The following is a 72,089-nucleotide window of genomic DNA, read 5'->3' on the forward strand; positions in this document are numbered from 1 at the left end:
ATAAAACCTTTACATAAAATGTCATCAATAAAGTCTTGCTATTCAGCCAATTTCCTTCCAGTTCCTGAACTGATACTTAAACTATTATTTGAAATAAGTTTCTAGAAATTATTTGCTTTAAAATGTGATTTCCAGCTTCCCATATTTATCAGGAAATCTGTATGAATCAATGCACCTTAAATTAATAAAGAGCATACTTCTATTTCAGTGAAGTCCCATAACCATTTTTTTTTAATTTTCACTTTGCAACTTCGTTTTCCCCCAAATAGAACCTGGCTTTGATGTGTCTTGATTGATAATAGAGGACAGTATACCAGTAAAATACCAGTAAAATACCAGTAAAAAAAGCTTTCCTAAGTGTTAGACAAAATACTTTTCTAAGCTAATGTGTTATTAATGGCTAGATATGATACACTGTATTCCTTCTGGTGTTTAAACTCTTATTCACTCTGTTATATTGGCATAAGAGTTTCACAAAAGACAAATTTTTCTTCTTTGAACAATTGAATCACTGTCTGAGGGTAGGACTGTACCACATTTTTCTACTCTTCCTGTCTCTCATTGTATTTCAAAGAATGGGGTGAGGGTTCTATACTAAAACCAAGTAGCAGTTCCCCTTTGCAAGCTTAATCTTCCTTATAAAAGGAAAACACAATTAAACAGCATTACAATTTAGATTATTTATCAGCTTTGAAAATTCTGCTTAAAAAAAAGTATTCTCAATGCTCTATCCTTACACTTTTGATTTTAAAAAATTACATCCTCATTAGAGAATTTACTGCAGATATGTTTATATAACAACAACTTGTATGTAATAAAAAATAAATACCATTCTTAGCAAATAGTTTTTGAAATTACAAAACAGTATAATATAGAAGACAGCGTAGAGATTTAAATCTGAGCACTGTTGGAGAAAAAGTAATTTGGAAAGAAATGTAGATATTTAAGCATGTGTTTATAACTGCTCTTGTCAAATCAATCTGTCTTGCTACTAATATTCATGTCTAATGCACACAAATGCAGTTAATGTGGTTTAAAAAAATTAGTTCAAGGTGAGCTCTGCAAATTTCAGTAAAGTTGACATACATTCGCTCCCCTATTAAATAATCTTCACAGAAAAATTAATATCTAGTTTAAACTATAGGATGATCTTTCTGCTTAAAAATATGCCCTAGTGATAGCTTTCATCAAAGCCTTTTTGCCACAAAGAGGAAATCTGATGGACATTAAGTAGTTCCTTTCGCTGCCTCTCTGTTTGAAAGATAGAAGGTGTCTCCTTTAATTCACGTCTCTTGTTTATTTTTTGTCACCAATAAGTATTAAGAACATAGAAATGGAGGTACTGGAGAAGATGAGGCTCTTAATCATAAGTTACACCTTCTTCAACACTAGACCATAATTGATATTTGGGTAGGGAAAATAACGTTGGAGCAAGTATCAGAATGACAGCTTAGCTGATATATCCTCTCATCTGGTATTTCTTGCACTAATTTGTGTACGCTTATAGGCCCTGATGGATTTTGTTTCATTTACACTTCTGGCATCCAAAACAACTTGTGGCAACGAGTTCCACAATTTAATAAACAAAATATGGAAAACAAATAATTGCTATTTAACTACTAAGTTGTTTATTCATATAGTGAAAGAAGCATTTTTGTATTTTTAAAGCTTGTATTTTCACACTCCATATATTTCAGTATACATTTAATATTCAAATATAGTCATCATAAAAATAAATTCAGAATTTCAAGAAATTGAGTTTTCAAGTAATAAAATGCATTATTCGTTGTTTTTACAGCCCTATAACAAATTAGAAAAGAAGTTCTCCCCAGACACTGAAATCCGATTCAAAAGTTGCCTTGCCTGTTCCACTTCATTTGCCAGAGACAATATTAAGTGGTGTTTATATAAATAGTCTCTCTAGGATTTTTAGTTTATTTTATGACAGTGACTGTATTTGCAATCAGCGTATAGGCCTGCAAAACACCATACTGCAAAAATACCCGTATTTAATTTAAGGGGATCAGATTATATTTGTTCAATCTATTAAACTAGCAACCGTATCAACTAATATGACAGCTGTATTACTCAACATCATTGCAGACAATGACATATGGTGGAACATAAGGACAAACATGCAAATAGGCATTTTACCAGAACCAGGGCATCGTCTAAGTTTGAACAAACCCTTTGTTAGCACAGCTGTACTTAAACAGCAGCACATTAACCTCAATATTTATCTGTCAGAGTTTTTTCTTAAGTGAACAAATAGAAGTTCCCCTCTTAAAGCGAGTAAAATGGTTGACAAACTGTAAAATATGATTGCTAAGAATGAGTAGAGCCTTCACTGACCTCAGAAAAGATGGTGGTAGTTCAAAAATATGTTGAACGGTTGCCCATGATCAAGATTTTAGCAGGAGAGAGAGAAAGGTGGGGAGGGAAAGAGCAAGAGGTTAAGTACATTGCATTTGTACAATTTCCAAGTACATCTTCCATTTTATAAATAAGCCACTGTGAAGCTATGGTACCCTAGAGGAAAGATTAGCCTTCAACTGAGCATCTAGTATTGGTCATACCATACTTTTTATGGGAAGACAGAGAGGGGAAAATATCACAATATTAGAGAATATGGTCCTTAATCTGTTTAAAATGGGGGGAAAAGGCTTCAAAGTTCATTCCATTTTCTACTTGAAAAATAATAGAAATTAAATGTGGTTTTTGAAACTTTTCATTTACAAATGAGGAATACATATAGATATTTAAATAACTGCTGTACTAAGAGAAATTACTACATTTCTAAAATGGCTTTTCAGAAAAGGCTGTGTTTTAATTCAAACAAGATTGATGTTTGAAAAATTTTGGCAAATGCTGTTGGCGGTTAACAAAACATAAAATAATGTATATTCTCCTTGACAGAATATATTTCATGCCTTCAACTGAGAGTGTTGAGTCTTTTTTATTGAGAATGAGATAAGAGATTCCTGGCTTACACAGTTTATAACCTTACCAGTGTTTGTTTCTGGGACCTACCAGCAGTAATTCATCTTGGTGTCCTGCCTCACTGTCTACATCAAAGCAGAGGACCTAATCTTGTGCTGGCCACAGGGCTTCCCATGGTGGAGAGCTCTTTGTGTTTTTCACCTGGTGGGTGCTGGGCTAAACTTCTGAGTTTCAGCAGGATCACTCATACAAATGCATCTCCCCTTTTTCCTCCTCACCCCCTACCTTTCCTTTCTAAATGAGGTAGTCTCCACATAGGCTTTCACAATGTAAGTGCAAAATGTTTTCTGCAGCTTTGAGATAGCAGGTTTAAGTGTAACTTTACATTTACATGGGTTTAGTGACATGAGAGGAATTACAAAAGGGCAGGAATAGCCAGGCTGGGTCTTTTCCCAGGCTGGGTCTTTTTTTCCAGGCCTTTTTTCTGAAGGAGAAACAATGGTTATTCTGTTGTTGTTCTGAGCATTTCTCTAGCCCTGAAAAAAACTGGCTTTCTGTCTGCTTTGTGCTATCTGACCAGTGCAAACCAACCGAACAGTGAATGCAGCCTGGTCCCAAAACTATGTCAAGTTCACAGTCTGTGTATGAGTTGAGATAACACAGAAGTCTTCATAAATACGTCAGTAAAACATATCTAGTGTTGTGTAGCTTCTTAACCAACTAGACAAGATTATTTGAGCTTGTGCTCCATACTTTTTCTTCCTTATTAAATAAAGATCATATGGTTTGAAAAGCAGGGATTGCCTTCAGAGGGTTCCAGACCAATAATGAAGTAATTCAGTATTAGTATCTAAATCCCCATAGAAGCACAAGTCAAGCTGAAGCATTATGCATGAGTTGCTAGATCCTCCATATGTTGTTTGTACTTACTCCTTGAGGCATTGTGCTATAAATAACAGAAACTGAAATGCAAAGTAGCACTCATCAGGGACAACAAAAGTAATAATTCAGAGATTCATTCATAAATATGGCTGGAGGCGACCCATTATGATTGCAGATTTTGGTCTTCTACAAAACACAAACTTTCCTTGTATTAATCCCTACTGAAAATAGGTGCAGCTTTTTATTTATCCAAACAGTATAGAATTGGGGATTTATTTTAAGGAGGGGGAAAAAACCCAACACGTCTTTGAAAACCAGGTTTTTTTCACATAGTAGTGAAGAGAACTGAGGTAAGCTGATTTATCTGAAAAATTAGGCAAGGTAGTATCAATATAAAAGACTTCTCAGCCTTATTTGAACTGTACTGGAGTTCTTCACTTTCTTCATATAATAAAAAATACATATTGGTATAAATACATGAATTTTTTTAGTACTTGAATGGAACATCGAAATAATAAAAACCCACGAAAATTCTCTCTTAAGCATGCATTTGGAAGAAATATGCATTAGTCTAAATTAGCCTTAGATTTATTGTATAAATAATATAGAAGAAAAATTTAAGAGTTGCCTTTTGTCATTGACTGTGTAGGACATTTATATGACCAACTACATCAAGGTATGTAGATAATCAAGCATCTAGCAGCTGGTTGACATTTCTAGCAGTCTTTAGATCTAGTGTGCATCCTGATTATGTCCTGACTGCATTTCAGAGCATAGCCTGGGTGAGTTTCCTCCTTGAGCATGCTGCAAGGAAATCTGGAGGGAGACCTCCCCCAGCAGATCTGCCAGGCTGGCTGATTTTTGGACAGGAGGGAACACTGTGAGTGCAAGTATCCTGCACAGCTTTAAGTAACTATATTTAGGTGATGCACATACCCAGCTCTGCATCTGTCTCCTGAATTTGAAGCACATTTGCACTGGAGGTATGTAGTTCACCTTGTTATGATGGCAGGAATTGTAACGAACAGCCATAAGATAACTTCTTAGTAGAGGTGCTCAGTGCTTTTGAATGTCTACTGTTCTCAATGGGCTTTTTTTTGGTTTTTTGTTTTTTTTTTACATAACCCTGTTTATGGCACTGTCCAGTATAACGTGAAAAAATTCATTGATTCAATCCTGTGATTTCCTCAGAATAGCCTCTTTTAATGAGCTTTGATTTGTCTAGTCTAAAATACTAATTTTTAAAAAAGTTACTATTTTTGCAGGAGTGATTACATCTGCTATAGATTCTGGATTTGTTTTATGGATTCTATTAAATCAGAATTATAACTTAGATTACATTGTATTCAGGAAAAAATTATAAAGGCATTTATTGACATTTTTTCCAACAGATTACCCCTTAAAAGCCTACCCTATGAGCAAATGGGATCTTACTTTCATTGAGTGGTCTCTGGGCTCTTTGTGTGATCAAAGAAATTATTAAAAACTTACAGGTCTCTATAATTTGGACTGCTTTATATAAATTACAGACAATTATGTAACATTTATCAACTCATTGCATGGTAATAATAAAACAGCTAATTATTTAAATCTCCATAGGCCTTCCAAATTCTTTGGAATAGTTCTTCCTCCTATGTGGGATCATAACTTATAGTCTATAGATCAGCATCTTTGATAGAGACCATTTTTATTTAGTTTCAAGTAATTAGAGTAGCACTGGTTTTAGGCATCTAGAAGACATTTTCTAACACTCCTAGGATGTTGTTGCAGGTTTTAGAAGAAATTTAAGGGGCTTGCGTGGACCCTGTAAAGAACATGTAACATGAATTCAAGTTGTCATGTGAAAAGTTGCTATATGGATGGGGCTGCAAAACATCATTATTTTCTAACACTAATATTCTCTTTCTAGATTCTCCTATAATGATCTTTTGTATACAGAGAAAATTCAGGTCCTCTAGTAATGAAGTTTTCCAAAATTAGTAGAAAATATGTTCTGTAATACAGACTATTGTTATTTGCAAAATTTTCATCTGCTACATCTTTATTTTACATTTAATACTTGAGGAAAATAATTGCATGTAAACAGATGCACTAATAATAGCTGATTAAAATGCATTAATTTTACATCACCAAATAATCATCATTAATTTAATTCTAGTACACCATAAAATGGGTAATTCCTCTTCAGCCAGTTCACATTTAAACTGATAAACAAGATGAAAATAGTTTAGAAAATCTCATTAAGTGTGCAAAGATATATTCTGACTTTTTGTGTGCAAAGTTTATTTCTTTAATCAATTAAAATGTAATAAACACTATAGTAAGATAATGCTGAAACTAAACAGGCAAACACAAATCATAAAATGCAAAGTGAAGCATCCCCTAATAACAGTAATTCTTTCAGTTTGCATGCAGCAGGTTTATTCACTAGGGGCTACACTTTAATCCACTGTGCCTAAGCACTGGTATTAAATCCTGAGCAGAGCTAGTGATATACCTGTAGCTTTAATTCATGGCTGCTGTATTTTAGGGCCTGTACAAATCAGATAGCATTCCTTATTTACTACAATTTCATGTACACATTTTATGTAATCAGATTATCTTTTTTTTTTTACTAGTTCATGCTAATTTTGTGCTATACCAATTTCTGAAAGTCCTTCCTGAATCTTTCAAGTAACACTTTCTCTCTAGCTTGACAATTGCTCAAAAAAAAATCTCTGTTATTCTAATAATCATTATTTATCTACTAGTTCCTACCTTCTGTTCTGTTAGAACACCCGTTTGCTCATGAAATAGGGAGTTAATCGGCTTAATGAGTCATTCTAAATGGCTTCCATAGATCTAATTTATTAATAATTCAGAAGACTACTCAGATGGCTGCCATTAGTTTGTGATCTCTTTTCCTACTCCCTGTATTGGATACAGTAGCTACTGTGAAGTGAAAATACCACTTGAGGACATGGATAGAAATCTGCAATTGATTTTAAAAATATTTTGCCCCTAGCCTTTCAGGAGGTAAGCGGAATATATAGCATTATTTATATAGAGATTTATAAACTCAGAAAGAGGTGGTGTGAATTCAGTGTTCAAAACATATGTAAGGATCTTCAGAAGTATTAATTTCCTGTTCCTGTATATCAGCTATATGCATATAAGGGTAAGCATTCTCACTTTTATTTTTGAGTGCAAGTCAATACATCTGATGAGTGACATCTGCACCCCTGAGATAACTTGGACACAGCTATTTTCTTGGCAGACAGAAGTCAGAAGTGTGCTGTGTTTTGAAGATATAGACATCACAGTTTGGGTGGGACTTAACAGATTAAATTCTGTAAAAATCAAAGTCTATACTGCAATTTAGAACTACATGGAATGAATCTTCAGCATTTGCTTTATGAATTTGCAGATACTCTTGGGAACATTGGGACAGGCTGCTGATTTCAGTAACACTTGAAATCTATCACATGAATAGAGTTTGTTAAAATACTTGTAAACTACAGTGTTTTAATTCCAGTAGAAGAGATGGAAATGGGCAAGGGATGGGTTAAAGGTAAAGGATAAGGTTTTAAAAGAATTAATTTATGAGAAATAAACAAAAAACCTTGGTACTTATATCTCCATTGTTATAATTCTAAATATAAGTAGAAACTAAATTTATTTAATTATTTATTATTTTATTCAGTATGTTCAGTATTGATCTTCTAAGAACTTTGTCATCCATCTTCCTACAAAGTGTAGGTGTTCCACTTTTCTGAAAAAAGAAATCACACTTTTTCCAAGTTGAGAGAATGAAGTGTTTTTATCCATCATTGTATCAAAATAGAATGCTTTGTCATTTTATTCAACCACATTTCTATAACCACACATAAAATAGCGACAGAGTAAGAACAAATTGTACCTAGCCAGAGATTTGTATAGATTTCCTTCTTCTGACCTTATATTTATCTGCTTCTCCATGTATTAGGATTATATATACCACAAGTAGTTAAAGATTTTTACAACACTTCAAGTAAAAGGCTCTGAATTACAGCAACTTACAGAATCTGATGCAACATAGAAAATGTGTCTAAAATAATAAGAAAAGCGGTATCTTATAATGAAGGAAACAGTTTTACTACTATCAAATTTGAAAATATGTAAGTATATGAAATGAGGATAATGGCATCCGAAATCTTATTAAGAACTCCTATTTTGCCTTTGTAACATCTGTCATTATCAAAATGAAATTCAACAGTCATTATTGTAGTCCCTGTTGTTAGAAGAAAAAATGACTCTGTACATCTTAGTATGGCAGTTAAAAATCCCTGTGGGGAACTTAATTTGGATCCTTTATAGAAGCAACATAAACTAATATATTCCAAGAAAGTTAAATTGTCTGTGACTGTTCCAAAAGTATGTTAGATAAATCCCAAAGTGTCACCTCTAAAAAAAGTAAAATGTCATGGGTTGCAAAGCTGGAGTAAGAACCACATTTTAATTGGTCTGTAACTTTTTTAAGCAGTAAAGCTCGTTACAAGTTGGCATCACACTGCCTGTGTTTATATGTGCCACTAGATTGTATACAAGGCATTTAAGTTAATACTGTGATTACACAAATACTGGAGCCAGGTATGCTAAAAGGATTTAAACCTAGTTGTAATGTTTGGACTGGCTCTGCACATTATTCATTTGCACACACATACATGAGCAAAGCATTAGATCTCCTGGATGTCCTCAACTCTGTCCACCAGAGCTCTGACTTGCTTATTGACCTGAGATTCTCCTGATGGCATCATTCCTGTTGATGGCATTGCTCGCAGTGGGTACTAATGTATATGCCCATTGCTGAGCATGGAGAACATCTGACCTCTTTCTCTAAGAATCCCATACACAACACACTGTGTAATTATTTTTCTGCCTTGCAACTCTCTCTTGTGGGATTCCCAAAGCTTTTTCCTGTTCCTCGTGTTTGTTCCCTATGATGCAATTGATGATAGCTGTGTTTCAAATGTCAGTGGTAATTGTATAAATGTTTCGTCCAAATCAAAGATTCATGTTTGGCAGACCTCTCAGTGTGTCTATTGGAGACTGAAAGACAGTCCAAAGCCATTGTGCTTGATAAAAAGTGGGAAACAAAAACATTTTTTTGAATTAATAGGCTGATAGACATGTTATTAAAGGGAAGATGAAGTGTAGATAACCGCTGGTGATCATTCCATATACTGGCACTTTGCTGGTGGATTTTCTCTTTAATATTTAGTGCGCCTGAATGTTTTGGTGAAAGGAAAAGATATGTTTGACAGTTCTAAACCATTTTTATTATACCATAAATAACATTTAATTTTGATTACAGTCTGTAGTTTGAAAATTATTTTTAATTATATATTTAACTGTATTAATCTACAAGGCCACATTTACAGCATTTCGTTAAGTCCATAAATTCTACAATTGTTTTGAAAAGTAGTTTAAAAGAAAATTTTTCTGACAATAAGCCAGGATATCAGATTTAACTGAAAGCCTTAGGAAAAATATCATCAGGTATCAGAAGTCTTGAATAACACAGAGTAGAATCCAGTGAAAGATCACTTATCCCCAAGTCTTCCAAATATAAGAATTTTGTCTATTGTATCAGTGTGCTGGTTTTGGCTGGGATACCAGCTACAGTGAAGAAAATTAACTCTATCCCAACCAAAACCAGCACAATCAGCTTATTCACAGGGATCATTTATTGGCAAATGAGAAGTGTTGCAATGCATTTTTCAATATTATTTAATGGTAGATTAAAATGAGAGGTGTTGAATCATGGATGGCTAAAGAAGGAAATGAGAAATGGCCACTTAACACAATCAGAGGCCTTTCTGGAACACAACTAGAGCTGTGGTTTTATTGATATAGTTGAGAAAATATATTTACAGGAACCATTACTTTGCCATATAAATCCTATTTTACAGTGGCAGGCAGCACAGCAGGAACTTCTGTTGACTTCACTGCTGAAGTTCCAGACACTGTCCCTCTTTCTATACATAGGAAACAAGGTAGCCCATATTATCTTCCAGGTTTTGAATGTATTTATAGGTTTTCTCAGAATATATTTGCTACCAGCAGAAGATATGATGTAGTCCATTAAAATAGTGGCTGTTGCTTTCCTCATGGCCTTCCCCTGTCCTGTCCTTGAAAAAATGTCTGTACTTTTTTCTTTTAGCATGATATTTCATGTTTTAATGAGCATTGATTTAGTTTGTCTGGGGAAAACAAACAAACAAACAAAAAAAATTAAAAACAAACAAAAACCCCCCAAACAAACAAACAAACAAACAACAACAACAAAATTACTTATAATACATCTTGCTATTAGGGTATTCTTTTAGAAACCCCAGTGGGGAGAAAAAAGGTGGTATGAGCAGAGAGTATGATTGGCCTTTGCTTGCTGATTGCAGTTCCTAAAGTGATGGAGCCTTGCTAGCAAGAACTTTCCTATAGATATTGATTCATTATGACACATCAGTTGCAGAACCACATTTTAGCACGCAAATCAAAGAGCAGCACATAGGTACCCAACTCCAGTGACCTGAAAATTGTCACCCTATATTTTAGAATATGAGTTTAAAGCCTCACTGTCTGCTAAAACACAGAGCTGGCAGTGGCTGTGCCTACTGGTAGCCCTTCAGAAATTGGGAAATTCCCTTCACTGTACACTAAATAAATATGTAGGATGGAAAAGCAAGAAGCAATTCATAACAAAATGACCTCTTCAATTATTAACTGGCAAAACTCCCAAAGGCATTAAAATAAATGAACCATAGCTTGAATCAAAAAGGCAAAAATTATAACTTGGAGCTTACACTTTATAAGTTTAATTAAATATAAATGGATTGCTGAAGCAGCATATGACTTCCTATACTATTATTGCTAGAAATATATTCAGTGATTTACAGATAGAAATTCAATGAGAGGTTTGACTGTATCTCATCTAATTCCATTATTCGCTGCTACTTTCCTATTTTCTCTGAATAGCATCAGTTGTCACTTTAAAATTTCAGTCCCTGCAGAGTGCATATGCAATTCTCCATTTAGCCCATTTTCCAGCTGTTTCTATATAAAACCCCGTGTGGGATTTAGAAGCATTTTACTGTTGTTGCTTTGTAGAGCCTTTCATCAGCATGGAATGAATAAGGAAATAAATTTTGAAACAATTAGGAGAAATAGGATAAACATCTCCAAAATGAGCATTGAGCACTTTGGAGGGTGCATTTAACTGCTGTTGGATTGTGAGACATTGTGCTACTTTGTTAACCAAATGTCAGACTTCTAAGTCCCGCTGAGAAGTTGTGTGTCTGACCTTCCCCCATCTGAACTTCATACTTTTTTGAGTCCTTGAGTGGACCTCTGCAACTAACAAAATGGATGAAAAAAAGGAAAATGACGTAATAGGCTTTCCTATTTAAAATAAAAAGATTAAAAATCATCCTGCTTAGAAACGTTTTCTAAGAGAGTGTAATTCTTAAGGCTTTGTGATTAAAATCTTTGGGTCTGTTTCTGAGGCCTTTATTGATATACTACAAATTACTTTCAATGATGTAGGGGAATAGACAGGGATCGGTGACCGGAAGATCACGGGATGTGACGGAAAGATAGACTCCTCCCCATAGGAGTGGCAGGAACAGGAAGCGAAAGAGCTATATAAGCGTGTGACACAGCTAAATAAATGGACGTTTTGTATCCATCATATTGATGTCTGTGCATCACTGTCCCCAGGGTGGGTAGAGCCCTGTGTCCCGGAGATATGCGGCCCAAGATAAGTTCTCCCATAGAAGCGTACAGCAACAAATGGAATTTTGTAGAAAAAAGAAAATAGAATCTGGCTCTATGAAATTCTTTATAGAAAAATAAAACAAAACAAAGGAGAAAGATCAGTTATGTAAGTGTTTGTGGAATTTCTGCCTCAAATCTGAATTCTGCACATCAGAGTGATGGTACTCAGAGCAAACTGAATTTTTAAATCTTCTGTAGTAGTCAGGAAAACAACCTAATTACTTTAAGGCATTATGTACTACAGATGTTTGGATACCCAGAAAGGGCCAGTAGCGTTAAATGAACAGCTGATCTGTGCCAGAATAGGCAGTGCCATTCACTGTCTGTCTAGATCAGAAAGTGGAGAGGTAATTCAGTTTAACTGGAATATTATATATACCATCACATAAGCTCTTTTGTAGACACTTAATTTGCTTTCATTTACCCTTTCAGCTCTGGATATGAGGAGAGCAGACTTGAGGTTGCTCAGGGAACTCCTTAGTAAGGTCCCCTGGGGAAAAGCTGTTGAAAGTGCTGAGGTCTGACAGTACTGATTGCTTTTTAAGAACCACCTCCTAAGAGCACAGGCAATTCCAAAGTGTAGGAAATCAAGCAGGCAAGGCAGAAGGCTGGCTTGGTTAAGCAGGGATCTTCTTCCAGAAATAAAGTGAAAAAAGAAAGTATATGGCCAGTGGAAGCAAGGTCAGGTGACATGGGGGACTACAGAGATGCTGTTCACTGCTGCAGGGAGGAAATTCATGTGGCCAAAGCTCAGTTAGAGTTGAAGCTGGCCAGTACTGCAATCGGCAATAAAAAGGGTTTTTTAAAATACGTTAATAGCAAAAGGCAGGCCAGAAATAACGTTGGCCTGTTACTTGATGAGCATGGTCACCTTACAAACAGGGATATAGACAAAGCAGAGATGTTTAATGTTTTCTTTGCCTCGGTCTTCAACACCAATAATGGTCTCTGAGATCCCCAGAGCCCTGGGGTAGGGAACCATGACTGTGGGAATGACAAACTCCCAATCAACCCTAAACTTGTGTGGGGTTTGCTGTTTCAGCTGGATCCCTACAAGTCAATGGATACTGATAAGATTCATCTGAGGGTACTTAAATATCTGGCTAATGTCATAGCAAGACCTCTCTGGAAAAATTTTCAGTGCTTTTGGGAACCTGGAGAAGTCCCAGTTGACTGGAAGCTGGCAAACATTGTCCCAATCTTCAAGAAGGGCAACAGGGATGATTCTGGTGACTACAGACCTGTCAGTCTCATTTCTGTGCCTGGCAAAATTACGGAGAAGATAATTCTGGGAGTTATTGAAAAACATTTGAAAGAAAATGCAGTCATTGATCCTAGCCAGCATGGGTTCACAAGGGGAAAGTCCTGCTTAACAAACTTAATTTCTTTCTATGACAAGGTTACCCACCTAGTTGACTAAGGGAAGCCAGTTGATGTGATCTTTCTGGATTTCAGTAAAGCTTTCAATACTGTCTCTCACAGTATCCTCCTGGACAAACTGTCCAGCATACAGCTGGATAAACACTTAATGCAATGGGTGAGCAACTGGCTGATGTGTCAGGCTCAAAGAGTCATAGTAAATGGGTTTACATTAGGCTGGTGGCCAGTCACTAACAGGGTTCTGCAGGGGTCCATTTTAGGCCCAGTACTCTTTAATGTCTTCATAAATGAGTTGGATGCAGGACTTGAAGGAATACCAATTAAGTTTCCTGATCACACAAAATTAAGAGGAGCTGTTGACACTCTCGAGGGCAGAGAGGCCCTGCAGAGACATCTAGCCAAATTAGAGAGCTGGACAATCACTAACCCTATGAAGTTTAACAAGGACAAGTGCTGAATTTTGCACCTGGGGCACGGCAACCCTGGCTGTACACACAGACTGGGGAACGAGAGGCTGGAGAGCAGCTCTGCAGAGAGGGACCCAGGGGTTCTGGCTGACAGCAGATTGAACATGAGCCAGCAGTGTGCCTTGGCAGCCAAGAGGGCCAACCGAGTCCTGGAGGGCATCAAGCCCTGCATTGCAGCCCATCGAGGGAGGGGATTGTCCTGCTCTGTTCTGCGCTGGTGCGGCCTCACCTTGAGTGCTGTGTGCAGTGTTGGGTGCCACAGTACATGAAGGGTATAAAGCTACTGGAGAGTGTCCAGGGAAGGGCCACAAAGTTGGGGAAGGGTTTAGAGAGGAAGCTATATGAGGAGCCACTAAAGTCGCTTTGTTTGTTCAGTCTGGAGAAGAGGAGACTGTGGGGAGACCTCATCGCGGTCTACAGCTTCCTCACAAGGGGAGGAGGACAGGCAGGTGCTGATCTCTTCTCTCTGTCAAGTAATGATAGGACCTGAGGGAAGGGCAAGAAGATGTGCTAGAGGAGGTTTAGGTTGGATGTTAGGAAAAGACTCTTCACCACGAGGGTGGTGGAGCACTGGAACAGACTCTCCAGGGGGCAGTCACAGCACCAAGCCTGAAAATATTCAGGAAGCACTTGGACAATGCCCTCAGAGACATGGTGTGTATTTTGGCATTGTCCTGTGCAGGGACAGGAGTTGGACTTGATGATCTTTGTGGGTCCCTTCCAAGTCAGGACATTCTATGATTCTATGATTTTCCATGCTCCTCACATTTTACATGAGCAATTATTTAATAGAATATAATAAAATATAAAATAACAAAAGAATGGAGATGTAAACTGTCAGTTCTCTCTTTTACATACAGTGCTTTTAGTATGCACAAAAATAGGAAAATACACAACTTTAAAGGATAGTATTTTTTCTGTATTTTATAGTTAATATAGTTTTAAATTTGTTTTTTAAAAAGAGTTCTTAAGCCAGACTATTTTAAGTCTTTTCCTGTATGATTATCTTGAGAAGTGTAAATGTAAGAGTTCTTATATATGTATACTGTTATCCCTCGGGTAGGGTGTAGTCCCTTGGAGCAGAAAATGTCTTGGTAAGTATGCGCTTACAGAGGAACTTATGCTGTTGTGGGAAATTCAGGTGTGTTTGAGATGAATTGTTTTCTGACAAAGTCAGAAACCTTATTAAAGCTTGACATTCACCATTCCCTCTCCATTCCCATTCATATATGTACTTCATAGTAACAGCCAACATCTCTGTGAAATATACTGAAGTCAGGTAACTAATAATTTGGCATGCTGGATGGATAAGATGGATGAATAGACCTCTATATTCCCACCTCTTCCCCTTGCATGCACGAACATCCATACGTGGCCACATAAATCTAAAATCTCTAGAGTGCATGTGATGAGGAGAGATTTCTAATCAGAAAAAAACATCAGAGAAAGCAAATCCAAAGTGTTCCTATGAGATGTCAATTATTCCATTTATTTTCATATGAGTTTTTAATGTTTTTAATTATTCTTGCCTTTAATTCTGTTATTGATTGTTGGCTGAATGACTGCATGTAGTCTATCCTGAAGGAAAACTAAGCTCCATCAAACTCAAGGCTAAGTGATGAAGGCTGAAGGTCCATCTAGAGCCTACACAGAAACTAAAGTCAAACGTACATAAATGAAAACAGTTTTCTCAAAAGAACACAGAAAGAACCAAGAGATGTCATAAATTGAAAAGTATAATGAAATATATCATTATTCTAAACAGTTGTGCAAAAAAGTAGAAAAGTTAATCCTTTACTCTTCCTAAGAAACAAGTACGTTTGTATGATATTTCCCAAAACAGTTAATGAAGCTATTCAAGTATGCAAGATTACACTTGGCAGAATGTAAGTGAACAGGTGAAAAATACTAATTTCCGTCAATTTATTCTGTTAGAATTGGATGAAAGTAAGGTAAGTGCCCAGTGAAAGAGCTGTAATTTTTTTTTTATGTTTCTTATGAATGTGGTCTACTTCTGCTTTGTTGCACATGCTAATTTCCACTGAAGCCAATAGAACTTCTAAGTGAAGAATATATCTGAATCAACACCATATTTTAATCAAAATGTTAGAGCGTTAGCATTTCCCAAAGTAAGCTGTAAATCAATGTGACACAAGACAAAGAATGTACTAAGAGCGCAGTGCTGTGGTAGAGAATATGGATGGGCAATCAGAGCAGAAATGGCATGATTTCACTTACAGAGGGGAAATCTGAAATGTAACATAAATTGTACTAAATTAAACCTAAATCAATATTATCCACTAAACTGAAAACTGATATATGTTGTTAGAAGCATTTTACAATTCATAATTTTGTCCTGATTATTGAGAATGACATATACATTTAAAAACAAAATGGACAATCACGTAGATGTGGTCCCTGTATGCAGATAACAGGATAATGGGCTTCAGATTGAGCAGAACCATTATCAAGGGTATGTGATGCAAACTGTTGGTAGGAAGGAGACAAAAAGTCAAGGGTATTCTGCTCTTATACTTTTGTCTTGTACTTACTGTGATTACTTCAATTCAGCTCTGAAATGAGGCACTGCAAACTAGCATTGTACTTGCAGATTTGATGCTTTCTACATAGTGGAGATGAATGAAATCTCTGCTGTTGTCCTCGGTGGATGCAAAGATTTACCACCAGTGGGATGTCAGTAAGTATGTAGTTCATATTTACATCTGTATAGCTGAAGTTTAATGAAAAAAAATTTCAGTATGGGTTAGTGTGGAGTTTGCAAGTCTGGATTTGAGTTTTGGCAGATGTGCTTTTCAAGATTAAATGAGACACAATGCAAGCGTTCAACATTAAAGTTAATATTGATATGAGCAGATCTGAAAGTGCTGAGTACTGCCTGTAGAAGTTTGCAGGGATAGAGGCATTAATACACGGAACCATAAGTCTCATCCAATCTTTGAAGGCGGGCTAGAAGTAGTGTGTAACTCCCAGCAAACATGTATGGATGAATCTCCCTACAGTTGGTTCTTACTCTCTAAAACATAATAAGAGCACAACTGATCTGAATGAAAACAAGAAAGGGTTGTTTGACTCTGTGGTGTCCCTCTCTGTTCCCTTTTGAGAGATCTCCTACACTGAAAGATTAAAAGGTACCCTGACACACATCCACATCATGCTTTGTTTTAATTTACTCTCTTACTTTTGGAGGGGTTTTTGTTATTGTCCTCATTTGAAATATACTTTTGATCTTTTATATCCTTTATGTCTCCAAATTTTTGCAAGCTTCTTTATTAATATTAAAAACCTCAAAGCTTACTTGCCTGCCCATGGAGTTTCTTATGCTACCAATTCTCCAATTTAAACTCAAAAATCCAGATAAAAACTTGCTGTTTTTGCTAATCAGTGTGAAACAAAAAACTGTAAAGAAGGCTGTAAACATCAAAATGCATTTCTTTTGCTTAGATAGTTTGCAACCTTGATAAGATCACAGAAATAAGCGTGGGAAGCTGTTGCCTGTGATACAGAACCATTAAACTATTCTCCTTGCAGAAAAAGCAGTGATCACAACATCTCACATCTGTTCTTGTTCAACCTTAGAGCATAAAAGGAAATGAGATATTACAGGGGGGGTAAAATACCCCCAACAGCTCAGTACGGCTGCTACACTTGATTGCAGATTCTACAGTTTTCTCCTTGCTGTGAAATTACTTTCCATACTGGCTTAGAAATTATAACAAATGCAGCACTGTCCTAAATGTGTATTTAAGTACAAGGTAGAAGTAGAGCAAACTGCTGTGAGATTGTCTGACAAAATACTTCCAGAATGCTTCTCTGAAGAAGTCAAAGCTTGTTTATGGCCTGATTATCCCTGGTTATATCAGTGAGTACTGATGACAAAGGTTGCTTGGAAAGGAAAAGACTTTCATATCCCCTTCATTTAAAGATTAATTCCATGTAAAATCAACCTGCTTTCCTTGCTCTGTCAGTGTTTGTCATTTACCTACCTAGAACATACTCCAGGGCTTACAAAACGAGTTCATGAATCTTGCTTGATTTCTAGGGCACAGGAAGGAGCCAGTGGTGTTCTCTGATACGTTAATTTAATCTATGGCCTATATTAAGGTCTCAGGAGAGGGTCAGCATTGCCTTGCAGTTGAACAGTTACACTCCAGATACTGAATATCTTGACTTTTGCTCCTAAAGTTACTTGGCTATGGAAGTCTAATTTACCCCCCAAAAGTTACAAAAATTTGCTAGACATATGGTAGGCTTCTTTGTAGAGATCAGTATCAGAAGAGCATACATACAATCACCAGTTGTCTTGAAAGAATAGAATGATAAGAACCTAGCTGATTTTCAGGTTATCTAAGAATAATTTTGGCAAGGTAAAAAGTATTTTGGAACCTTTGTAAGACAAAGTTTACTAGGCTAAAATAGGTGGCACATGAAGGGTAGTTTTTTGGGTTTGCTCCTGTTAAGTAGATTACTCTCGTCTTTAACCCCAAAGTAGGGCTATACCATATTAATACATGGAACTGCCAAAGAATAACTTTTTGATCCTCTTGTATGCCAAAAACTTCAGGGGCATTGGTTCATTTTCTAATTGTTTTATTTTCTAATTGTTTCATCCACACTGTAGTCTGTAGCTTAGTCTTCTACATCATTCTCATTAACTTGTTTTAAGATCTCTCATTTTCTGCTTAGGTGGTACATTTTATTGGCTATGTCTTCATTAGCAAGTCATGGGGTGCCACAGCTGAACTTTGTGGAGTAAAACTGTGGGTCGTGAGGAGGCCCATGATGTATGTTTCAGAACCTTTACTGTGGACTATTCTCCTCTGGTTGTATATAAACTGTTCTGTATGGTGCCAGCTGCTAAACATTGTCAATTAAACCTTGCTCCATAAAATTTTCATGAGCTCTGTAAGCAGAATAATTGCCTAAGCAACAGATACAAAGACAAAAAGAAACATCAGTTTAGTACATGGCTCCTTTTTGTGTTTAATGGTTCAGGCTGTTGGATACTCTAATTTTCAAAGGTGTCGAACAACGTCATCAACATGCAACATAATTTAACAAAAGACACTGAAATTCTTTACCTCCCCTAGCAAGTTTGCAAAATAGCAGTAAATTTTGACGAAATTACTTTGATTTTTTATAAATTTAAATGAGCACTGTATTATTAAAATGTTTAAAAACTGTAATTTTGAAGCAATGCCTATTGTTAATTCAAGGCATTTTTTTCTTCTTGGATTAGAGGAAGTTAAATGTAAAGAACAGTAACTGGCTTCTTAAGAACAAAGAGACATTTCAGAAAACTACATTCAAAAATTTGTTTTTCTTTTTAGACATTTGTAATTAAAATACCATTTTAGAAATGACAGCCAGAATTATACAATGATAAGTCTGTTGTACTCCCATTACTCCCAACAGATAGGATAAGATTTTAGAGAAAAATACGATTAAAATATTTTTGTAATGGAAAAATCTAAGTTTAAATCTTCCCTGTGGTGTACCTTTCTGCTCCCTTGTAGCAGGGTGCTGAGGGAAAGAAACAGGAGCCTGAGATGGTAAAGGCAAACATAACTGGAATTCAAGCAAAATGTTGAATATCTTTGGACAAATAATGTCATAAAAAGAGAATGAATTAAGATCAGCAAAGGGGTCTATATTTATGTACTCAAGTGAGCAGATCTGTGAGTAAAACAGAGGAACTAGACTGCATCAGTTTAATATTAAGAGACTGAGTTCATAAGCAGTGGGAAAGGAGAAGGAATGGAAGAAGGGAGGAACAAGTCATAGCTTATTTTCATAGAAACACAAACTTAATACCTGCAACAGAAAAAAGCTGAAGAGGGCTGCCAGTTGTCTGAATTGATACATGCCCGGTTTGAATAAAGAAGAGTTCTGTAATTTATTTTGTTGAGCTCTTTTCCAGTTGTTTGTAGCTGCCACATCTAATTGTGCTTGTGTAGTCCTTTAATTTGCATGAAAGAAGATAATATAATTGAAAAACTCAGGAGTAAGACAAGTTCAGATTACTAGCAGAGGCAAGTTAATTTGTTATTCATTAAATGCTAATGAACCTGGCACCTATGTTTTATTTGTTTCACTCTGTTTGAAATTGGAAAGGTCTTGTAACACAGCTAAGTCTATGATAAACAGAGATGTTAAATTCAAATGTTGTTTTCCCTGATGTTCCACTAGAATAAGCAAGTTTGTAAAACTAGGTAACTATAAATACGTGTATGGGGAAGCATTCTCAAAAGGCAAGCCTAAAACAGTTAAGAAGTGATTCACGTATTCAGATTTCTTTGAGAGCTGTGGCTGTACTTTTTGACTCTTCAGGGCCCAGTTTCGGTATGCTTTCCGTACAGAATAGATGAAGTGTTAGTGCGCAAAAGCTTACACAGTGTTTCTGGCTTCCACACCTGTTCTCAGTTGTGTTGCCAATACGACTAGATGTATGTACATGTAGTAGTCTTTTGTCATCACTGTTGTTCCTAATAATAGTGCATAAATGGCTAAAACTAAATCTACAGTTGTTCATAGAAGTGCTAGAGGCATGCAGAAACCTCTGGTTTATTTTACCTTCAGCTGCTAAAATGAGTTTCGAAACAACTATTTGTGTTCATACAAGTTACATGTTGTTTTTGCCTTAGTGTCTTTGTTGCTTAACTCCTTAAAGTAGGAATAATGATATTTAGCCTTAGGGGTTAAATTGTATGACTTACATGGCTAATTTATATTATTTGGTAATTTATGGTATATTATTATACTGAAAAAAATTAAACTGTTTTTAAAAAATTCCGAGGACAATTTTATATCTTCATCTTCTGAAAAGTTCCTTTCTTTTTTGCCTATTCTTCATTTACTGTACCTTTAAAGTATGCATGGTCTGGAAAGCAGATAGAGCAAAAGTCTAGTTGAACATAGTACTTAAAACATATTTCTAACTTAATAATATTGAAAAATATCCACAAATACAGGTCCGCAAATCATCTTGCCCATGCACAGCACTGCTTCCACCACTTATTTGAAGGACAGTTCTTGTTTCTGAGTGTGGGATAAAAGGAATAAGATACAGAATTAAGTAGCTTGACTTTGGCAGCCTACTACTTTGATTCAAGATTAACAGTATGCATACACTCAAAAATATTAAAACGTTTGGCTTTGCTTGTATGGAAATAACTGCATATTGACTAAAAGTTAAATAGAAATTTGGCTTATTCTGTTTGTGTTGATCAGGTAAAGTGGTATGAAAAACTACTGTTTAAACTCAATTCAATTTGAAATTATTCCTGTCTGAAGCAAAACATTTAAAAAATTTTTAAAATTTAGGAAAAAATATTACCTGTAATGTATGTACTATAATTCAGGGTTCCTATTTTTATTTGCAGCAATGTCTTGTAAACAGCTTGAACCTTTCACTCCTGATATTTGAGAATAAGTCTCCAGATAACCCTTAACCTCATATAATTTCATAAAAGCAGTGGTGGCAGAGGGGAAGAGTGTGAGGCTAAGTATTCTTGTGGGGAGAGGGCTGGCAGTTCCTGGGAGAGAGAGGACTCGAGATTTCCTTTCATGTTGCTTGCCAGTACATACTACTTGCTGCTGAATCACAGGTTTTGAACAAGTATGTGCAAGTTATGTATGTGAAAATTACGGTAGCCAAACTGCTTTCACAGTTAGTGCTGTAGTCTTGGGTCAGGATATCAACATGCCGTGTTACAGAAGGTTAACTGGTACCCTTTAGGTGAGAATCCAAAATTTAGTTATTATGTAAGCTTTATTCTTGTTATATCATTCTGTGGGATGTGCACAAACGAATGAGAAAAATTATAGAATCAGATTCTTAACTGTTTATTCTAAGACGTTTTGCAACATTTCAGCACCTGCTGACTATGTTTCTTATCCCAGCTATAGCTACAGATCTAGAAATTAAAACAGTCAAAGCTAAGCTGCAAAGATTTTTTTTATTTATAAGCTGCCATGAATTTCCTTCTTGTTCATTTACCTCTTCTATAAAGCAACAGAAATATATAGTTAATTTGAAAATGAATCTTGATCTCTAAGCTAGCTTGATGAGCTGGCAATGGAAAAAAACCTAAAGTAGATTAATTTGAATTATGATTAATCTTGTGTTAAAAATTTTAAAAAACTATGGTCTAATAAGTTATAGTATTTGGATCTTTAAGAGATTGAAATTCTCCAAGCCTGGTTCTCTAACACATGAAAGATATTAGTTGTTTTTAAAAGCAAATATCTATCTTTTGAAGCATGCTCTTCAAATTGTGGGTGTCTCTTAAATTATCTCAGCTCTAAAAGCATCATTTTTATTTTCTTCCACTTTAGTCTATGACTGGTGTACCACTTCTTTGTGTATACTTACTATATGTTTTTATCTCTGCCGAAGGGAAATAATGGCTCTGCTAGTGACTCCATGTAAAAACAGCATCAATTTCTAAGAGGAAATGAAAAAATGGCATGTTATTGTTCTAAATTAGATAAATTACTGTTATTTTTGCCCTTTCTTGTAGTCTGGAGAAAATCTGCACAAGAGCTTTTGTCAGGAGAAACTCAGCTCTCCATCATGTGTCTTCCTGGATTTAACACTCAGTCCTTTCTGATAACATGTATGTGTTGATTTTATATTCTCTGACACATTCTGGAGTAATGTTGCTTTCTTGTAAGGCTAAGCAGAGACCCTCAGACAGCCTTATCATACCACACAGTAATCTTTTATCACTGGACTTGACCTTCCTGTGCTTCTGAGAGTGATACTCATTGTGGTTAAATCCATTATTTAGAAGTTAATATACAAGAACAAGTGAAGACATTCAACCTTAAAGGGGCATCAATCTAATACTTTCTGATCACCAAATTAATGAAAAAACTTTAGGATCATTTTATGCATGACTGTTGTCTGTATCTCTTTCAGGTAATACTTTTGGGCTCCTTGAAGCAGCAGATTATTACTCTCTAGTTGTACATCCCATTGCATTGGGATTGGTAGGACAACGACTGCTGCGCTTCTACCCATCATCCATCATCCTTCTAACGCTGGCCTACCTATGATACACAGACAGTTGATACCATGACTGTCTTCACTGAGGAAATTTTCAAGGAGCCCTAGACAGGTATCTTGCACTATATCCCATTATGAATTTGTTATTAGGCTTAATAATATTTCTAGTAAGAAATGGAATGTATGATGGTATTAGCGTCCTCTAGATCATAGCAGTGAACACAGCTGCCGATATGGAAAAGTAATATCCAAACAATGCTTTCATATGAAACTAATATGTTATTTCTGCCAGTTGGCATTCATTTAGTGCTGATTTAGTGTCAAAATTAGCCCTCAAAATTCATCCTGGGTGTAATGAAATGGGTGCAATAATAATCTTTTTTAGAGTTCTATAACATATCTCAAAAAAATAATTGCATTAAATGTTAAATGACCAAATTAATTGTCTTTAGTAGAATATTTGGCTTTTTAATCACTAGCGTAAGAGAGTGAGAAGTATAAGGAAGTAAGGGAGATCACTTTTTCAGAGACAGAAAAAGGAAGAAGTTTTCAAATATTTTTCTCAAATGGTGAACTATACACTAAGATATTTTCAGCTGAAATATGAGAGACAGTAGTCTTCAAATTGTATCCTGGTTTAATAGTGCCATTCAAGAAGGTAATCCCCATTTAACCTCAACTGGTAAGGCTTTTAAAAATAGCCTGAGATTTTAGCTACTCTCCCAAAGAAACTGCAACTCCAGAATTGCTAAACCATTTGGTATGCCAATATCTGAAAATGTATCTGAACTATGTTAAATTTTAATCCCAGATCCTGTAATTCCAGTGATTGTTTCTCCTTTGCAGGCAGATGTTTTCAGTGTTTGAATCATATATTGCAAATGGCAAGATTACAATTCACTAACTGAAGTAACTGATCTGAAATACTTGTCAGATGGAAAGCATTTTGAAGTACATATGAAGTGCAAAGCAAAAAGAATGACATAGAGGATGACATAGAACTATTTTATTATTTTTTAAAGAAAATCTATGAATGAAAGGTATTTTAAATTTTTGTTTCAGCTTCTGAATTCAGGGATAAAAATCACAGAGAAAAAATCCACCTCCCTTCCAGCTCAATTTCTTCCCCTCTGATTTTTTTTTTCATCTCTAGACTAAAACCATGATGTCACATTTTCAACACAGACTTTCTGGAATGTACCTCATGAACTGAAATGATGTTAGCAAACAGCAAGGTAAAAATAGGTAAATTAACTGAACTACTCACAAGTAATTTAAGATCAGTAAATTAAAATAGATAAATTAATTGAAGGGAGAATACATATTTGATAAATGGAGAAAATACGACATTACTACCAGAACACAATATTTAAAGAAAAAAATAAATGCTGCATTTATTCACTGAAATTATACAAATTAAAATAACATGGTTTTCTCTTTTGGAAATTCCTCTTTTGATCAGCCTTGTCGTATGGGAGCCTTCAGTTATCCACAGGAAAGTTTGATTAATTCAAATTTACCAAGACTTGTTTATCAGCAGCTGTCATCTCAGCAGTGCTATCAATAACTGAGAAAGAAAAACAAGCAAACGTTTCAGGTGATAGCTGACTAAACCGTTGCACACCCCTTTCATTAAGAAGAAATCTAGACAATTAGTACGTGATTACTAGTGGTCATGAAAAGACTGATTGCCCTGAAAAGTCTATGGTTATAAGTCTCCACATCAAAAGCTATTAATTTTTAACACATTAATTGTTCTTGGAGCTTTTCCCCATTTTTCTAATCTTTCTGTTTACCTCATGATGTTCCTTTTTTTCCAAAACCTTACATACAATAAAATTTATTTTGGTCTGTGATGACTAGGATACTTTTCAAGCTGTTGCTATCTTTTTAACTCAATTTCCTCAGAATTTATGGCTAAAGCATAATTCTTAGATACTCTTTCTTTGGTTTTGAATTAGATTTTAAAAAATTTTAATTAAAAAGTGGTATTCAAGCAGACAGTGGGTGTTTTACAGCATCAAAAAATAAAGGTTTTGTCCTTAAGAGCTATAATAATTACTTCAGTAACACTGAAAATTTAAGCCAGATGCTTAGCAGTTGTAAATCAGTGATGCTCCACTGGTGTCAGACAAGAACCTGAGCTAAACTGTACAGCTATACATTACATTTGTCTGTACTTTCAACTTCATTTCCTTTGGATGACAGCATAGCACCTTTCATAGGAAGATATAGTACCTTTTACTGTTAAGCAATCCTCTTTGAGGTAGAGGCTGAGTAAGGGTACAGCAGTCTTCCCCTTAAGAAGTAACAGTAGCACAACTACCTCAGAATAAAAATAGGGCGGCAGGGGTGTGGGGGGCAGGGTGGGGAGGCGGGGAGGGTAAGTAATGTAGTGAGAACATTGCTGCCTGTCTCAGTTTGGTGGAATGTATTTTCTGACTACTATTTTTGAAAACAAGTTAAGATATTTTCAGTTGATTTTTCATTTTAGCTTGACAGATGTCTGATGCCTGACAAGGACTCCCTGTTACACATTGGCCCTGAGCTAAGGAAAGAAGCTTCCTGTAGTTGTCTCACTGTCTACTCAGTCTGGTCAGATTGTTTGAAATCTGTATACGGCATTTCCAGGAAGAAGTAGAGCTCAAAAAGCATAACACGCTCTGTACCTGAAATCTGTTGGACACCAGCTCTCCTGCGTAAGAGGAGTTGAAGGTGACAGCAACCAAGTGCATGGGGATAATGCCAGAAATGTGCTATCAACAGAGTCATGGGTTGGTGGTATGTAAGTGTGACAGTGGGGTTAAGCAGGACCGCTAAATATTGCAGAGAGGTGAAAAGCAGAGTCACTCTCTGTTGGTAACAATTCCAGAGTTATCTGAACATTAAAAAACTAATAATAATAAAAACACAAAAACCAACTCCCCCCCCTGAAAAACCCCACAAAACCCTTTAAAGAATTTTAAAGAATTTTGGACTTACCATCTGTTTAGGAAAAAACAATTTTTGTAGTGTTCATCTCAAAATTAGACACAGCTGTCATTTACCAACTTAAAGTCTGGAAGGGCCTTGTGTCTTTTCACTTAGTTAATGTGGTCCCACAACCACCATTCTGTTCAATTAATCTGTATCTATGTAGGCAGATAAGGACCTGGTTTCTGAATGAATTCCAGGAAAAATCATTTAAAAGTAAGGAAGAGAATTTGAGATTTTATACCAAAAAGGAGCAATGAACACAACTCACTGTCATCCTCAGTAAAATCAATTTGAGACCACATTTGGAGTACTGTGTCCAGTTTTGGGCGCCCCAGTTCAAGAAGGAGAGGTAAGTGCTTGAGCAAGTCCAGCAGAGAGCTACCAAGATGATCAGGGGACTGGAGCATCTCCCTTATGAGGAAAGGCTGAGAGACTTGGGTTCGTTCAGCCTGGAGAAGAGAAGACTGAGGGGGGATTTCATCAATACCTATAAATATCTAAAGGGTGGGTGTCAGGACAATGGGACTAGGCTCTTTTCAATAGTGCCCATGACAGGACAAGGGGCAACAGGCTCAAGTTGGAACACAGGAAGTTCCACCTAAACATGAGAAAAAACGTCTTTCCTGTGAGGGTGCCAGAGCAGTGGCACAGGCTGCCCAGGGAGGCTGGGGAGTCTCCTTCCCTGGAGACATTCAAAACCCGCCTGGACGCGTTCCTGTGCCGCCTGCTCTAGGTGTGCCTGCTCAAGCAGGGGGGTTGGACAAGACGATCTATAGAAGTCCCTTCCAACCCTTACCATTCTGTGATTCTGTAATTATATATAGTTTTCATGTCAGGTTTTTTTATCCAGTAAACCCAAATTTTTAACAAGTTTATTATAGCTCTGGTCTCAAATGTGTAATTATATCTGCACAGGTGAGCCACCAAATCCTTGAGCTAGACCAGCCTGAGTATTGAATGAATGTATTGGGTTTGTGTGGAAAGGTTTTGGTAGAGGGGGGTGGCTTCTGTGAGAAGTTGCTAGGAGCTTCCCCTATGTCATACAGAGCCAGCACCAGCGGCTCCAAGACGGACCCGCCACTGGCCAAGACCAAGCCCATCAGCGATGGTAGTAGCTCCTCCTGGATTATATATTTAAGAAGGGGGGAGGGGGCAAACCTGCTCAATTGCAGCAATTGAGAGGGGAGTGACAATATGTGAGAGGAACAACCCTGCAGACACTAAGGCCAGTGAAGAAGGAGGGGGAGGCTCCAGGCACCAGAACAGAGATTCACCTGAGTCCATGGTGAAGACCATGGTGAGGCAGGCTGTCCCTCTCCAGGCCATGAAGGTTAGTAGTGGAGCAGATCTCTACCTGCAGCCCATGGAGGACCCCAGGCTGGCACAGGTTGATGTGTCTGAAGGAGGCTGTGACACTGTGAGAAGCCATTGCTGGAGCAGGCTCCTGGCAGGCCCTGTGGCTACATGGAGAGAGGATCCCATGTTGGAGCAGGTTTGCTGGCAGGACTTGTGACCCCACGGGGGACCCACACTGGAGCAGTCTGATCCTGAAGGACTGTGCCCCATGGAAGGGACCCACACTGGAGCAGTTTGTGAAGAACTGTAGTTCATGTGAAGGACCCATGTTGGAGAAGTTCATGGAGGATGTCTCCCATGGGAGGGACCCCACCACGCTGGAGCAGGGGAAGAGTGTGAGGAGTCCTCCCCATGAGGAGGAAGGAGTGGCAGAGACAACATGTGATGAACTGACTGGACCCCCCATTCCCCATCACCCTGCACTGCTGCAGGGTGAGGAGGTAGAGAATTCAGGAGTAAAGTTGAGCCCAGGAAGAAGGGAGGTGTGGGGGGAGGGTGTTTTAAGGTTTGGTTTTTATTTCTCATTATCCTACTCTGATTTGATTTGCAATAAATTAAATTAAAATTCCCCAAGTTGTGCTTGTTTTGCCCATGACAGTAATTGGTGAGTGCTCTCTCCCTATCCTTATCTCAACCCATGAGCCTTTCTGTCCCCTGTCCAGCTGAAGAGGGGAAGAAATAGAGTGGCTTTGGTGGGCACCTGGTGTTCAGCCAGAGTCAACCCACAATTAAACAGGTAATTTCAAACATCTCTGGAGTGCTTCCTCTCCTAAGACAAAGTAATGTTCAAAATTATACTCTTATTTTTGAAAGTGCCAGTGGGATTGTGCTTGCCCATCTTCACTGCAGCTTTTTATGTATAATCTAAAAGTAAAATAAGATTTAGTATACATAAAGCATAAATAGGCTTCACCTGACTATAGCTACATAAAGGTAAGGTTAAGTTCCAGTTTAGGAATCACCTGGCCACCTATATCACTTAAAAAGCCCTATAGCTTTTTCTCTGCTATACTGGAAAGTTCTGAATTGTGATGCTTTGTCACATGGCTTTTGAGACTGAACTTTTGCAAACAAACTTGGGTAAATAATGGCTAGGGGATACTTTTCCCTATTCCTTATTTTCTCTACAGCATCAATAAGCAGCAAGAGGTCTTTGCTAATGCAGTTCCACATGATTTTAAGATCAAATTTCCCCAGCAAAGCAGGGAATATACAGTTCTTCAGAAAGCATGTCTGCTGAATTGCTTACATTCATCTCTTGTGACTGGGAGAGCTCCCAGCTCTGTTGGTACTGCTGGATTTATGCCATGGAAGAAAAATAACTCATACACATGCCCTTTACTCTTGTCTACAGTGTATGTACAGGACTGCAAACAAAGAGCTTTGTCACAATGTCCCATGTTTTTCTATTTCTCTTCAGAGGATCCATTTGTTTATTTTCTCTCAAGCCCAAATACATGTATTATGTTCTCATGTGCCTCACTCTCAAAGGAGGCACTGCTTTTATTAATGACATGAGGATGCCATGAGAAATAAGTATTTTATTTTGTTATCTTGGTGGCCTCCTGACTCTATGTAAGTTAGTATAACATAAAACTCAGCATTTTAACATTAGATGAACGAGCAGCTTCTGTTCCATCTCCAAAGAAGCAAATGCGCAAATCTCTTGAACTCCTTCCGTAGTGACTAAAAGAAGCTATGATGGAATGGCAGTCCTGGTGCTTTGTAGCGGTGTACACCATGAACTCTGTCCTATTTAAATGTACTTGCTACATTTCCTATATTTTTCTAGCAGCTTTTCGGTCTTTGGTGGCAGCTTCTTGAACGACCTTGCTTGCTCATTTGGCTGACCACACTGTTGACTGCTGTGCTGTTTGTAGCAAAGCCTGCAAGTCCTTGTGCTAGAAATCTGTCACTGATTTCTGAGGTACTGGTTTGCCCTTCTGGGTATCTCTGTCTTTCATTCTCTCTGATTCAAAAAGGTTGAGGGGAATACTGAATACAGGATTTTGACTAACTTCAGCTCTTCTAATGCTTCACAAAACACAAATGTGGAGTTATTTTTATAAAACAGGAGTATAGAACATTTTCTCCTTGTAGCTAAGGAGATTTCATATGGTGTTTTGAAGTAAAAGGCTTTTCTTAACCTGCCAGAACTTAGTAATTAGACACAACCAAGGTCATATCCCCAGAATGTAAAAAAAGAACATTTTAATATGTACAAACTAAGTGAAGGCAGGAAAAAACAGCAATAGCTTGCTGCAGTATTAACTTAAGTTCTAATGAAACTGGTATGTATATATGTAACAGAATAACATATAAAATCCTCAGATATACATACTTTTCCCATATGCACATCTATTTATTTAGATATGCATATAAAACAAGAGTTCAACATCAGGAGTGATTAAGAGCGTGCTGCTATTGCTAACTTTAACCTTGTGTATTTTCAGGCAGAGATATGTTGTAGGGATCTATTATATTGGGGTTTTACTCAGAACTAGCATTTAAGTAAAAGAATCAATTCTCTGTTAGTACAGCATAGGTTGTAGTATAGCTGAGTAGGCATAAAAAAATCCAGGACTTCTCAAAATAACCAGCAGATATAACATGAAAGAAAATGCATGTTAAGAACAGGACTCAGTCCTCCTTCCTTGCTCAGTACTGATGAAGCAGACTCTGGCGTCAGCTGAGCGGCACGTTTGTAAGTTAGAGCGGTTTTTAGTTTTGTTCCTGGAAAGGAGAGTTTTAATCTCTTCTGTTACATATTAACCCAAAGTAGGAGTCATGTTGAACGGCCACCGGATAACAGGCTCAGATTTAACTATGCATTAAGGCAGGTATTCTTGTGTCCATGCATGTGTACTGACACAGCATAGCTAGAAAGAGATCTTTATTTTTTTTTTGGGGGGGGGAGTGTAGATAGTTATGTATGGCACACGGTATGCTCAGCTTGCTGTTCAGAACTAGTCAAACAAAGGAATTGGTTTTATTAGTTTCCTCACACACAAAAAATGGTTGCCAAAAATTTGAGACTGTACCTGTGAAATATGATATAGAAAATTAAGTTCTATAGCATAAACTTCACCTTGGGTGTGGGCTTCAAAAGCACTTAAAAACCAGATACACCAGAGCACCCTAGATGACAAAATTGTAATCATCCTTACTTCAGTCAGCGTTAAAGATTTTATTTCTAAGGCAACCCTTTAAGGAGGAAAAAAAAGATAAGAAACTCAAAGGTCAAATAATTCAATTACTTCCATAAGTTTCTTTTTTCCAAGGAAAATTTCCTTATATGTCCTTTTTTGCTTATCTATATTTTGCCAAAAGAATGCACAGTCTCTATATCGTTATGTAGAATCCTTCGTTAGCTGTACAAGTTCCAGAGCCTGGTGCCAAAAAGCTGGAGTTTCTTTTTTTAAAACTTTTTTTAAAAAATAATTACTTCATTACCTAACAAACCTTGAACCATTTAGTATGGGAAGCATTCTTATTTTTCAGATAACAAAAATTCATCTGCAATATCTTTTCCACAGCCATGTAATGAGGCTTGTAGAAACACGACACAAAGAAATAGAATGAATAAATCAAATTGTAAGAAAAAAAATCTCAAGGATCTGACAGTAGAAATGAAAAACAACAGGGAGCTCTGCAGCTTTTCTCTTTGTCAGCTGAAACCCATTTCTTTTTCTGCTACTTAGGAGAATATTTTAGGACAGTATTCTCTCACCATTGTGTCGCCGGTGCAGGCTAGGGACTCTAAGAAAAGATGCTTAGAAATTTCCAAAGTTCATTTTGAGGAGTATAGTGGAGATGTTGTGGCTAAAGAAAGAGGTTGGATATACTGAGGTTTCTAGAAGGTATTTACTTTATAGGTGATAGTTTTGCACCTTGCAAAATGCTTTATAAATGCAGAAATGCTTGTAACAGGCGCATGGGAGAAAGAATCCATGTCTTCAAGCTTACGAATGCCAGAGGACTCCTGCCTAGGAAGAGAGGGGAGTTAAAGTAACCTGATCACACCTGATGGCTGGTAATTTTTTGTGGTTTATCTTGAGTGCAGAGAGATTTTGCCAGGCCAAATGCCAATGAGGAAGCCAATGAGGAAGCACCAGTCTTTGTTTCCAGCAGCTCTCCACAACCTCTCTCTGTTTTAATGAGTCTGCACTGGAAAAAATATGGATCTTAAAGTCAAGCAATTTCTTCACTCTATCAGAAAGGTCGTGAAAAGTGGGGGGTAAAATGATGCTTCCATATGTTCGTGGTGCACAGCAGACTTGTTCAACTGTGTTTTAAAGGAGGTGTATAGGATGAAAATTAGAAGGAAATGACTCAGAACTGCAGAATAATGAGCTCCAAGCACATCCCAACTCTGAAGATAACAGATCTGGCCAAGCCTCCCACACTTTGCCCCATGCTTGAGATGCGCAGAGCTGTCTCTCCTCCAGGGGAATGGAGCTAGTGGGTTGCTGGCAGTGGAGTTTGCTGTGTATGGCTGGCTGCTTCACAGGTCACCGGCATCAGGGGCATCTGGGACCATTTTGATCTATAGGCTATTTTTATAAGACATAGCCTAACGTTTTTTAAAGATATTTGTATAAGTACTTGGAAAAATTAGGGTATTCTATTACTACACTGGTTATTTTGCTGCTTGGGCTATAAGCCATCTTAGATAGCTGCATGGTAACAGTTATCATTTATGCTTTAATATTAAGTGTTGCCATTGTGTCGCAGATGAGTCCACCTCACTCCAAAGAGAGAAGCAGCAATATGTTTTATTGAGGTAAAATAATAATTTTGACAGAGTTCAATGACTTCGATGGAATTGAACAGAGTTTAGCAGGGGTTTGCCCAGGTTCAACAAGTTTCATGGCAAGATTCACCTTATTGATTACTGCATGGAAGAAACATACAAAGGAAAATCGAGTTACACTCAAGTTGGAATGATTCACAGACCGGGGATACAAAAGGGTAAGGAGGATCCTCCCATTGAGTCACAAGGTTCAGAGTGGACCCCCTTCCTTTCTAAACTCCTCCTCAGAGAGGAATCTAGGTGTGGCTTGGTCCAAACCTAGCTTCAGACTTGGTCAATGGTTTATGTCTGAGGGATTACAATATGTAAAATTTACATAATGTTTCATTAGCATCAGTTCAGAATGCAAAGTTACCCAGACAAAATCAAAGTTACTACACTGCAAGGTTATGCATGATATCAGTAACTTACCAAAGATCTGCCATTGGTAACAGGTCACTCTGCCTCAAGGAGCAACCTTGAGAGGTGTCCCAGCTCAAGGGGAGATCACTGCCACGCAGCCGCACTGCCTAGCAGGGAGAGCTCAAAGAAGGATTGCTTAGACTGTCATATTTATGGGATAAAGTTGGCTCATAGTCAGCTTAGATGCGATGGAAAAGGTATGCAGGAGACTCCTTGTACCCACAGTTTGCTTTGTTCCTTGGTAAATGAGTCTTGGAGAAGCCACACGCTATGCATGTGTCAGTTGCATGGTGGGTGTTCCAAGCTCATATGCCCTGATGCTCTCCGTGCCACTTGGCTCCTTTGTGGGTTCTCAGAGAACAGATAGGAACCAGAGGAGTTCTTGGCCTGGCCATGGCTCAGGCCTTTATCCCCTTTGGAGCCTGTACCAAACTACTGCTAGTTTGGTTAAGGGGTTAAGTGCATCCATCACACACTGAAAACTTTGTTTTCAGTAGTATTTAACTGTATACATGAGGTCAATTCCGTGAGCAGATACAAGAAAATTTGTCTTCTGTTAAAGCCAGTGGGAACAAAGAAAAATCAAACAAAAGCTTGAGTTCTGCATGTCAATAGGGATGTTTTGTTTTGCATGGAGATTTTAGCTGAATTCATGCCAATAACAAATATATTCAGTTTCTCTTCTAGTTTGGAGGCTGAAATAAAATAAAGTTGCATATGCAATTGTATTTATATTAGAATATATATAATTTTTCACAAGTTAACCTTTTGGTCATATTTCATTTGGTCCTTTTGCTTTTAAGCAGGTTCTGAAGCCCATTTGGAAAAAAAAAGAACAGGACTTGTGCAGCATTATGTAGTTTCATGCATGTGCCACTACCTGCATTTTAATGTGTTTGTATTCTGAGTAGTAAACCTGACATTTCATATCTATACTGCTGCAGTTCAGTCATAAATTTTAAACTTAAAAAAAGAAATTGCTTTCTATCAGACTTTAGTTAATAAAAAATAAAAACTGAAAGTTGCTGGTACAGTTGTGACCATTACTGGAAACTGCTTTATGCATGCAGCAAGATTTCTTATGGAAAAAATTGAAAATTGCAAACAGAGTGCTTTTTTCTTTTTTTCTAAGAGATGGACACTAAAACAAGAATAACCACTTCAGGTGACTAATCAGCTCACCTACATTATAGACACGTGTAACTTATTCTTAGTCAAACAAACTAACCATTTTATAATGTTTATTTAACATTGAAATTTTTTATAGCATTCTTAAAGATGTAGAGGTTTGTATTATCTGCAACATCAACCATGATGAGGTCAAAATTTCTGTTAGTAGTTTGATACATCTCTAATAGAGTATTTTTCTTGGAGTCAGAACAGAATTGTATGTGGTATTTTATACAGTCCCTGAAAGCCAAGCCAATCAATGGAAATACAGAAGCCTAGTTAGGGATGGAAGACTATTTCTGTGTTTGTTCAGTTGATTGTACACTGAGATTCAGTCTTTACCTTTTTTAATTTGAAAATGGGGTTTGGTTTGGGGTTTTTCTCTGTTTGATTGTTGGGTTTTTTCCATTGTTTCATTTTAGTTCAAGAAATACAATTTTGACAGGTCAGACTATGTGTGTTTACTCCTGGCTTAAAACCCCTACACCTTCATGCCTTTCAGGTTTCATTTGTTCTGTTCAACAGAAACACATGGATTGTCCCTACCTGGTGTGTACACAGAAAATTTCTTTTCTTTTCTCCTTCCCTCTTCAAAACCACCTCATCCCACTGTTCTCATGACTTGCTTTTCAGCTATTGCTTTCATTCCAGCTTAAACTAAATTGCCCCAAAGTGGTGGAACAGCCTCTCTGTGTAGCATTGCCAGACTCACAAGGAAAAGGAAAATCTGTGATCGTGACTACTTTGTGGTTTAATAATATTAAAGACTTCAGAATTTTAGATTAAAAAACCTCCAAACTATTCAGAATAAAAAATTCAGGCTTTAAAGCTCAACATGAATATGTATGTATTCTTACTGTAGCTGAAGCAGAAAAAACCACTTGTCCTTTTTGTCTTTTTTTTTTCCCAGTAAATGAATTAAAAATAATAATGTCATAGAGGAGCACATGATGTTGTTTTTTTAAATTATCTTGGAGATTAAGAAGTTTCAGAATGTGTCTCTAATGTTCCTCCTATAAAGCAGTTTAATAAGATGTCATAATAGACATGTAAAATTAGATTTATTGTATCAAGAGGCAAAATAACCTCATTACACAGAAAGCTCCAACAAACTGAAGCTTGCCTAATATATAATCTAGTAGTTTAATTTGTAAACCTGATTATTGCTCTTAACAGAGTTCATTAGTACCTCGGAGTCCTAGAAGATGTTTGAATGATACTTGTTATAATTAATATTTAGCCTTTAATACTATTTAGAGTTTCCCAAAATTTCAAAATGGTTCTTGTAATTGCTTTTTAAAAATTTGCCACCTGTGCAAACTTCATTGCTACAAGGATAGAGGGGCTTCACAGATGCAACGTGTCACCGCATTGATTAATTAACCGTTTGTATTCTCTCATAATAGAAGATTTGAATACTCTTCTGAAGAGCGTTTCTTCCTCTCATTTACAGGTAAGCTTTATTCTTGTATCTGTATTTATGTCATTTAATGAATCTATGGACACGGACTGGTTGTCTCTAGGGAACAAATAGGAGCATAAAATCCAATTCTTCACTGAATTTTAGGGAGTGTAAAAAATATACAGAAAGAACAGTGCAAAATGTTAAGCGATAGGGGAAGGAATGTAGCAAGCATATGTTCTACTCAGATTAACAGCTCAAGTGTGATTTGCATCAGTAGCATTGGTACACTTGAGTTTTAAAATTCCAGAATGCACTAACTGACTATGAATACTTGTGGTATGCTCAGCATGAAATCTGAGCTTAGAAGGGTTGCCAGATCTTAACTACCATCTCTGCTTTCTTGCTTAGAAACAGGGAACAAACAAACTCTGGTTAGTGAGTCTGCTGCTTTGCTCCTGCAGCTTCAGTGTTGTGGGCTTTTTTTGTTGCTCCCTGCATTTCGGCTTGCTCTGCTCATTAAGAACTGCACATCAGCAAATTATTATGCCTTTGCCTCCACTGTCTTCCAGGCTGGAGTGATCATGCCCTCCAACTGCAAAGAGTCTTACTGCTTCTGGATTTGATTGATTAGTATGGGACAGCAGTGCTTTCCTGAAGTGCTTGTGTTTCATGACATCATCAGAATGACTGGCAAATTTATGTGGCCAACAATGTGCAAATACTTTAAGAAGTATCGGTTACTTGACACTAGTTGCAGCTGATGTCCTCATGATGCTTAGAAAAGCTCATGTGGAAAGCGCTGTGTGAGCAATGGAGTTGCCTCCTCCAAGGCAAGCTGATGGGGCAAAATCTGGGGGATGCCACGGCTCCTGCCAGAACAAAGGATGGGTAATGTACCTGCTGATCACGTACATTTTAGGTGAGTATTCAGAAAGTTTGGTCTCAATCATAAACATGGGGTTTCCTCATTTGCACAGTGAAAAAGTATAGAAAGTCTTTTTCGCAACTAAATAACTTAGGGACCGAACTTCTACCTGAGATGGTGTGGAACTGAGAGGAGAAAATAGGTGCCAAATCCTTGCTATTCCAGTGGGACTTCTCATCCTGCAGGTACACTGTTAGGAAATAAGCACCATGGCATTGTTATCTTATCTTTTTTTTTTGCTGTACAGAGCACATTAAAAAGGACAGAATTTAATTTTAAAGAAAATGAAATTTTAAATTATTTTGGTTTTAACAATAAAGGATTAATTAATACAATTTGAAATTTATAAAACAGTTGCCCAAGTGTATTTTCAGGTTTCACAGTTAAATGCTTTACTTGTGCATCAGCGTAAGACTACAACGCTTGCCTCACAATTCAGGTATTGTGGGGGTTTCACCTGAAACCTCCAAGCCTTCTGAGGTTCGGTCTTCACTGTTTTTTGATATCAGCAGATCAAATAAATCTTTCATTTCAAGCATGGCTTGAAATAACCACAACTGATTAGAAAGGGCTCATAACTTCTAAATGTTGTTAGATCTTCACAGTAGTTTATCCCAAATTAAAGCTAACTCAGTGGTTTTGTTCAACATCTGACAGAAACACTTTACTTTCAGGTTCAGCATAAGACCTTAGCTATCTTTTTGCCTGCTGCTTTTGTTTTCTTTTTCTCACACAGAGGCATTTTGAAAGGTAAATATAGCAGTCAACATCAGGTCTGCTTATCAGGGAACTGAACTTGGAGATCAGCTTGTGTTTGCACTGTCTGAGAAGTGATCCTGTAAAATATATAGACGCCTGTTATTCTATTAAGTAAATTCTCACAAAGATATGTATTCTATTTTCATTAAGGTGTACAGGAAGTCTGATAGGAGCAGAAATGTACCCTAGTTATTTTATATTATTTTATATAGAGATTTTCATAAGGTCTGCATCGAATAAGCAACAGGTCAAACACTACATTGGTGAGAATCAGTGTACTTGAATTGATGAGTAGCAACATTTTTCCATAGTGTACCAAAAAGTGCTATCAGTGCAGCGCTGCCATTATGTCAGCTTGAGTGCTTGCTGCTGCTGTGTCTTTTTTTCTCTAACTTATTCCCAAGATGATAGAAGCTACCACATTCAAAAGCTCTTATCTCCAGTCTGCAGATGGAGAAGAGAAGCACGCAGTAGGCTAAGGGTGAAATTTTCGACAGAGATTGGTAAGTTACTTAGGTGCCTAACTCCTATTTCTGAAGTGATACAGGGCCCTTTTAAAGCAGCTGTTCTGTTCACAAGAAACCAATCTACTTAGTTACTGCAGGAAACATGCAGCTTTATATTAATCATACAACAAAGAGGATGAAGGGGAAAGTTCCACAGAACAGACAGGAAACAAGAGACAGGGAAGAACGTAGCTCTATCCCTTATCTCTTCAGGCAACTGGTCAACCCCTTTCTTATTCCTAGTTTACAAAAGAAAAAGATTTTTTTTTAAAGCTACAAGGATGACTTTTTTCAATCTTAGATGGGACGAGTTGGTCTCTCTTACCTCACCTTCCACCCTCTCAGTCCCTCAGTTCTTGAAACTCTCCCGGTGTCTAGTGTTCCCACAAGGATGAAATCCTCCTGGCCTCTCTTCCTCCAGAAAATTGTTAGGAAAAGCAAAGGACTCTTGCACTCCATGGCATTTCATAAGCAAACCCTGTCCTGATGTTTCCTTACAGTTCAAACATTGGTGTAATGCTATTTGAATAAAAGGATCCAGTTTGCTCCAGAATGATACACGGTCCACTGGAGGGCAGAGAGCTCTTGAAATACCTGATATATGTCAGGTTAATTTGGATTAACTTTTTCTTTGGAATGATGTACACAGACTGATTTTGAAAGGCTTGTTTTACAGTTCTCTCGCCATCCTGTCTTAGATTAAATCTGAATGAGTTCTTATCTTCTTTTCCATCCAAAGCTGGTGAAGGTTTGGTCTCATCAGAGCTTGTGGAGTTAGACAGCATCTAACAAGAAATTGCTTTTCCAAATTTCTTTTAATAATTTCTTCAGCTCCTTCTTAAAAAGAACAAACAAACAAACAAAAAAAAAACCCTGAGATCTGGACCTTGTGATGGAATAGGGATGTTCAATAACATTTTCTTCCATTCTTGTTTCAGGGGATCTTTAAAATCTGGAGTAGTGCCTGTGACTGGACCTCCAGAAGAGCCTGTTTAAGAAAGGTTTGTCTGAACCCTCTGTGGGAGGTAGCATTGGTTGTCATGAACTTTCTGTGTCCTTCTAACCCTTTTGAAAGTGCAGCTGCTGTAATAGGAATATTTGCCATTAAAGCAGAAATAGAGAGTCTATCTCGTGGCAGAATTCAGGCATTCAGGAGCAAGAAGGGTCACCAGGCCTATAAGCTTTTTCTGCATGTATAACACTGTTTGTATGTCTTTGCTGCTTTTTCTAGGTCTGCTCTGTATACTCATCAATTGTGGATTTCACACAAAAGAATGCCGGGTGGCTGAAGTGCAGATAGCTCATCTTGTTTTATCAGTGAAAGATGACTTCTGTGCCCCACAGCCTACGTTCATTTTATAACCCTACTTCCATACTCCTGACATTGCCCTAGTAGCATACAGTACATGTCGCTGCCTTTGAGATATGTTAGGATCCTGTCTAGCCATAGTGGAGGAAATTCTTGCAGGTGTCTAGTTATGATCTTCTGTGAATGATACAATCTGTCTAAGACAAGCACAGAACTAGATTGGTTTAGGTGAATAGAGTGAATCTGTACTGGCACAGTGCTGCCCACTCTTACTACGACTTAATCATTTGAGTTTCAGGTAAAAGCTGAGTAGTACGCACATCCAGCTGCTTTGGCTGACTTCATAGCTGAACCTTACCAGTCACGTATGACATGTCAAGTTGGTAAAATGGATTTCTAAAAATGTTTTGGGTTTTTTTTAGGGTTGTTTATTTTAGTTTTGTAGCAGCTAGGAAAGCACTAGCTAGAGAGATGAAAACATACCCAAGTAACAATTTTTGCCTATTTTTCATATTATACTACAAAACTGTCTCAGCTATATAGGATGACAAGACAAGATTCATTCTTTACCCAGATTTGTGCATGCCAAATTTTGTTCTACACAACTGAGATTCATTCAGATATCATGAGCTCATCGTTCATAGAAACAGTTTTCATCTTTTCCTTGGTTCTGTAGCCTAAATCTATGCTTTAGCCTCAAGGAAGCACCCACTTTTTTTTGGCACTGAGTCCTAGCTGCCTTTGGTTTTTGTAACACATTCTCTAATGATGGCAAATATTCAGCATCACTTCTAGCTGGGATGAGAGTATTGTCAGTCCTCGCTTCAACAGACGGGATAGGCATATTTGCCATGGCTGCATGAAAAATTTTAGATGCTAACGATATTCTGTATGGCAGTCTTGTCATAATATGGTACTTTCCTTACAGCACTACATTTTCTTCAGTTCTTCTCTAACTACGCTTGCTAGTATGCTTGTAGCCTTAAAAATGCACAGGTAAAATAAAGTTGTCTTTTTCTGGCCCATTCACCTCAATCAATTTCTTCTCCTCTGAGGTAATAAATAATTCTGATTTCAGGTGGTTTAGCTGGACCTCATCATCCATATAACTCCTGACCTTCATATTAAGCCCCCAACCCTTCTTTAGAAGAGCTGACTATACATCCAGAAAATCTTGAATTCTAGTACTTTGTTACAGGCTAAGATAAAAATTTCCACTGACTTTGTTTCTCTTAATAATTTTGCTTAATAGTACAGTATTTTTGCTTTTAGTGTGTCAGTTTTACAAGAACGAAGACAGGACCTATTCAGTGAATCATTACTACATTCACAAATGCTTCCTGCTTCACCCACATATTGCTTCCTGCTTCTAGCCTAATCACAAAATAGCAGAAGCTCTTGTACCTGTATCCATCATTCCTCTGTTATCAGTAAGAGCCTACCTTATACCCCTTTAACATCTGGCATGTATCAATTCCTCTGTGTTTCAGCTTTGAAAGGTAAAACGCTCAGAGCTTTTTCTTTCACCTTTAGACCCTTGAGTTCATACCCTTCAGCTGGAAATATTCTTTGATGTGTATTTTAGCATTTTCTGGCTAAATGCCCTTGCTTAAGGCATTCAGATATTTTTGATGCTTAGACATTTTAATTTAAATTACTGATTAGATGTTAACTCTCCTGTGACACAAACACACATTAGGAGCCAGGGTCCATTCTATTACACTTCCCCATTTTCATTTCGTTGAATGAGCTGTTCTTGCTGTGTGGGTGCAAATCTTAAATTATTCCATGCTTACAGTGTTACTGTTAATCATTCTGCTTTAAGCCTCCTGAATCTCTTCCAATTTTGTTTATAGATGCAAAGAGGTGCCTGAGCTCTTAACTCCTGCTGCATAAGAGCCTAAACACATTTTAAAACTCAAACATGTATCTGTGCCTTCAAAAATCTGACCACAAGTGCCTGTGGCCCACAGAACAGCATCCCTATGCTTCTGAGAAATATGCATTATATAAATTTCATGGCAATAAAACATGGGCACTTTACCTAGGAACATTTGGAAATGACAGAAGGAATATACTTTTAATGCTGGTGCTGAAATACATGTGGTGGTTCGTCAGGGGGCCATAATCACCCTGGTTAACTTCAGGGTATTTGTAAAGAATAGTAGGTACTTCCACAGGCGACTGAACCCTCTTAGCATCTTTATTTCCTCTTCGGCATTGCCTTGGTACATTGACTAGGGAGGAACCAATGCTTCTGAATTTCGAAATGTCAGTCACATACTTAGACTTAGCTGGGATAAAGTTAGACCTAACAGATTTATCCAAGTTAGGAAATCTAAGTATGAGGTCTGGAGATGAACTTGGAGGGTAATCAGTCTCCGTTCAGGAATGTGTTCACCACAGTATGTAAATATTAAGCTTTTGTATGATCAGCCCCAAATCTAAAGTAGGATTTTTAATGCGCCTTGATAAATGTTACTGCACAGTACAGTATACGTGGTTAATATTTGTTTGTTTGGGTTTCCTCCCTGCCCCCAATTATAAATAACTGCCTACATGGACAGTTTTGCATACATGTATGGGAAAGTAAATTAATAATAATTAATATTAATAATAATAATTTTAGCAAGTATTAGCCATTTAGCAAGTCCTGGTTTTTTATTTAGTTTCTTTCTCCAGTGTGTCTAGAAGAACGGCATTAATATGATTTATTGTAAAGACCTGCAACAAAATCCAAGACGTGTGAGTATCAGAAACTGAAGAATTGTGAGCTATTTTTCCTTAGTCTAGTGTATCTATATCCCACCAATCACCCTGCCGGGAATGCTTCACCTGTGAAACCTTTGTATAACATATGTGCACTAATCCATTTGACTTCAATGAAATTGACACTTTCAACAAGTAATTTCTATGACAATGCTCAAAACATAAGAGTTGGAGACCTAAACTGTAAGTTCCTTTGATGTTCCTACATAACTGAAAAATGCAGGAAATTTCTGTCCGGATGCGCTGCAAATTAAATAGTGAGCACTCTCCATTCTGGATGAGATGAAAAAACATGACTTCTGAAATGCCAAGAAGCAGCCTGCCCTCAATCTTACCTCCTTCCAAATTTGATTTCTTGTTGTTTCAGATAAACTTTGAATAAATTTCTAAGTTACTAGATATTCATAAAAGGTCAGCCTTTTTGCTACTTACATAATTTTTGTAAGAGTTTTGGGTTTTTTTCTTTGCTTTTTAGTACTGCTGATGAGACTTGTATAGCACTCTGAGCACGCTAATCCATAATATTATGGAAATGACATATTTCTGATGTCAGTAATTGCATTGATCACTATCAAGTGCAATGATCTCTGGAAATTTCCAATTAAATACCAACTACTATTCTAAAATGTCAAAATATTAATTGGTTCCTGTTTAGAGAACTCATGTAAAGTATACAAAAAGTGGATCTTGTTTCTATAACTCACAGAAGGTCTATTCCAAATCCCACTGAGGTCTGCAAGAGGTTTTTCAAAGCAAATAAGATCAAGATCATAAAGTCTTTGTAGTTCTGTGACATGTAGTGCTTTCTTTACTTGTCTAATTCATGCAAAATGGAGTCTGAACTTGGCCTACAAGCCATCAGATTTCATAATGTTTTCATATGGCTGCAATTTTAAGCTCCATGGGTAAAAATTAAAAACATTAACAAGCTTATTTGTGCACTCAGAGTAACTCAATGCTGTGCAATTGTTTGGAAGTTTGGATTGTCTATTCATTGCAAATAACATCTGTGCTCAATTACATTCCATCCATTAGGAGGCAGGGCTTTCAGAAGTAATAAAAGCATCTTAAGAGATGGTTTCCACTAAAGAGCTAACGATTTCTGAAAAAGACAGACGATTAGGTTGATTCCACAGGTACTGCAGAAAGGAAAATATTCCAAATGAAATGGAAATTATTTCATGAATCATCTCAGGATTTCACAGAAAGAAGGGGAGTATTATTACCAATTATTCTCTATAAATTGAGTTTAGCAACACGCCATCATCTAAAAAAGGAAAAGTGAAAGGTTGCTAAATTGGATATTTAAATTTTGCTAATGAGAATGAAGTGAGTTGATGAATGTTGAATCACTCCTTGGCAGTTTTTAAACAAAGATTATCATTCATTCCCTTTCTTGCTCTGACAGATGAAGTTTCTTGTTGAAATGAGGCTTCACGACTTTTGATAAAGCCTGCTAAAAATAGCATTCTCCTGCCTAAACTCTATATTCTGTTATAACATGTTACACTAGTAATCAGGGCATGATAATTTGGGATGATCTGTAATCCTCTGCCCTTTTGAGGCAGTTGGGCTTTTTTGTTTGAAGCATGATATGCACCATGACATTGCTGTATCACATTACTCAACACTGAATTTAAATCCTTCCAAAAGAAAATAAAAAAGTTTTCTACTTAATATTATTTTGTTTGCTTAACACTGTGTTGAGAAAATACATGGTACATGCCTACACAGTATCTCATGTACCGTGTTAAAATCAGGCAACTGTCTTGCCAGATGTATCTTAAATGTTACTTGTCAATGACAATCAAAGGTATTGCGGCACTTGAGTACAGAGATAGGTACCGAATAGGATGTTCAGTGACAGTGCATTCACACTTTGGGATGCTACCAAGGAATGTCAAAGCTCTTGTTTCCCTCTCACTAGTGCCAGACAAACTGATGCCCTTTGTAGAGATGTGTGGTACATGTGTGTCATTAGTTCACATTTTGGACAATAAGATTCAGGACAGACTCCATTCTTGGCAGTTTAATATTTTCTCTTGGAATTACAGTCCTCTGAGTAACTTGTCAGAAAAAAAAAAACACACACACCAAAAAAAAAAACAAACCCAAAACCAAAAAACCCCAAAATCAAAGACATTCTGTTTCAGCAATCCGTACTGAATTTGTGTAGCCTCTTCTGTCTCCTAAAAGCAGGACATTGGTAAGTTAAATTAGCCTATTGGGTGTAGCAGACTAGACAAGGATAAATGTGGTATTCTCTCCTGAGTTTGGAAGTAGGTGAATTTCTCCAGCCTTCAGCTCCATCACTGCTTGTCCCTTCCTGCTGGCTGCTTTTCCTAACACATAATTTGCACTCTCCAGATAATAACAGTAAGTGTGATGAGCTTTTTAAACTCTTTCCCTCACTTCCCCTGTTACTAGGGTTTGTGGAGAGCTGGACTTAAGACTGAAAAGAGGATCTGGTTGTACCTAAAAAACCACAATGATGCTATATATGCAACTTAAAAAAATATTATATGCTCATTTTCATGTGTTCTGCCTATGTATGTTCACTCATAACTGTGGAAGACTATAAGCTAGAATTAAGGAGAAGTTTTCCTGCAGGGAGAACAGATTTGCAAGGGACAAACTTGGAAATGGATTTCAGGGTTTTTGGATCAGACTCTGTGTGTGTGTCTGTGAGCAAATGAACCTGTTATTGACCAAAAAGAAAAGAAAATACTGAGGGTACTCATTCATGTATAGGAAATACAAGATAAACAGTCAAAAAAGTGCTTTTGCTACTAGTCGAAAGGACAAAAGGGAAGGAAGCAATTAGGTGGGTAATCAGATCATGATACTTTTGAGCTTCCTGCAAGAGTATGTTGGAAATATTGTTAATTTATCATCAAGCATCCAAAGGTAGTGTTAATTCTTACTTCATCAGCAGGCACAGAATGATAAAGCTGCCAATGATTTAAACTTAGAAGTGAAAGAAAGAAATTGTCATATAAAACCAACAGATATTGTTGCAGAAAGAGCATAATACATGACCTAAAATTGAATAAGAGCTAATAATTCTGTCCATTTAATCTGAAAGTTGATCTAATGTTTTCCATTACTAGTCTGAAAACTTTTATATAACATATAGAAATCTTAGAAGTTTCTTTTTTTTTTTTTTTTTTTAGATTTTGGTTCTTCGTCAGTGGTTTTGGGTTTTTTTTAAGCAACTGTATGGATGGTCAGTTAACAGTCTTTCTGCAGGCAGAATGTAATTTAAATTTTTTTGAAATGTCAGTAAAATGAAAAACCACTCATGTATTCATACTGGTTTGTGTAGGAAATTCTCTTCTTTTCCTTCATTTTCTGCAACTGTCAGTCCCCCATTTTGCTCTCAGAAAAAAAAAAAAAAAGAAGAAAATAAAGGTGTAAACACTTTGTTCATATATTTTTAAATTGCCTGGAATGCCTTGCTATCTGCTGGCTGGGCAGTAAGGCCATTCCATATACTTTATATATAACCATTATACATACCTGATTATTACATTTGTACTACTTTACAGCATCTGAAGTGGCAGAGCTTTGAGTTCATTTGGGAGTTCTGAGCACAGATGTCTTACAAATAATACATAATAAAAAAATCAGAGTGAAATAATTAATTTCCACTTTGGTATACCATGCTGTGTATACAGCATTTAACAAATGAACTGTCACCCACTGAAGTTTTCTCCTGTATCCGTTGGTAGATTTAGTAAGGCAAGGTAATAATTGCTTTTCATCCCACCTCTGAAAAGAATATATGTGTATTTTTTACTGAAATATGAAATCAAGGATGCAAAATGGATGGGTTCTGTTTAAAAAAGAAAAGGTTGGAGCTGGCTCCCTGTCACGTTGTCTGGTCAACAATAATTTTTCACAGTGTAATTCCTACATGTTCACAACAGTTCCATCATCCCACCACATCCTACAACTTCTCCCTCTTGAAACAGAAGATGATACATCAAAAGCCTACCACGGTGAGACTCATTACTGCAAATCAGTCAGCAACACAGTTTCTAATGCACACAAATGAACAGTGTATGATGAAAAGCCGTTCCATTAAGGATTAGAATATTGTTTTGGGAGTCGAAGAGTTAACAGCAGGTAAAGTGTACAACAGGTAAAGTGTTCACAGTGGGATAGCTGTTTTCTTAAAAAGTTAGTTGCTGGCCCCAGTGCCATTGTTTGGGAACAGACCTACATTTTTAGGAAGTCCTGCATTGTGGCTGACAGTCTTTTCATTCTGTGCTTTCCTTTTTCACCATAGAGTGGGGCTTGTTTGGAGTCCTTGCTGAGTTAGGAGGTAGCATGAAACATAACCCACAGTGTGAGCTTTCCTGAAGGTATGGAGAATGACTGTTCTGGATGCTTTCTATGCAAACGGGGGTTTTAACAACTGTTTAAAGAGTGGTAAATCATAGCTGAAACCAGCAAAATTTCAGATCATGAAAAGAAATTAGCAGAGGACATTATTTTAATACAAGCGTTTCTGTGCTCATGATGGCCTGACCGACCTTGTTCACTGTATTCAGTCAGAGCTAATTACCGTTTTGTCTTGTCCTCAGTTCAGCATTGTGTCTATACTTCACTAACAAAAAAAACCTCACTGAGAACAGTGTTTTCAATAAAAAGTAATAGGCTAAATCTTTGGTTCTTCGCTAAGCCTTTGTCAAGCAAATCACACTGAAATACCACTTCCCCACCCTTCCCTCTATTTGCACGAGTGTAGGAGAGTGTTCATTGTGTAGTCCCATTTTTATTGCCCCCACATATTTCTGGCGAAACCTCCCACTCCTCATTTTATGTTTCCTGATGTTGCAGCTTGCAGAAGGAAGTCCCGGAGAGTGCTACCTAAATACTTACCAGTAAATAGCCAGCAGGTAATTTACCTGTTTATTTTTCAAAGCTAGAAAGTTAGAGGTATGCATTCATTGTTGCACAATTTAGAAGCAATATTCTCTGGGCTTCCTCTGTTTGGCTGAAAATAACCCTTGATCTTGGACTGTTTAATTTTTGTTTTCTGAATATAAGTAGTAATTATTTTTCTTCTTGTTTGGGAAAAAGAGGGAAAAAACAGGATGCATGTCAGGAAATGTTGAAAATTACTCTCTACATTTTGTTTCATTGTTTTAGAGTGGTCTTATGCTGAACCCCAAGTGAACTGGCAAGAGAGATCTGTTTATGTAGTTTACCATGTGTTTCTTTTTTTGAGGGAAATGACATCCATTTAACCAGAGACCCCTATCTGGATTTGGCAATGAGCACGTTCTACAGGCAGAAAAAGGACGAGGCAGGTATTTGTGTCCTTCCTAGGAACAACTTCACTGAGACCTCTCGTGTAAACACAGCTCCTGACAGTGTGAAATAGCAAAGATGATGAGAGACCAGCGGGCTACTGATTAATAAGCTGTTGAGTGGTGGTGGATGCTTGTGAGTCTGCTGCATATCTTCTCTTGAAATGAAACATAACTGGGTCTGCAGTGATCAGTGCACCTCTCACACTTCATTATTTGATCTCTAAACTGTCAGTGGTGTAGACAGTAAACTACAAATAACATGCATCACTTCAGATGAGCTCGGGCACATTTTACAGCATTGCAGGAAAAAAAAGGGTAGCCGATGCATTCCAAATAAATAAATTTTCTTTTTGTTTATGGAGCTTGGAGCAAGGACAATCACTCTGTATACACTCTGAAATCATATGGCTTATGGAACAATATAAGCTAAAGTCGGCTAGAACAGGAATATGACATTTGATTACAGGAAAAAATATTGCACAAATTGATATAGCATTGAACAGATTTACGGCTTTTGCCTCAGATGATTCTGGAACAGTTTATCAGACAGATAATGGTATAATCATAAGGCTGAAAGCAGTGAACCCTCTCATTTTCTATGCTGGCTGCCTTTTGCCACATGGGAGATCTTCATAGCAATTTTAGAATAAAGGCATTATATCACCGTCACTCAAGGAGATGAGAACAGACATCTATTGCTCCTTTAAGCAGCTGTTGTATTCCACATCTGTCATAGGATCTCTATAGCAGTTTAACTCAAAATTTAAATCAGAAAGTGGCCAGCTACTAACTTTGCATATGGATGCCTGTTGTACAGGTTATCCAGAGGGAGGATTCAAGGAAGAGATTTGGTAGTGTTTAAATATTTTAATCCAAGGTGTTCCTATAAGAACAGTCTGTACTAGAGTGGTACAGTGTTTGTAAATACCACAGTGTGATTGCTTATTAATACAGTGCATTTCTTTGGATGAGAATACAGAGAGAAAACTATTAACTGACTACTTTTAGTAAAATAATATCTGTGTAAGATTTCTAGGCTGAACCCATACAGAAGTGGATTGTTAGCACATTTTCCAGGAACTGGACCAAAAAAGGAATTAATAAAGCAGCACATCATTAAATAGACTCTAGACTCAGCTCAGAAAATACCATTAGAACAGACTAATCTAATTTTCTTCATAATAGAAAACCTAGAACTTGCAAGAAAAAATTTTAACTGAAAGATAACTTTGAGAAATATTGTACATAGTATAGAATCCAGCACTGCTTCTGGTTATTTGTTTGAATGATTAATTTTCTTCACCATTTAAAAATAATGCACTCTATTTCTAGACTAAATCACATTTCAACTTCTAGCACAGCTTTTTGCCGATTAAGTAGTCATTTCTACAAGATATTTTTTCAGTAAGAAGGTGTATTTAATGGCAATAATCTTATCTTTTAATATGATCCTTGAGTATTTTGACCCCTACTATAGTGTTGTAAGTATTTATATCTCTTCATTAATTCCATAGCTCTGCTCTGCACCAGCTGCATTTTCCCTCCCTGAAGCACGGCAAAGCATGTGACAAGGTTCTTTGCCAATGGCTGTTAAAGGAACTAACCTGTCATAAAAGAAACTATTCTCAGAAACTGATAGCTACTTTAAAATTAGAAAGCAGAGTCAGAGGAAATGGTCTATTTTTACAATGAAATGAGACACTGGAATGTTTGCTATTTAAAATATTCCTGTATGATGAAAAACGGGTGAATAGGAAAGCTTGCAGATGATAGAGAGTATTGAAACTGAGGATGGCTATAGACCATTTTTCTACCATCTCACAGCACCAAGTAGGCAGCAGATGAAATTCAGTGTTGATAAACAAAAAGCCATGCACATGGGGAAAACAAGCAAACAAATAAAATCTTCATATATCATGGTAGGTTCTAAATACGCCATTATTAAAAGAGCATTATAAACCTATCTGTAGTTACCTATAAATGTTAGCTTGGTATTAAGTGGTGCGCAGGAAAATGAAGGTGTTAGGAAACACTGAAAAGGACAGGATGAATCATTGTTATACAGCTCCGTACAGCTTTGGGGAACTCACATTTAAATATATGCTACAAGTCTGTTCACCTTGTTTCAGCAGAGGATGTAGTAACCTAGAAAAACAAAGAATAATGATCCGAGGTACTGAATACCTTCTGTGTGTAGAGGAAATGAAATAACTGACTCTATAGCTTAGAAGATAAACTACTGTGAATGGTTATTATAGAGATCTATACAATCCTGAATGACACGGGGAAAGTCTTGAGGGAATGACTATTCACTATTCAAAGGACATAAAACAACACACATGAAATGAAATGACCAGGCAGTCAGTTTATACAAAATGAAAATAACTTTTTTGTATTATGCATAATTAGGTTGAGAAACTCATACCCACTGAATTTTTTAGATGCCACAAGTTTTGATGGGGTCAAAATATGTTTAAATAAGTGAAATAGAGATAATCATGATACTGGTGAGGCAACTGCCAATTTGTGAACTGCTGGAAGCTCAGAAACAGGGGAATGATCACTCCATCCCAAGCTCCTATACTTCTGAGCCTCTACGAATGGCTGTTTTTAAAGGCCAGATACTGGGCTAAATGAAACTTTCATCTGACTAGTACAGTCATCCCTATAATCTTTAGATGTCTGATGCAAATTCAGAATTGTAGTGTGCCAGTTAATCTGCCAAATCCAAAGTAATCTTTCCACTTGTATGGAACAGTCCTCTGTCTAAACTCAGGGTAACTTTCTTGGCTGCAACGTGATGATAGAGCCCAAACGCCCGTGAACTCCAGGAAGTCATGTTTTCTATGAATTCAGCCCTTTATCTTTAATCATTAGTTGTATCCAAATTCTAGGTTATTGGTTCCTTTAATTTGACCAACATCAAATTCAGGCTTACAGTTCCATAATTATTCATGACTGAATCAAGGCTGGAAAAAATTATTTGTGATCTGGTTCTGGTCTGGATTTGCACGGCATTTAAGCAGCCATGATCCAGGTCATGTAGTCTGTGAGAAGACCATGTGCACTGGGTATTTGAAAGCCTAGTAATACTACATGTTTTGTCACTTATCTATTTGGGTTTTTTGAAGTTTGCTCCATTAGTGTTCTTATTACCCAAATTGTCACCCTTCTCTTTTACGCTACCCAAACTGGGGGGCGTTCTACAGTTTTTTGTTTTGTTTTGTTGTGGGTTAAAATAACTACAAGGAATACAGCCAGCTCACAACATGGAGTTTTTTTGTATTTCAAAATTATTTTTGTATTACACTATAATAGGAACGCAGAGAGCATCTTGTGTACAGCTATGCCTCTTATCTTTTCTCTACCTTCCTACTATCAAAATCTTGCTCTTTTGGACAGAATATGAATGGGAAAGATCTTATATTGGTGTATACTGTCCCTCTGTATTTAAATTGTGTGTATTTCTTGAGTTCCTGCATGCTTTTCCCCACTATTACATTAAACCTTTTGGGGAAAACTGTTTTGCTGTTTGTTGAGTTGTAACTGTCACACTTTTTGGGTATACTCCTGGATAGCAGTACATCTCTGAATACTTAAGTTCCTTAGCTTCTCCTGTAGTCATATTAATATTTATTACTGATATGTACTGCAGTGCTAAAAGGTTTTAATCCAAAATCATGGTTCCTGTGGGGTGTTACATCTACCTCTCTCTGCTTTAAAATGCTAGCTATTGATTAAATGTAGGAGAGATCATCATATTTAAAGAGAGCAAACAGTTATTTACAGCATTGTTAAGTTCTCCATCAGTTCTCAAAGATGCTGATAAAGATGCAGAAAGGCCAATAAAATCACTACTGTTAATGGGACCCCCTGTCCCATCTTTGGAGGTTTCATGAAACATTTTTACACATTTTAAGAAAAAGTTGAATTGAGAAAGAAAAAAGTGGGGGATAAAGACTTGATCTGCTCCAGTCTGCAGACACTGAAATCAATGAGTTCTCTCTGACTGATGTGAGTGAAGACCCAACCTAATTTGAGAGCCTGTCTCAAAAAAACCTTGAGACAGAGAAGCAATAAACTGCTGTTGACTCATAAAGATTGTTCTGCTATCAAAAAAAGAAAGACTGTTGCATGGAACAAGAATTATTTCCTCTATATTTATATTTTTGTGAAAACTAACTGCAGTAGTTGTGTTGTGTTGGGGAATAAATACTGGTATGCAAGAATACAAACAAAATGAGAAAAAAATGCTCTTTAGTGCTTACATTTTCAAAGAATCTCAAAGATTACCTCAGACTGTGTTGCTATTTCTCATTCTAAAACTGCAGTAGCTCCTAAGGACTCTGCTCAGGTTGAAGTTTCTGTCTTATGATGTGCCCAAGCACTCAAAGGCGTGATACCGAATGTGTAAAGAGTTACAAAAATTGTTAAATGTTGCCCTTTGTCCACAATATGCTTCACATTGATACCAGTGAGAATTGTTCGTACATGTGACTGTATGCCTGTTTATCCCTGACAGATCAGAATTCATAATTTCAGACCTCCCAAACAGGAACTAAGGTTATTGTCTGAAGGACTTTAAAGAATACATGTTGTCATAACTGAGTTTGGGACTTTAAGCACTTTATGGTGTTCAAACAGGTTAACGTTTGTGCTTTTAAAAATTATTTCAGGAATACTGAAAAACAGCAGAGAAAAAGTCAGGTTTCAAGAGGCAAATCCTCTCTTCCTCATGGCAGTTTGCCGAGGCATGGTAAGCTGAAGACACTGGCTCAGTGTCTGAGGGTCAAAACTGCAGTGAGCTGACAGGCAGCCTCTGACGGATGCTGTCAGGGATGACAACGCGCGCTGGATTTTCAGCTTCAGCTGCAACAGTCAGTGGGGAGCTGGACGGGGCTGGCAGAGGCTCACCACTGCTAGCTCATCACTGCCAGGGGAAGCAAGATTTTGTCTAATCACTTCAGTGTGATGGACAGCGTGATACTGTGGGGGTCCTTCCCTCAGCATGAGCTGAGAGGAGCTAATGTGGCGATACGTTAAACTTGTATGACCTGCAAATAGAGAATGAGGCTGAGGAGGGAAGTCAGTGCTGAAGTAAAATGCATGGCCTGCTTTGGTGCATTGCAACTGATTGAACAGGCATTAAGAATGGCTAGTATTTTATGTTACTAATTGAGATCTTTGGGATTTTTACCTTTTTCTCTCCTGTTAATTCTCTGTGCTTGATTTAGATGGAATACACCATCTATTACAGGAAGAAAAGGTTTTCTAAAACCCAGCCTGGCCTTTTATCTACAGTAGGGAAGTCAGTGACTGGAAACACTTGAGCTTCCGACAGATTCTTAACTGCTTTCAAGTGTCAAAGTAGGGGACGATAAAATGTATTCTTATTTTTACGTAGCACAGTGTATGCATTCTATAAAGCTGGAAAAATAAAACCCCATAAATCCTTTCTGAAATAACTACCCAGAGCTTTGAATTCCACAACACAAATATAGTTTAAAAGTTGATTTTTCAATTATCTAGTTCAAGTGATAACAAATTATCCCCAAAACTAATAGATATAATATAATATAATATAATATAATATAATATAATATAATATAATATAATATAATATAATATAATATAATATAATATAATATAATATAATATAATATAATATAATATAATAATATTTAATATGATAATATAATATATAATTATAATAATATAATAATATAATAATTATATACTTAATAAATGATATAATATAATATAATGATATGATATGATATGATATGATATTATACTTTCTCAATCCTAAAATAATCACATCTGAGAAACAATGTTAAAATCAATTACCAAAAGTGATACGCCATGTAATTTTTCTTATATTTGCCTTGGTCTTAAACTACTTTCTGGGTGGAGGAAGGAAGATGCCATCCTAGTGCAAGGAACACAAGAGAGTTATCAAGAATGGCTGTGTCCCTCTTGCCATTCTGATCCCAAGGGACTCGTCAAGCCATGAACCCACAGCCTATTAAGTATATAGTCTACACATACATATAAAAATCACAAATCCCACAAATCCCCTTGCCTGATCTTAGAAATGGGTTAAATAACACTAGCTATTCAGTCTTCTGTCCTGATAGCCAAGCAGAGGTCCTACACACACTGTGTCCACCCTTGAATGTTAGTGCCTTGATTCCCTTGTCCCTCTTCCTAGAAAGGGCTGTGATGCTATTGAAATTCCAAATGAATGAAGCAGTAAGAAACTGGGCGTTATTGGCCACTGTTTTAATACTGCCACAAGTGATATTTTGTGAGATTCTTCCTTTGGTCACAGAGAAGTTCATTTCCATTTGGCTGTCTTCTGATATCCCAGCACATCTCTGCTGCGTTATATTCTGCAAGCACTGTAGGATTGTCTTGCCATCTCATTTTACATCCTAAGGATCTGGATGAGTAATCATTCACCAAAAGTTCATATCTTACAAAGTGTTACCTGAAGTAATTATTGACCCTAAGCATTAGACAATTTCCTTCAAGAGCAGTACATACCAAGACAGTCAAAAAGACAGATGTAGAGGACTGTAGTAGAAAGGCTAAGGTCAATGGGAATGGGGAATTGGTGGGAATGTCTGGGTGTGGAAGCACCAAGGGGGCAAACAGCAGGAAAGAGGCTCATGTTAACCCATCAGGGTTGGCATGGCTTCAAGACCCCAGTGCATCTACCTGCAGTTTCATAAGGCCACCCAGCTTTGGAGACAAAGGATAGTGGTGACTCCTGGTGACTCACAGAGGTGGGACAGGATGGAGACATTCCTCACTGTCAGCTCCAGAAGGTCTTAAAAACACATCTCCAAAACCTGAACATTGTCGCCAGCCTACAAAGAACTGCAGAGATCTGGCAAGGACTTGACAGCTGCCATCCCTTGTCCTCCCTGTCATCACAACAGATCCTGGACCTAATATCTGGAGACAGGAGACAGGAGCACTGGGGTACCTGACCACTGCCTGGACCACATGAGCACCCCTGCCCTGACAGCTGGACAGACTTCCTGGACATCATAGACATCCAGGTGGTGGTGAGTAGGACTCCATGAGAGCCTGAGTGAAACCTGTATTTTTTCAGGTTTTAATTTTAATATTACCTTCCTCTGCTTTAGGATCTTAGGTGGACATTTGCTATATTGCTGATAGAGTGTTGCAACAGTATTTCCTACACAGACATACATTTTAAAAAAAAAATCATTAATGTGCCTTAATTGTGTCTATTTTAAATATGAAGAATCCATACCAGATCCCCAAGGACCTGATTAAAAGCTCTTCCTTAGTGCCATTCATTCAAGACTTCCCTCTAAGAACCCTCCTAGCAATTTATCAAATGCTTTAAAGTTACATGGTCCAAAACACTTATGGCGGCGCATGTACATATACGTTTATTAAAATGTATATATTCATTTAATTCTTGCCAACTTCTGTCTTTAAAGGGAAATCTAATTCCCCATATGCTGAAACAATGACCTTTATATTATAAATTCAAGGATTCATAAAACAGATGGTAGAGACATAGAAAAAGAAAAAAATAAAAAAAAAGACAACAAATAAAACCCCAGCTTGTCCGGCTGCAAGGACCAAAGTATGCATATTAAAATAATCTTGGAAAGCTGGCTGTGTTCGCTAAACCATATGGGCTTAGTTGTGTTATACGGTACCCTTGAGTTGAAACTTATTAGCATCTCATCTTCTGCTGTTGATGACTAGTATGTGAAAAGCTATCTGACGGTGGCATCGAGATGTTTCACATTAGTATCAGGATTCATAGGATTTGTGCTGTTTGTAGGATTCAGGATTCATACTGTTTTTGAATAGAGATTGTGATATAAAGAGAAAAGTGGTACTAATGTGGCTGTAACTATGGCGCTTAATAGATGTAAATGAGAAATTCTGTAGTGTTTAAACAGCTGAAGGTATCTGAAGAAAGTTTTATGTGACTGAAAGCTCATCTGTTTTTCCCACTCCATGAGTTGCTCATGTTAAAAGGTATTGCCTTTTTATTAAACTTTGCAAGAAATTAAAGGGAGGAAAAAAATATTAAAATATCATTAATCCAAGTTTTTCCAAGAAAGGATTCCTACTTTCTTTTGTCCTTAATCCTAAATCCACAGATCTGATTTGTGGGTTCCCTTCTTTCTCTCTTATCAAAGATGAGGTCCATATAGGTTTGGGTTTGTTTTGTTTCAGGTTTGCGTTCTTTTTTTTCCCCTTGGTGTACTCCTCCTTCCCTCCTGAACGCTTAGAGCTCATTCCTCTCATATTTCAGACCTTCTGAACACAAGCCAGCTCTACAGTAGCACCTGTCTAGTTATGCTCATGTGCTGCTGTGTTAAACTAGTAATTCCTGTAGAAATGGGATAGTTTTGCTTTTTGAGTGTGGCAGTTTCTAGTCTGTAATGTCTGGATATTCAGATTGTGGACCCCATGTACAAATTTCCTGGTCATCCCTATAGCCAAAATAGTTCCTAAATGCTGAGACAGATTCCGGCAAGGAGGATTTACATGTACGTAACCATTATAAGTATTTGAGACAGGCTAATACGTGATTATTGTATGATAAGAAAATCTAACCCACTGAAAGCTAAAAATGTTAAAATAATACTGACTTCCATATTGCTTAAGGAATAACTTATAAGACTCCAGATGAGTAGTTTTCCAGGGTTTGTTTATCAAGAACTAGGAGATACATTACAGATACTTTATACATATATTATTCACTCCAAATTTGTCTATAGATTTCTGTTCCTAGGATTTACTAGGATGGTACTAGTGGGCACTGAGACAATTTACCAACTGATAGCATAACTTTGGCTGTCTCCTGCTGTAGTTTGCATTTCTGTTATAGCTAAGTGGACTTACTGTGGGTTCTGCATAGTATAAGTGACAGCAGAATTTATCTGGTCTATTGTGTTATATTAGTATGCTGCTGACAGTATCTTGCTTGCACAAATAAAACATAAATGACACCCGTAATTAGTTTTCTGCCATGCCATCCAACATTAAAAATAGTCATCCTCAGACACATTTGTCACCTTGACGTTTTTCTGTAGAGGCAATGGTCAATGACCCTGCAAGTATCAGTTACATTCTAAAGATAATTTCTTACATTCCAGAAAAAGTGTAAATCAACTGTTTTTCAGAATGGTAGAAGGAAAACGACTTGGTATTTGTCCAAGGGTGAAACTAAGATATAACTTATTTGGGTTAGGACCTACTGGACTCTTGATTGATAGGATCAAAGAAAGAGCAGACCTTCTTTGTCAAGTTCAAGGCTTCTCTTTTGACTGCTGTAAAAGTATTTCCAATGACAGCACAAATCTTTTCCTGTCTTGATAGACAGTAGTATGCTCCTTGTGCTGCCTGTAGTTGGTATTTTGTTCGCATGGTAGTAATTTTATGTTATCAGTATATATCTATCTGTCTTTGGCATTCAGTTTATGCACCTTAATTCATTTTATACTCTAGTGATAATTCTTGTCTTGCTTTAAATGCTGCAAAACCTAAACCACTGAAGCAAAAATTTGCAATTGACCTGTCAGAAGAAATGACTGACATCTGTCATCCCTGTGCATTTTTTCGAGGCTTGGCAAATTTTCTATTTGAAAAATTCAACTGTAATGAATGTTGTTCAAGGCTGCCAGATGTAGTATCAACAGATAAGATGGATCTTCGAATAGCAGTTGATATGGACAGCAACTTGCAGGAAGTGAATTGTTTAGTTTCATTTTGTTACCGCTAAAGTATTAAAAAATGTACAAAATATTTTTTATGTTTCACAAATATGAAATTCAAAGTGATTTAAATTCAGTGACAGTTGCTTTAAAACAACTGACTATTAATTTTGGAAAAATGCCTCAATCTCCCAACTTCATTTTCATGAGAAACAAGCATCTTATGTCCAGTTCAGGTAGTTTCTGCTGCTGGTAGAATGACAGTCTCTCCAGCCCCAGGTATTGATACATCTTTTGCTCTCCTTAAGGTTGTTTTGCTGATACTGGGCCAAACTGTGTTGTAGTGTTTGGATGCGAAGGCATTGTTTTTGAAAGATACTGTGCATTTAGCCTGGAAATACTTTCTGCTGGCAACCGGACATCTGCAAAGGACAAAGCCCTGGGGTCACAGGCCGCTGGTGCATCCCACAAAGTGTGCCACAGCACGGGGAGAGAGTATAGGACCCTACGGCTGCAGATGGAGTGGAGAGCATGATGGCAACTAATGGACAAATACCTACTGAGGGAAAAGCAGGGGAGGCCGAAGAGAAATGTATCACCAGAAATACAGCAAGAATTACTTCCTCCCCATCCCCCCTCAAAAAAAGGAAAACAAACCAGCACACAAACCACAAACCCAACAACAGATAGTCAGAAAGAACCAGAAAAAGGCTGCAATAGCAGAAGTAAATTAAATCTGTGCATCTACTTCCTTGTGCATTTTACAGCTCTGGGGCTCAGGTTTCTTCTTCAGTCGTGTTTGCCTATATCACACATGAAAAACAAGATGATGGGCCAGTCATTAGTGTTCCTCAGAAGACTGGGTTCGTTTTCCATTACTGTCATATTCCTGTGTGACCTTCGACAAATCATGGAGGGAAAAAAAACTCAGCTAGCTTAAATCATCTTAGTTCCACTCACCTTACTGGAGAATCAGCAGATACTCTTGGTTTTAATGGAGCTTTGACTATTTATGCCAACTGAGGATCTTCCCTACAGTCTCCAGGTTTCTTTTTCCTATGAGTAAAATGGTAATAACAGTGCTTCCCTGCCTCACAGGGACATTTTGAGAATAAACACACTAAAGGAATGTAAGGCTCTTAGATACTATGCAGATGGGAGCTATAAAAGTCCCTCAGAAAAACTTGAGTCGTAGCAGTTCTGTGACCTAGATCAAGCAGCTCTGTTCCCATCACCAGCCCTGCCTGAGCTCAGCTCCCTCAACCGTGTAATTAGCTGGTATCAAATAACCCTAAAAATTCTAGAAGCTTTTGCAGCTCTTCCCTTTCCCTTAACATCTGGCTGTGCCACTTCCTCGGTGATCTATAGCTTTTAGGTTATTTGCCATCAAACATACTTCAAGGCTAGTTTCTACCTGGTTTTCTTTCCTTCTCACAGCTGCTCTGCTGACACTGTAGCATTCAAACACCAAAAAAAATTACTTCATATAGTAGCTTTTTCTCTTCTGTAAGGCAGAATTAAAGCTTCTCTAAAGGAATCTCATTTCCATTGCCATGTCTCTTCAGATACGGAGGATTCTAGTTGACGGAATAAATTATTTAAGCCAGTCTGGCTATAGATACTGGAAAGTAAGTCATGATCATAGAACTCTTTTCTGCAATAAACACTTGTTTGTTTTATAATTAGTTCTAAATATAGAAAATAATTATGCATATTACAGAATTCTTTAGATCCTATTTTTCTGTGCTTGCTTCCAGTTCTTAAGGCCAGCAATTAGAAGGGCTAAGGAATTTCCTTTCCTTTACAGAGTACCCTTTTTGTCTTGCTACCAGTTGAAGGAGAGTGCTGTTACAGCTGAGCTACATTTATCTCCTGTAGGTGACTTGTTTGTTGTAGGCAGGCGAGTACTTTGGTAAATCTGGTAAAGTAAATATAATCCATTCCTCAGAGTTATGTTAAATGGAGCCACTTATTAAATGACCACCGTTCTCAAGCTGTGTGTGTGTAAGCAGATTTTTTCTGCAGTTTTCATTCTGGCAAAGTATGTGCTTTCTTTGCCAGTAGATTGGTAAGAAAGCCAACTAATAGAATCGCTAATTTGTTTGTTCTTTCTCCTGCACCTCTGAACAACCTCGAAGACATTTTTCTTACACAACTCTTTGAATTAGGTTGTTTACTTCTTCATGATTCTTGTCGTGTTGTGGAAGACAGCAGTGAGGAGAAAGGAAGTGGGCAAGAAAAGCTAATGAGAAATATTTTGACATGACTTAGGGAGCTTTTATAAAAGTATTCTCTTCATTTCTACCCACCACTATCACCTTCGCTCATATTTCAACAATCAGAAATGTCCTGCCCTATGTCTTTTTTGTCGCAGTGCGTGTGTCATCTCTGTGCCTGGGGGTACCCCTGCGACTGGGCAAAGGGCTGCCCCTTGCAGTAACTGCGCTGTTGGAGGTTCTTGAGAGCAGTACTCCCAAACTGCTCTTTTTGAGCCTTACACTGGCATAAAGCTACACCAGTAGTGATTTTTTTCATGGATTTTGATGAAGACTGTTACTACCATATCTATAGGCAGAATCCTCAGAGGCTACGGATTGATACAGATCGGGTATAAGGAAATTTCTCTTTCAGCCAGCTGATGCCGGTACTTTTCTTTGAAGAGTTACTGGTTGCCACTGTTGGACTCGGCAAATGCAGTTCAGGAGTTCTGTGCCACCAGCAAATGATATCTCAGAAATTTATTATGAAAGGATTATAAACCAAATCTACATCTCATTGCAACATGGAGGCTTCCACTGGGGTCAAAGAGTGACCAAGACATGAAGGACCTTTCCAGTCCTGGTGATATTCCTCTGGTGCAAGAAAGAGAGAAAGAAATAGAGAAATATGGTAAAATTAGCCCTAATTTCTTCACTAGATGTAATTTTTCTGGGAAGCGTAACAATTTCCAATTTAAAGTATGTCCCCTAAAGACTCTTCATTAATATTATGCCTTCACACAGATAAAATAAGACATCTGGAATAGACTCAACCCCTTTTCACAAACCCTCCACTTTTTTCTGAGTTCAATTAAATTGTTTTTCTGACACTCCATGGAAACAGGAAACTCAGAATATTCAGACTGAAAGAAAAAACTATACGGTCCTGTACTAAATCAGTTGTGATCATTTATAAATAAGAGTAAAACAAAGGAAGGCAATGGGATGCATTGCCACTACAGACTATTTAGTGGCATCCTTTGTTTGTAGTAAGAAATGGACTTCTACAAATTTTTTCTGTTTCTCTCTTTTAGAAAGGATTTGTTACCATAGCAACTGATACATAACATGACATCCTTTGGTACTCCTGAGAGATCCACAGAGCAGTTTTTAAGAGAGAAAATGTTAACTAATATCTAAAAAAACCCAGAAGAGTCAAGGTCTTTGTGCAGTACAAGGAAATTGTATTGATACTTGATTTTCTTTTGCGGATATTGTGTAAGAGCTCTATGAAGGACCTGTATTTTCATTAATGATATGGGGAAGAAGTGGAAGACTCTTTTAATTCTGTTCAGAGGTTGTTGAAAAAACCCATGACCTGTCCCATTGAAATTTTCTCTGAAGTACACTGAAGTCAGGTTAGTTGCAATTAGAATCTCACCTCTAATTCTAGAAAGGGGCTACAGCATACCAGTAAATTCTGTTCCTAACCATACTGTACATTAAGTGCATGACCACAAACAAGACACACTCATCTTCAAAGCACTTTAAATACATGAAGTCTGGAAGAAAACACTGAGACCTAGCCACCAAGGCTACAGGTCTTAATTTTTTTCTGCTAATATTGGTATATCAGCATAGGAAAATAACACTTTCATGTAAACTCTCCAATGCTCCCTTGACCCTGAATTCCCTGGCTGTCCAGCTCAGGGATCTCTTGGGAACAGGGTGTGATCCTATGTGGCCTGGGACAGTTGGGCTTCCTTCACAGGGAAGGGAGCAGGCTGGAAAACCTGGCATGAACACAGGTTTTATTCAGGCATGGGACGCGGCTGGTGGAATCCCACAACCTCAGAAGCACTTCAGTGTCCCCCAGTTTAGCATATAGATACTTGAGAGAAAGACTAATATTTCACAGATGCGTTAACCACTTAAATTCAAAATATTTATGTGATATGATGTCTGCAGATAGTTTTTATTCTCTATTCTTGATGAAGGGACAGCGTGTACAAGCAGTGCATATGTTGTTGTTTGCATATAGTGTAAGAATGGCACCAGTTTATATACCTGGGCTTCTAGCTGTAATGAACGGATTTTTCCAGTGGCTCCTACAGGGTATATAGTACAAGTATGTCTGAACAAAATATAATATTACATCCCAGAAGGTTGTTTTGAAGGGGATATCGAATGGGGAGTTGTGATTTTCCACATCTTTACTGTCTCAAATGTGCTAGCTGATACTGTCGAGAGAGCTGCTAACTTGTGATATATCACAGGATAACAGACAGTACCTTCGTGAAAGGCATGTGCTGCTCCTGATGGAAATTCTAGTATGTGAGGTTGACTTACCTAGGCAGGTGGCAGGAATAATTAAATAGAGGAAGGAAACCACTTATCTAGAATACCTTATGGTAATAGTCCACTGAAAAGGCAAACTGTCAGAAAAGCCCTGGATGGATAATGCATCCTCCAGATAAATAACACACCGAAAGGAATGCATTCTTCCTGCTAAAAGCCTGTAAACCATGGGAAAAGAATCTCTTGCTATGCCTGCTAAGACATTTTTCTGGGTAGTGAAAAAAATAGTAATCAGTCATCTTACTTCTCTTAGGAATAGTTTTCAGATGCTATTTATCTATTTATGGTATGCATAATAATTTTCTGTTTTAAACTACCTGTGGTTTACGTCGCAGGAAACTGACATCATAATGAATGACAAATCCTTGTTTTGCCCTTGATTTCAAAGACATTCACACAGTTTTTTCCATAACTTCCATTATCAGTTCTCTGAGCCTGTCCAGCCCCCTAGTAAATCACATTAAAAATATTCACAGTACATTTACTTACAATCAGAATTAGGCTATCTTAGATATTTTGAAAAAAAAAAAAATGCTTTTGGAAGATATTTGTCTGGCTCAGGACCAATAGAAAGGCCTTTGGGCTAAATTTTCAAACATTGTCTATGGTTTTGTTTTGCTACATTGATGATCCCACTGTTTGTGTGTCACTTACATGACTCCTGAAAAGATGTAAATAGCATAAAATCTTTTATATTCACTTTTTCTCCAGCTATGAACTAGGAGTTCCTTTTGTGCCTAATATCACATAGAAAATAAAATATATTGTTTTACTTTTTACTGTGAAAGCTGGGTTTGAATGAAGAAACATTAAAAGGTTAATACCTTTTCTAACACTTCAGGAACATAAAATTCGCTGGTTCTATCACCTTCACATTCATAACCTGAGTTCCAGCTGATGAATAAACAGACTGGAGATTATCACACAAGGTACATTCATGTGTAAAATGAAATTCCTATCAAAGTTCATTGCTTCAAATGAAATATGCTTTGTAGCTCTTCCTGTAGAGATTCCTGCTGAGTTCTGTCATGATATGCCGAAATCCAGTCTTTCTTCTCTCATCCTTCTACTTAGCCCTAGAAGAAAGTGATCTTTTTGATGAGGCTTTGTAAAGTTTTTTGACAGAAAATGCCAACATGCTCATTTTTTTTTTTAAACCTGACATGCAGTTACTTTCAGCTAAGATTTGTAAATTATTTGGTGTTTATGCACAGTAAGCCAAAATCTTCAGCCCCATGTATGGACAAGACTGCCTGAAGATGGCCATAGTCCTCCAAGGCTATCCCAGAATGCTTTGCACTCTCAGATAAACCCACATGCCTCTGTGCCCCTTGCCTTCAACATTTGAAATGACCAGGAGCTAACACAACATATTTCTCTGAAGTGCCCTTTGTCCTGGCTTCTGACCCTGCAGCACTGCAAGGCTGAATGTAGCGCACAACTGGTTAGAGCTGTGCCTTCCCCTTAATGACATGCTCAGAATCAACTTGAAGAAGCAAGGATTTCTTTTGCTTTCTCTTTATTTACCTGCAAGTAACCAGCAGCTCTGACATCAGTTTCTTATAATCCAGGTATTATTCTTTCTAATTTTTCTGGTGAAAAAAATTGAGCATTTTCTGAAGTAATTCTGCAGTTTAAGTAACATTAATTTGTCTATTGCTGTCATCTGGGAACTGAGAATAATGAGGGCTTGCAGTGGTGTTACTCATAGACATTAAATGTTCCTTAAATCCATTCCCATTAAACTGTGGTCTATTGCCAGAGATGTTCATTTCAGATACAGTATGCTTAGTGAAAACAAATGTATATAATTGCTTGCTTAGCCAAGTATCCTCTAGAAAAGAATCTCAGGAAAGTGAGGTACAGAATTAAGATTGCAGTACTGGCTTCGTTTCTGTGTTACAAATCTCTGCTTACTTTGTATTTGGGGTTAATTTTTCTTGTGCTACCATCAGCACTTCCACTTAGCCTGTATTTTTTGGCCTGTGCAATGAGCCTCCTCTTTCCTCAGTCACTTCAAATCGTTAAAACAGACTGGAAATATGCTGTCCCAGGTATTCTGTTTTAATATCTATAATTAATTTCCTTGGAAGTATTCCTGAAAATCATAATCTATACATCTATATTTCATGAGAACCTGGGCAATTATGTTGTCTTTAAATCAGATGGGCATGTACATAATCCAGCTTTGGACCTAATTTCACATATTTTAATGTAATGATCTAGAGGGTGTGCCTGTAAGCTCCAAATCCCTCTCAGGTATATATCCTGTTTACAAATCATATCCTTTTCTAGATAACTATAATTATGTCTGTTTTAGGTGTATGCCTCTATTACCGTCAACCCCTACTGAGCTATTGTGTTAGCTTGTTTATGTTAGATTCAGCTAATGCCAGCTCTGAGAGATTATCTCACTCGCATGTTCCTATTATACCCAAAGTTCTGCTAAAAGCTGGCTGGGTTTGATAAACCCCATGGGGAAGTGCAGTGGAGGGTATTTTTACTTCCCTTGGGGATCTACTGAGCACAGTCAGGGAAAGATCATTCTGGAGGCCACAAGGCATTTGAGTGCTTTGCAATAGCAGGGTAGGACTCTGCAGCAAGAAACAGCATTAGAGGGGATGAAATGAGTCTCCCAGGGGTTGGGGACGACTGGGCAGAATTTGCTTTAACTCAGAAATTCAGTGGAAATTAAAAACATAGTGAATAGGCAGAGTTGTTTATGGATCTTTATTTCTGTTTGGTCTTGCCCAGTTGCTTTTCCAGACTTAAAATGTTGAATATGGTGGCCTATATTCCAGCATACAGGAAAGCCCTTTTTATTCAAATGCAGCTCCTTCTAGTTTAAAAGTCTTTTTATCTCACTGAGAGGAGATAAAGGGCATTTGCCAAAAGACAGTCTGCACAGACTTACTGCTAATTTTGGGGCAATTTGTGGTCCTATAACACTGGCCTTTTATAATAGCAGCATGATATTTTTTATCTTCATGTATGAATGTCAAAGCCATCTCTCCTATTCAGCTATTGAGCTCAATTTTTGTCCTACCTTTGAAATACAGAAAACTACTAAGGTCCAACTTTGTGTATCCTGGTGTGAAAGGACTTCCTTAGTGCTCTTACTGCAGCTGCCTAGATTGACTCAGTTGTGTTAAAAGTGGTGTTTTCTCTGTTTAGTCTGCCAAGTTTCAAAGCTTATTTCCTATTTAAGTGGACATATTTCAGAAATGTATGTTGAGATTAAATTATTCTTTTTAAAATATGGTTTACTCTCAGGTTAGAACACATAATTATGGCAAGTTTAGGAAGGTAGATTAGATAAACGTCTGCCTACATCCTTTGGTATTTTGAAAGAACTTGGTTACTCACTCCTTGTCTATTGGAACAAAAAGATCAGTGGCACCTTCAAATTTCTGTTCTGACTGGGTGCACAGTTGTATCAAAATTTTTCTTAATTACATTATTTCTTGATAATAGAATTTTCATCTGTGTTCATCTCTAGCCACTGCATACATATATCTGGTTCCACTGCATCGTTTTTCCCGCTGAAAAATGCTAAAAGCAAACCTTTACAGCATGTATCGTTTTACATGAAATGCAGCAAACTCCTGTAGATTCAGTACTCCTACAAAAATACTCCTTACAGGCAAGTTGCTTTGCCTGAATAACTGATGAATGGATTAACTGTAATCTTTTAAAATAGCAAATGCGTTGCAATTTGTTTCTGAATTAAAGTCCTTTCCAAGTATCTTATTTTGCAAAGGCAATCCCGTAATTCCAGCTAGCCTTCTTTAGGTTATTTCCTTGGTTTCTGAGAATTTTGACTTCCACTCTAAGGGTTTTTTAAAGTTTTATTGCTGATGGTGTTCAGGAATCACTCAGAGTCAAATTGCTTGGCACAGGGCAGTTTCTTTTATTGCCTGATGTCCAGGTTTTGGCTGGGATAGAGTTAATTTTCTTCACTGTAGCTGGTATAGTGTGTTTTGGATGTGGTATGAGAATAGTGCTGATGACACTTTTATGTTTCGGTTGTTGTTAACCAGCGGCTAAGTATTGCTGAGTATTTGCCTATACTAGTCAAGGGCTTTTCCAGCTTCCCATGCTCTGTCAGGTGCACAAGAAGCTGGGAGGGGAGGGGGCACACCCAGGAGACCTGATCCAAACAGGACAAAGGGATATTCCATACCATACGACATCATGCCTCTATATAAATCTGGGGGAAGAAGAAGGAAGGGGGGGAACATTCAGAGCAATGGTGTTTGTCTTCCCAAGGAACTGTTACATGTGATGGAGCCCTGCTTTCCTGGAGATGACTGGACACCTGCCTGCAGATTGGAAGGAGTGCATGAATCCCTTGCTTTGCTTGTGTATGTGGCTTTTGCTTTATCTTTTCATTATATTACTATTTTTATTATTATTACTATTACAGTTTTGCTTTACCTATTAAACTGTCTTTATCTCAACCCACGAGTTTTCTCACTTTTACCCTTCTGATTCTCTCCCCCATCCCATCAGGGGGAGCGAGCGAGCAGCTGTGTGAGGCTGAGTTGCTGACTGGGGCTAAACCACTACACCTGACTTCCAGCTGATTAACATTATCAAATATGACCTCTGCACAGACTATTAGAAAAGAAGAGCATGTTTTTTCTTACTCTTTTTCTTACTATTTCTTTCCCTGGGCCTGTAGGCCTGCTCTTTAATGACTTTAAGATGCCGAAGATAATTTTCCTTCATTATTTCTATTTGTATGTAAATAAATACATGTATGTTATGAAAATATATCAGCGATTTCTGGTTGATTTTGGTTGCTCTGGCACTGTTTGTCTTTCCCAAATTCTGATTTACCTCCAAGACAAAGTTTATATTCCTTCAAAATTTACATCATTATTTGAAAACAGAGTGTCATAAATTGAGACCACAATGGATCATAATCCAATTAGAATTTTATTAATTGTAGCAAGTAGAATATGAGCAAATACAGCGCTGGACGGCAGGGGAGTCTGCGCTCCGCCAACTGCCGTACTGAGCAGTTCAAACAGTCTCTCTTTATACATCTTTACTTCCATGTTCAATGAGATAGTGGAGGTACTTTTCGCATGCTTCAGTTGTTGTTAGGGGGTCGTTTCCTGCTTCCTGGTGATATGGGGTTGCTTGTCTTATCTCTGTCGATAAGTTTGGTTATCTTGCATAAGCACGCCTGGGAGGTATTCTTCGCATGCTTTACATTGAGCTTTAACATAAGTCTTAATAAACAATACCTTAGTTCAGTTTCTCACAATCCCCCCTTTTTCTTTTTATCCTATTATTGTTTATTAGACACTACTTTCATTTTCGGCACTGCAGGCAAATCTTCTTCCACAATTCCGACATTTATCATAACACTCACAAGGTAATATCTCACAATTACAATCATAGTTCTTATGTGGCATAATGCATTCACAACAATCGTCATCTTCATTAATAGATACACTCTTATATTTTGCTTCAGACCTTGTAGTCAAAATAAGCAATTTAGCTGGGTCAAACCGTTCTTTAATAAAATGTAAAATACAGCGTAATATACAAGGTCCAAATATAAGTCCCAGAATCAACATAATAAGCGGTCCTGCTAAAGCAGACAACAAAGTGGTTAGCCAAGGTGAAACATTAAACCAGCTTTCATACCATAACTTGCCCGCTTCACGATCTTTTTTACGTTGTTCTAACCTTTTCCGGAGTTCAGACATGGTGTCTTGGACTACTCCCGTATGGTCAGCAAACGAACAACATTCTTCATTGAGAGCTACGCATAACCCTCCTTCCTTTAAGAACAATAGGTCTAATCCTCTCCTATTTTGCAGCACCACTTCTGATAAAGATTTTACTGAAGTGGCTAAATTTTGAATAGATTGCTCTATTTTTGCTAAATCCTCATCTACAGCCATCTGCAAATTTTGCAACTCCTGACCTTTTACCAGGGAGGCTATGCCTGTACTTGCTCCAACTCCACCCGCTATCAGCAGTGTAGCTAGGGTTACTGCCGTAATTGGCTCTCGTTTTTGTCTATTCAGGTTTCCTTCAAAGTGGCGTAGCACCTCCTCAGAGGTGTGATAGATTAGGCGAGGAACAATAATCACCTGTATGCAAAACTGAGATTCATTAAACACGTTCAAGGATAGGCAAGGCGTTATTCCGATGTCTGAACAAACCCATTTAGCTCCTGGTGTCGGGATAGCCCATTTGTCCTTTTTATTTTTGTGTTTCTCTATATTGGTGTTAGTGACTATTCGGCTGCACAAAGGCTGATACTTTTCGGGCACTGTGCCTATACATTTTCCCTGACCCGTTACTAATTGAATAGTAATTCCTTGCGTATGATTCTTCTGGTCATCCCATTGACATTTTTGTGGGTTTAAACCATTAGACCATCGAATCATACCTGGTTTTCCAACTGCCTCAAAATATGGTGGTCTAATATTATAACATAACCAGCATTCTTCAGTTAAATTTGGTTTGCTTTCATTAAGGGCACGATAAGAGGCTTGCATTAGATTCCATAAGGGGTCCTTGGGTTCTGACAACTCTAGATCTCTGGATAAAGAGAATTCAGTCACAGCATCATTAGTTGTTTTCGAAGGAGAGCCTGAGGAAGGGGTTATGACAATTACGGGGGCCATCTTTTCTTCAGAGGAAGTGAGCGGATTCAGGACCAGATTTGGTCCTATTGGCAAAGGATCGTGGGGCATCGGTTTCTTCATAATTTGAAAAATACCCCCTCTATCTACACCTTGTTCGTAATATCTAATTCCCCAAAATTTTCCTACAAGCCAGAAGTCCTGACTAGGATCTTTTATGGTTATATTAATGCCTGTACATCCAATATCTTTATGATTACATGTACCATTATAGTAACTATCTGTGTAGCTCCAATTTCTCTTTTGACATATTTGTGGTGACCATTTGATTTCTAGATTTTGATCTCCAGATGCAGACCATTCAGAGGCCCATGTTTCGCATCCCCAGTATGCACAATAATAATGGTCTGGACGATTACAGTATGATTTACCAGGGTTCGATGCTGGGCATATATAAATTGGCTTGCAATTCTTATCCATTTCTCCATCGATTAAGTAACGCAAACTTATATTGAAACTAACTGTTCCCCCCTCCATAATTTGTGCTTGGATTGGCTTATTTGGATATTGTATGTTTGTTATTGTCCAATTCATGGGTTTATGAGGATTTCCTTTTCCATTTGTTTGGGCTATTATCGATAATAAAACTAACGATATACCAGGAAAAAGGGTGTCTGTCAATTTTTCCAATTTAAGTACACTTTTACCAGTCTTGGGGAAGTTCGACCATAGCTGCTCTTGCGCCTCATTGTTCTGGTTCTTTTCTCCACAGTTTGTTCCTCCTCTGCCTCGCCCGTCGACTCGGTTGCTTCGAGCCACGGGGTGTACCATCTTCTTGGCAGCAAGGGAAATCTTCAGGAGAACAGCTGTTTCAGGCTTTCTGCCTGTTTATATAGGCCTCCCACTTTGCAGCTTTAACTAATGAGACTAAGCAAGACACAGCTAGTACTTCCCTTCTGCACTTTGTAGCCAAAATTTCAACCACAAAGGGGATTGATTCGTTGGAATGGTAACAATAATACTAAGGGTTTATTCCTTTGGCAAAACTTTCCACCATTCATGGGATCCTCGAATAATTTCTTGTTCCGACTCTAATTGTTTTTAATTTCCACTCAGTGAGAGTTCTTTGGATTTTCCAACACTGTGTGCAAACTCCTGTCGGAGGGTATCCATATTCACAGTGTGTCCACCATTTATCCTGGCATACCTTACACTTGCAACGAGCAAATGGATAACAATCGCAGTTCAAATGATTGCATCTAATTTGTATATCTAAAGTACTTATTAGCTTTTCCTCTATATTCAATATTGTGTTACTACATAAGTTTAGCAATTTCCTTCAACACACTTCGTACGCTTCCATATATAATAGATTAAAAAAGATAATTATAGCAAATATAAACAGCAATATACACTTTATACCAAAAGGTAATGCGGCAAAATAATCAACTAAAGTTCTTATCATTACGTTATCTTTTCAGAGTTATCTTGGTGTCACCTGGAGTACTGATTACTTTCCAGTAGGGTCTCGTCACTGGGCCTTTAATGCGACTGGCATGAGTCCATCCACGCTCAGCAGTCCGGACAGCTGTTTCTGTTGTAAGCAAAACAAGATAAGGTCCCTCCCAATTGGGTTTTAGGGTTTCTTCTTTCCACGTTTTAACCAATATCCAGTCCCCAGGTTTAAAATTGTGAATTTTTAAGTCCAATGGGGGTCGTTGCACAATTAGTCCATGTTCCCAAAGCTTGTTACGATGTTCTGCTAATTGTGAAACATATTCATTAATCACATGATCTCGAATTAAAACATTTGTTTGTGGACTTTCGATTCTATAGGGCATTCCATACACCAGTTCAAACGCTGATATCCCTACATCTGCTCGGGGCCTGGTTCTGAGAATTAATAGTGCCATGGGTAGGCACTTAACAAATGATAATTTGGTTTCTATCATTAATTTAGTCAAAATAGTTTTGATTTCTCCGTTCATCCTTTCAACTTTTCCCGAACTTTGTGGATGCCATGGCGTATGATATTCCCACTTAATACCTAAACTTCTTGTTAGATTTCTAACAATTTTTGACACAAAGTGTGTTCCTCTGTCTGAATCGATTACATCGGGTACTCCATATCGAGATATAATATGTTCAAGTAATACCTTAGTAACTTGGTTAGCAGTTGCTTTAGAGGTAGGAAAAGCCTCAACATAATGTGTTAAATGATCCACCATCACTAATAAATATTTGTAACGCCCTACCCTGGGTAGTTCAGTAAAATCCACTTGTATGTGTGAGAAAGGTCTGTATGCTGGGGAACGTCCTCCAAGAGGTTTTCGTCTCATGTTGTTTCGATTAACCTTTTGACAGGTCTCGCAGGCTGCAGTGACTGCCTTTGCTATGTTATATACGCTTATACAGGCAAACTGTTGATTGAAATGATCAACTAACGCCTGGGTTCCCCAGTGTGTTTTACTGTGTATTTTTGAAAAGATTTCGAGTGCTATGCCCTTCGGCAAGACTTCTCTCCCATCTGGCAATATGTACTTACCATCTTGTTCCTTAGCTCCCATTTGTTCTAGTTTTTCCTTTTCTGCAGACTCAAAACTCAAATTATTACTAACAGGTACTTGCTGCATAGTCAAAATCGTACTATAATTGCCTGCTACTCGTTTTGCTTCTGTATCAGCTGCATTATTTCCTCTAACTTGATAACTCGTGCCTCGCTGGTGTCCCTTTATATGTACAACTGCTATTTTATTTGGTATTTTCAATGCCCCCAGAACTCGCCGAATTAATTCTGGGTGTATCAGTTCTTTTCCCTGTGAGTTAACAAATCCTCTCTCCTCCCATATTTTTCCAAAGGTATGTACTACTCCGAACGCATAGCGTGAGTCTGTATATATAGTTCCATCCTTTCCCTTCAGTGACACTAAGGCTTTCCACAATGCGTACAGCTCACAGGCTTGAGCCGACCAGCTGGCACTCAGGGGGCCCGATTCTATTGTCTTAAATTCTCCTTTATCCAACTTAATGATGGCATACCCTGACAATCGTTTACCTTCCACTATTCGAGATGACCCATCTATAAAAATTATTTCTCCATGTTGTAATTCCTCTTCTTCTAGATCTGGTCGAATTCGTGTTTGTTGTTCAATCGTTTGAAGACAATCGTGTATTAACTCAGTACTTTCCCCTGGGTATAAAAATTCTGCAGGGTTAACCACTCTGACAGTCCTTAGGGACAGTTTTGGAGATTCTATGAGTATTCCCTCATACTTTAGTAGTCGGCTATCTGTAAGCCATTTTTCTGCTTTTTGTTGAAGCACCCCCCTTATGTTATGAGGCGCATATAGGACAACTTCCCCATTGAAGGTAATACGATTCGTTTCTTCAAGTAATAAGGCAGCAGCAACAACGATTTGTAAACAACTTGGCCAACCCCTGCTCACAGGATCCAACAGCTTTGATAAGTATGCTACTGGTTTCTTTTGTCCCGCCCATTCCTGAGTTAATACTCCGAATGCTGTTCCTTCATATATGTTAACGAATAAATGGAATGGCCGCTTTAGATCTGGGAGGCTTAAAACCGGTGCTTGACTTAACTCCCTTTTGAGGCTGATAAACTGATCTTGATCCTGAGGGGTCCACTTGGGTATTTTGTCTTTAGACAGTTGTTCATACAAGAATTTAACTTTAAAGCTGTAATTCTCTATCCATTGTCTACAATACCCAAATAGCCCTAATGCTTGTCGAATTTGCCTCTTAGTGACAGGCATAGGTAATTCCAGAATTCCCTTAATGCGCTCCGGATCCAATATCTTCTTGCCGTTAAACAAATAATGCCCCAAATATTTCACTTTTTCCTCCACAAATTGTAACTTTTCTTGTGATACCCGTAGTCCCTGTTGTGCAAAAAAGTTTAGAAGTCGAATGGTTTCTTTTCTTACATCCTTCTTATTATTCCCTGCTATGAGTAGATCATCTACATACTGTAACAGCACATTTCCCGTTTGTACCTGGTATTCTTTTAAGATCTCTTCCAGGGCCTGTCCAAACAGGTTAGGGGACTCAGTGAACCCTTGGGGGAGCACGGTCCATCTCAATTGCTGTCTGCGGCCTGTCTCTATGTCTTCCCATTCAAAGGCAAAATAATCACGGCATTCTTCTGCCAGTGGACAGGCCCAAAAGGCATCCTTTAAATCAACCACACTATACCAGGAGTTATGGGGTCCTAGCTTGCTTAGCAGTGTGTATGGATTTGCTACTACAGGGAACCGGGTGATAGTTCTTTTGTTTATTTCCCTTAAATCATGTACGAGCCGATATTTCCCATTTGGCTTCCTTACAGGCAAAATGGGAGTGTTAAAGGGTGACATACAAGGCTCTAAGATTCCTTGTGCTAATAATCGATCAATTTCTGGTTTCAATCCTCTCCGTCCTTCTAGGGATATGGGATATTGCCTTATCCTCACAGGTATGTGGGGTTCGGAAATTTGAATTTTAATCGGTGGGATTTCCAGTTTACTTATTGTATCCGGAGAGTACCAGACATCGGGGTTAATTTGTTTTTGATCATCTACGGTCAAAGGATAAGCAGACACCGTTAGCTCTTGATTTTTTACTTTAATTTCTAATTGCAATTCAACAATTAAATCTCGTCCTAACAGATTAAATTCTGCTTCAGGGACGAGCAAGAGTTCACCCATTCCAAATTTATTTTCAGTTTCGAATACCACATTTTTGATTTTGCTTACTTTAAAGGGTTCTCCTTTTGCCCCAATTACTTGTACCTTTTCAGGGGAAACTTTACATCCCTCAGGTATTTGCCTAATAGTCGATTTCTCAGCCCCAGTGTCTACTAAAAAGGTGAACTCTTGTTTATGGGGACCTATTTTTAATTTTATCAAGGGCTCATGATGACCCCGGTCCCCTAAGATATAGAGCCCCTGACTCTCCTATTCCGTTTTTAATATTTCCTCATCCCTGATCCTTTCTCTGCAATTCGTCTTT

The sequence above is a fragment of the Phalacrocorax aristotelis genome, chromosome 5 (genome assembly GCF_949628215.1).
Source record: "Phalacrocorax aristotelis chromosome 5, bGulAri2.1, whole genome shotgun sequence".
NCBI lineage: Eukaryota > Metazoa > Chordata > Aves > Suliformes > Phalacrocoracidae > Phalacrocorax > Phalacrocorax aristotelis.